The sequence below is a fragment of the Triticum urartu genome, chromosome 6A (genome assembly GCF_056163025.1).
Source record: "Triticum urartu cultivar PI428250 chromosome 6A, HENAU_Tu73, whole genome shotgun sequence".
NCBI classification, from domain to species: Eukaryota; Viridiplantae; Streptophyta; class Magnoliopsida; order Poales; family Poaceae; genus Triticum; species Triticum urartu.
The window spans coordinates 584413951-584484553 of NC_141878.1; the positions used below are offsets into that span (position 1 = coordinate 584413951).

Consider the following 70603-nt stretch of genomic DNA (forward strand, 5'->3'; position numbering starts at 1 on the left):
AGAGGCTCACTAGGGACACATTGTGGTCTTATGTATTCACACATGTATTACGATTTCCGGACAATACAATTATAGCATGAACAATAGACAATTATCATGAACAAGGAAATATAATAATCTTTTATTATTGCCTCTAGGGCATATTTCCAACAATACTATCGGGCCGTGATCACTAGGGAGGTGGCCACGGGTATATGCTATATAATGTATACATGATACATGTGGTGAATAAAGTCGGGTCGGCTCGTGGAGCACCCGCGAGTGATTCAAGGATTGGGGGCTGAAAGGACATCTGTCCCAACGGCCCTCTGTGTGGATCTTTGAGGCAGAGCGACAGGGCAGGTTGAGACCACCTAGGCAAGAGGTGGGCCTGGCCCTGTTCGGCGTTCGCGGGTACTTAACACGCTTAACGAGATCTTGGTATTTGATCTGAGTTGGGTCGTTGACCTTATACGCACTAACCGCCACGTGGGACAAGATATGGGCAACCGGCGTCGTGGTATCAGCCGAAGCATTTCGTGACGTCAGCGACTGAGCGGCGCATGCCGGATTGGACTGGAACGCCTATTAGGCTAGGTCTGCTTCCAGCCGCCCACGCAACATGGAGGTGTGCTAAGGGAGATGGGCCCTGACCCCTGTGCGCTTAGGTTTAGACCGGCGTGCTGACATCTCTGTTGTGCCTAGGTGGGGCTGCGACGTGTTGATCTTCCGAGGCCGAGCATGACCCAGGAAAGTGTGTCCGGCCAAATGGGATCGAGCGTGTCGGGTAATGTGGTACACCCCTGCAGGGAAGTTAATCTATTCGAATAGTCGTGATCTTCGATAACAGGACGACTTGGAGTTGTACCTTGACCTTATGACAACTAGAACTGGATACTTAATAAAACACACTCTTCCAAGTGCCAGATACAACCCAGTGATCGCTCTCTAACAGGGCGACGAGGAGGGGATCGCCGGGTAGGATTATGCGGTGCGATGCTACTTGGAGGACTTCAGTCTACTCTCTTCACATGCTGCAGGACGGAGGCTGCCAGAAGCGTAGTCTTCGACAGGATTAGCTATCCCCCTTTTATTCTGGCATTCTGCAGTTCACTCCACCGATATGGCCCTTTACACATATACCCATGCATATGTAGTGTAGCTCCTTGCTTGCGAGTACTTTGGATGAGTACTCACGGTTGCTTTCTCCTTCTTTTCCCCTATCCCTTCTACCTGGTTGTCGCAACCAGATGTTGGAGCCCAGGATCCAGACGCCACGTTGACGACGACTCCTTCTACACTGGAGGTGCCTACTACTACGTGCAGGCCGCTGACGACGACCAGGAGTAGTTTAGGAGGATCCCAGGCAAGAGGCATGCGCCTGTTTCGATCTGTATCCCAGTTTGTGCTAGCCTTCTTAAGGCAAACTTGTTTAACTTATGTCTGTACTCAGATATTGGTGCTTCCGCTGACTCGTCTATGATCGAGCACTTGTATTCGAGCCCTCGAGGCCCCTGGCTTGTATTATGATGCTTGTATGACTTATTTATGTTTTAGAGTTGTGTTGCGATATCTTCCCGTGAGTCCGTGATGTTGATCGTACACGTTTGCGTGCATGATTAGTGTACGATTGAATCGGGGGCGTCACAAGCACAGCAGCTATATGCACGTCCGAAAGCGGGCGGGAAAACAGGTCCACATACATCCTAAGGGCTTCTTCCGAGATGACCTCCCCTTCATGTGCCAAACAGAGTTTCCTAATGAGCACCTGCTGTTGCTTGGATGCCCCTTGCTTTGCCAGCCTCGCACTCCTCCTTGGTGTTACGTCCAGTCTTCTTTTCTTCCTTGGGTTACGCGTCTGCACCGCAGGCGCGCAGGTGATCGGGAGCGGCAGGATAGGGGAGAGAGTCCTGCACATCTCAACGCGCATGCTCACGAAGTCACCTTGCAACAGCATGCCACCACCAGATCGCGGCGGCGTGGCCTGGACCAGCTCATCCTCAACAGCAGATACTGCTACATGGTCTGGCGTGTCCTGGAGCTGCCCATCTTCAGGCTCGTCCATAGTAGATGGCGCATGCACTGGCACACTCCCCTGTTCCACGCTACGTACCATGCATGTTGCATGGGTGCAACTCATGTCCGATAGGCACACTTGGAAAGTCTCCATAGCTTCCACTTGTTTGTTTTGTCCACACTTGCACATGTCGCTATCCACCAGACGGGACCGTGAGTCCAGGGCCCAGGAATCTCCAGAAAAGCTACACCTGTCCTCCTCCAGCAGGCCCACCAAGGAGATACGACAAGAGCCAACCAGAACCGAATCACTGTCGCGCAGGTCCCAGGAGGCACCAGAACCCCAGGCCTATCCACCTCGGGCTCGCGGCAACAATATACTAAATAACACTACGAACTCTAAGAGGATGATCATAACAATACTCAAAAATAAAACAGTAAGTAAACCATGATAACCTTAGTACTCAACAAGTCAAGGTCTACCATGTGTCTATTGCTTGTGTTGCCATCTGTAATTTGCTTACTTAATACAGACTTTAGCCATAGTTGGAACTCAAAACTAACCAACTTAGATCTCACTTGAACAATGTTTGCCTCATGATCACACAAACATCATTTTACAATACTTATGTGAGTAACTTTTGTCTAAAAAGCTTGTTTGAATATCTAGTGCGTGTTGTAGGCTTGTAGCATACTTAGAAGTCTATCTAATATAGTATACTCATGTTTCGACAACATACACGTATTTTATTCATGCTTTAAAGGATAACGAAAATATTCAGATTTTCTTGTGGCAATTTTTTCAGAATGATGTTCTTACTAGAGATAACATGAAAAAAAAGGCTTTAGCCTGCTAATCCAAGATGTTCCTTTTGTAAGCAGTTGGAAACGTCTCGACACTTGTTTTTCCTACGTCATGTAGCAAGAGTTGTTTGGAGAACAGCGGGGTCGATGCTAGGAACTAATCTTTGCCCTAACTCTATTTGGCAATATTATGCTTGGACTTGGGATGCGGTTATTTTGCACCATGAAAAAAATGAGATTTATTTGAATTTTTCTGCTTTTTTTTTATTGTACTGTTCACCGGGTGTAGATGAGTCTGAGCATCGAATTGAATTTTCGTCGGACGAGGCCCATGGTGCGTCCCCATGCTCCGCGCGCCAACGAAGGGGTTGCGCGTCCGCCAGTGCGTTCAGACGCCAGACGGGCCGCAAGGCCTCCGGCGAGGTAGCTACGGCTGGCCTAGCGCCAGATCCATGCGCCATTTGGGCGGACGCAATGGATTCCCAACGGAAGGAGTCCGAGCGCTGCCTCGCATAGGCCTCCTCACGGGAGCGACGGAGTGCAAGCCGGACGGCCATCTCCTCCTCGGGGCCGCGTGGGATGAGCTCAGGATCGACCGATCTGGAGGTGAAAGACTCGGATCCGCTGTCCGCAATGCCGGAGACGGCCAGAAGGAGTCGGAGACGAGTTTGGGTGGCGAAGGAGAGCGGAGGGGAGGGGAGTGAAGTGGCTAGGGTTTAGTCCGACGAGCGGATGGAAAGGAATTTATGTGGGGTCGGGTAGACCAGTGTGGACCGGGTCTGACGTGGCGAGCGTGCATGAGCGTACCGGAGCGCCCTATATCCGCCCTATATTTGAGCTGGATATGAGGGGTGCCGGTTAGCCCGGGCGTTTGAGAACCGTTTGAGGGGGCCATCTAAATCAAAAAACGTGACTAGATAGCCTTTCCAGATGTATGAAGCGGATTCGAGAGATCCGGCTGTAGATGCTGTAATACTCAACGATGCAACTCGCTGAGAAGACGTGGCCTTTTCATTTTGATGCTCTGTTTCGGTGCTGTTAGTCTCTGTTTCTTGAGCTCTGCAGTTGGTTGGGACCGTGAAGTGTCCCCTGTAATATTTGTCGTACTTGTTATTTATTTAGTTATTTAGGTTTTCTGTCTCAGGATATCTACAATGTCAATCTGTAAATTTGCTTCAACATTCGTACGCACAGACAAGGAATCAGTTCGTGCGAAAGCCAGCCATCCAATATTATCCTTTATATGTTCGTCAGTGGAGAGCAATTTCAAATTCAAACAATAGTCCGATCCATAGCATGCGTTGTATCAATACTAGCGCCCGATCGCATGTCCCATCAGAACTAAAAGAGGTAAGTATACTTAAGTTTTAACATGTTCGATAAAAAAATCATTTCGGCAGTTCGTGTAAAAATTTGAGATTTTCTACCCTACCGGACCGGCAATCCGAGCCTCCTCCATACTCAAGGTGCCATCGCCGCCGCGTATGCAGCCTTCGCCTCTGCCTCCTTCTCCGCCTCCTCCTACTACTACTACTTGTCCGCCGCTTCCAACTCATCTTTCTGCCGCTGCAATATCTTGTAGCGGACGGCTTGCATGATCATTCTTGCGTCGACATCCAAAGACTCTACCTTCAAGGGCAATATCTTGCCATCCTTCGCATCGGCTGTGATCTTCACCTTCTTTTCTTCGAGCATTGCCTTCTTCTCTTCGATCAAGGCCCTCTTCTTTTAGAGCGCTAGCTTCTTCTCGATCGCCTCCATCAACAATTTGAACCTCCCCGCCTTTTCCCTTCCTTGATATCTGAGTGCTTGACGTATGCCTCCTTCTTGGACAAGATGCCCACGAACCTCTCCGTCATCTTGACGGCTACACCTTCTCGCTTCACCCTTTCCCACTTCTTTCCCCGAAACCCTCTTCTAACCTTCTTGGGTGGTTTATTTGTTGGGTCGGTTGGGCCAACCATGCATCGCACAACAACTTGTCCTCTACCCTTCTTCTTCGGATCGCCGGCAAAATCATCTGGATCATCGTCCTCGCCGTCCTCATCCTCCTTCTCCCCCGCATGTCCAGTGGCCCAATCCTACTGTTGTGTGCCCATTCCGGTGTGGGTGTAGGTCTATTGCGTGCTGGTGTGGGTGTAGCCCTGCTGCGTGTGGGTGTAGTTGCCGAACTTGGTAGGATCCGAGTCTTCCACCTGCTCGTCCTCATAGCCACCTCCTCCTCCCCCTATGTTGTGGATGATGTCGAACATCTCCATGTTCAGTGTCGTCACACCTTCTCCCCCGCTTTAGGCATAGTAGCGAACAACATGCAGGCACCCATGTGCTCCCCGCCCGCCGTCCGCACCCGGATGAGCAGTGAATAAGCAGACTCCAAGAAGAGCAGCGGCGCCGCATTTACGTCGACGATGTAAGGCACTTGCCCGACGGCGGTTGCCGTGGACTGCCTACCTAGCTGCTTGACATCGTAGTAGTACGGAGCCTTGTAATGCTCCGGGCATGGCGGCATCTGGACGGTGGACGACACCATCGAGGCTTCGCGGCCCTGGTCGCGACCAGCACGCCCACCACCATGGACACCATCAACACGCCCTCCGCCGGCCTTCCGCTTCTTGAGAGTTTCCTCCTTTGCTGCGTTCACTTTGACACGGCAAATTTGCCGCATTGCCGAGTTGATCTTCCGAGCGAGGGTGATGCTCGGATCCTCCTGCACCTCTACCACCTCCATCTTCGGCAAGTCATCTTCCGGTTCCATGCATCAACAGCGACAACAAAAGAAGAAAGGGGAAGAAAAGGGCAAAAATTGGGTGGAGAGTGGCGGGATGGAAGAAGAGAGCGGGGGATTTTGGCGCGGAAAGAGGATAGGGTTCTACAAAAGGGCGGGCTCCGCCTTCCTTTTGGGTGGGCCATGGGTGTAAGAGTCTGACGTGTCTCGTGTCCGAACTCCCGCAAAGACCCTCACGTTTGGTTCCAATTTGTAGGAAAAACGTGGTCCAAACCGCTCGGTGGATCAACACAAGCCCGGGTTGGATGACTTCCAGGATCCGGACGGACATATGCGGGCGGTTTGAGGGTCAGCATTGGAGATGCCTTTAGTGGGTAGGTTGGGTGACACCGGGTTTTTGCCCCATGACCAGTGTTGTGATGGCAGACACATGTATGTAGTGGGGTTTCTGGTGTTGCTCCGAGCTCGCTACTTCTCTTTTCATGTCTTCCCCCAATCTCTGGCGGTTTGAGGAACTTTGTATTTCCGTTATTCAAGTAAATGGAAATAGGGTAGCCCGGTTCAAAAAAAAAGTGGCATCAAGGTCAACTGGATATTTGACCTTTGTAAAGACGTCACCTCAGGTATTGATATATTTTATATCAATCTAAAATACTCAGCAGTAAACAAAACCTTTCAACAGAATTTGAAACAATTTTATTGCTCAGCCACATGAGCGATGAGATTTATATTCTGCAATTGTTGTTACCCTAGCAACGATCCGATTTACTTTGCATTTCCAACTCAAGAAAGTTCACAATACATCGTGCCTTTTCTTATTGATAGGGGAAATAAGGGCAGGGTTTGCATCAAATCTGGTCCTGCCCAGGGGTGAGGCATCTGGCATCAGCGGCAGATGGCAAGAAAACAAAACACAACAACAATTTTATCTTCAAAACTAAATGACCATTAATTCTACGTCGTCTTCAGAACCGGGGGGCCACATCCGCGCTCCCCATCTTCTCACTGACAGTAGAACCAAAAGACGGCCCGCCCTTCCTGTAGCAGACAAGGAACTCGGTAGGGTAACCCTTCAACTTGTGAGGCTTGATTTCCAGGTCCGCAAAACTGAGAGCTGCACCGAGTTTCAGAAGACAATGTGAGCCAAAGCCAAGAGTAACGACGAACAAGACCGACCGTTGTATTACTTGTGGGCGGTATGCTTACCATTCTCAGACACTAGGTTGTCTACGGTGAGTGCCTTGATCTGATCAAGATTGAAAATGGAGGGAGTCGGTAGAGGAAAAGGCACTTTGTTTAGCAGCATTTCCCTTGGAGAAGCCATAGCCTGCAAAACAAGAAGTCAATATGTAGGCCACCACATCCTCAGGTTGTCTTAACCTAATAGGGCTGCTATTTATATACGTACCTTTGCAATAGGGAAAGGAAGATTCACGTATCTTGGATATTCGCGTATTGTTTCAAACATCATTTCAGCCTGTAACATCCAACAAAATCATCATCTTTGCGTATACAATTTTAGTATTTATTGTTGCATAGCAGTTGTGTTTGATAATTACCAGGTCATGAACAGTGTAAATATCTGGTCCACCAAGCTCATAGGTCTTTCCCATGCTGGTGCCATCATCCTTGAGGGAGTTGACAATGGCAGCCGCAACATCCACAACATAAACAGGCTGAAACCTGCAAAATGTTGCATCAAGTAATTCAGCTGCTGGTGAAAGCATCCAAGATATCTATAGGAGCACATCATTCCATGCTCTAGGCTCAATTTTAAAGCCAAGGAAATATGATAGGAGTGAAGATGCTAACTCATTACTTTGTAGATCCACCGCCAAAAAGTGGGAGGAAACCCCAATTTTTGGCATACATTGCCCATCTGTTCAAAATCCGATCTTCTGTGCCAATAAGGGTTGCCGGCCTCATAATTGTAGCCTGTTGATGGATAAAAGAAAATTTTGCATTGCAGTCATTGACTAGATGAATGGAAAATATTCAACTGCTAAGTTCGGGTAGTACAGAAAAAAGAATTATCATTGCCAACTATAGTTTATTGAAGTTGAGAAAAGATTATTACTTCAGGAAATTCTTTCAACACAGATTCCTCTCCAGCAGCCTTCGCCCTAAGCAATCTAGAAGGTGAAGAGGCTGATGCCCCTAAAGCAGAAACCTGGATAAATCTCACGATACCCCCATGCTCCTTGGATATCTGCATAAAATCTAGAATTCGTTAGTAGCTGGCCGCTATATAAAATTATTAATGTGAGATCACATGTTACATAAAGTAGAATTTAACAGAATATCTTTGGCCAGACCACATGCCAAAGTAGCAAGTTAGACTATCTTGTGCTCTGGAACAATGCTGGATGAAACCAAGCCAAGGTCAATTTGAACATCTACAGTTTGGAATAACCAGCATTCATTATGGATGACATACTCTTGCCAGACCACATTTATTATGCCAAGCTAAAGGTAGCTCTCAAATGCAACAAACCAGCAGAACAGTTGCCTCGTGTATGAATGAGATCTCAGGTCGGATATGTCGGCCAGAGTATAGAGGAGAAGAATTCAAGTTAGTTCCTATGGTTGGAAGGGATCTACTCCTAATACTCAATGGCCCTTGCAGCAATAGTCTACATAGTTGGATAGCAAGCATGCAGCAGGAAGAAAAATGGATGTGTACACAAGACATACCATTGCAAGTTGTTCAGCCATTTGATGGTTTACTTCTTCAAACCCATAGTTTCTTGTTTCATACTCCCGTCCTGTTGAAATTGAGTTGATATAAGCAGAATGAGATATGAATATGAATATAATGTGTCTCAAGAAAAAATACCAATGAGGTTAATGACCACATTTGACTTGGCCACGGCAGTCTTAATAGAATTCACATCTCTTGGGTTGTAGTTCATTGGAACAATCTGCCAGAAAGATGGAAATACATAAGAGGGAAAGAGGAAATGGGGTTAATGATGAACACTATTTGTTAACAGTTCTTGTACCTGACCCAAGTCACCCATTAATTTCAGGTGGCGGTGAGAATCCTCACAACCTCTGAATGGGACAAGAACCTGAGATCCCATCTTCGCTGAATAAAAATAACATTTTTGAGTAATCCTTCTAAACCACTCTGGTACTCTCTCTACAAAATTACTCTTTAAGTGACAACTAAGTTGATATAGCACAAGTCTTATCATCTCACCAAGTTGTTGAACGACATAGCGTCCAAGAAATCCAGTAGCTCCAAACACCGTAGCGACGATTCCACTGTCAAGAAAAGCCACAATGGTTTCTCGTGTTAGAGCTGGGAAACACTGACAGAGTAAGGCTATCCTAACAAATTAAGTCATCAGCCGATTTCGATCCAAAGATGCAATGAACATGATGGGTCAGAAAACATCGGCACATTGCACACCACACACTACAATATCAGGTGCCAAATTTCACATGTTTGCCACATATCAGGACAAGAAAGGAAATGGTGCTGTAGCATGGAAGAATAACGAACAACATTTGCAAAGGTTCATATATTGTATTCTTGCTCAACACCATGCCTTTCAGTGTTAATACCTACTCCCTCCGTCCGAAAATACTTGTCATCAAAATGGATAAAAAAAGATGTATCTAGAACTAAAATACGTCTAGATACACCTCCTTTTATCCATTTTGATGACAAGTATTTCCGGACGGAGGGAGTACACATAAGAGATAGTAGTCACTACTTTACCTACTATGGTGTGCAAAACACTAATTCACCTCAACTTAGCTAAAACCGCACTTTCAGAGATTTTCAGGTCAAGCTGTGTACAGGTCACAACAGGGTTGCAGCGGTAGAGGCTGGACTAAAAGTTGGGATGCGCCAATTCACAAAGGTCCGTGAGTAAACAACCCATGAGTGCTCTTTGAATCCTTATAATCACTAAATATTTAAGATGTCGAGTTGCACAGTATGACCAGTAGGCAGGGCATCGATCATTCGGACAACTTAATTAGACACCAGTAGGCAAATGCAACATGCGAGATACATGATCTGAAAAACTAAGCATCAAGGCTGCGGTCATGGCATCACCGCATTGCGCACCACCTCTCTACTATGGCCGCACGAAGAGATCGACACATCAACGTAATCCAACAAACACAGAAATGAAATCGGCAGGCCAAACCTAGAGCGTCAAACGCCTACCACCAGTACAACAATGGAATACCCAACGCATTCAATCAGAGTTCCGAGGAGAAATGGTTAAGCTGTCACCTCACGGACGACCTCCCTCCGGTGCCCTTGCGGACGAGATGCCCGGCGCCCTTGACGGCCGGCGCCCGCGCGGACATGTACCTCGCGCCATCCGCCCCGCCCAACCCTGCAATCCAAACCGAACCACCGGTGAGATCCGCCCTCCCATGCCACGCGCGGGGAGGCCGACGGGTGGCCACGGGGAGATCCCTCCCCGGGCCGCGCGCATCTCGGCCGATGCGTACGTACCTTGGGGCCCGAGCGCCGGCTGGGCGGCGGATCTGAAGGCGGCGATGGCGGCCGAGGAGGCCGGGGAGAGGTGGTGCTGGTCGAGGAGGTGGCGCCGCGCCGCCGCCGCCGCCGCCTGCATCGTCGCCGCCGTCGGTGGTGGTCGTCGGAGTCGGATGAGGGGAGGGAAGAGGAGGCCGAGACCCGAGAGCTGCGGTGTGTGGTGAGAGAGACGTAGGCTGGGTCGGAATCTAGTTGTTGCTGGCCCAACTGAGCTCAACTTATATGGGCCAGAAGGGCCCCGCGGGATTGGATCTTTACTGGGCTGGAGCCCATTTGGTGATGCGCATCTCTAAAGCGAACCACCGTGCTCCGGTTGGTGGGGTGGGCCTCCTCGTCCGCTTCCTCCTCCTCTGGTCCTTCTTCTCCGGCGAGCTCTGCGCCACCGGTGCCGTCGGCGGGATGACGGCGGCCTCGAGGCTGTCCTACAGGAACGCCACCGTCGCCCTCTGCGCCATCAACGTCCTCGCGGTGGCGCTCCTCCTCCGCAGCCACTTCTCGTCCTGGCCGCGGATCGCCGGCGGCCACCGGTTCGATTCAGGTACGGGTTCGTGATCCCCAGCTTATTTCACACCGTAGGAGAACCTGGTACGCCGCTGGAACCGCCAGGGTGGAGAAATCCGGTCGATTTGGTACCAAATTTAGCGCGATCCAGTGGCCACCCGGCGCGGTAAATCTGTGCAAATCGCGAGCATTTCTCTTCAGTCCAAGTAATTGTAGGGTATGAACTTTGGATTAACGCTAAGAAAAACGAAATGTGGGTCTGCTCGTTGCAAACACTACAAATGATAGATTCATATCATGGGTGATAACTTCCTTTGTACTAGAAAGTAGATCATGTAGCTGCAAATACTTCACTATCCCTTGATTATTCAGCTGAGTGGGAAGACCGGGTGCTACTCTTTGGCAGCTCAGCTACGGTACATATGGGAGTCTGAAGAGTTGCGCCGTGCTATGGAGCCTGTGGATTTGATTAGGAGAGTAAGTAAATGTACAGTTTGTTCCTCCGTTTCTCATGATATGAAGAAAGAAAGAATATGCACTGCATTGCTAAACCAAAAGAAAAGAAGAAATAGACTCGATTGGTAATTCTCATTGATTACAACATTATGACATAGGTGAAGGAAATTGAGCAAGAAGCTTATGGAGAGCCTGGCATGTCAACAACGCAAGAAGGGACGGCTGCTGTTGACTTATCGAAAAGGTTGAAAGATTTACGGCAAGGGAATGACGGCAGCAGCCAAAGAGGTTATTTGACCCATCGAAGTCTCTTGTCTTTGCTGCATATTTAGGGGCACACTGAACAGTCGGCAGAATAATCTGTATTGTTTGAACCTTGACGCTTTGGTACTTGGTTTTACAAGTAACTGCTTTGAAATGGCATTATATAGCTGTCTACCCATATTGGTCCAGCAGCTTGCTGCAAGCTCACACGTTTTAAGAATAATCTTGTTTATTTACCAAGGCACCGGATCCACAGGACAACGATTTTTCTCTGTTTACATTTGCTGGCCATTATTGTGGCTCAGCATGACATCCACACTCTATGGAATGGAATAGAAGACTGGTTGCACAGTAGAATTGTCAGCCAAACTGAATCTGCAAATACTTAGAGGTTAGAGCGCTTCATCACAGCACCCACAATGTGGAACATTGTAATTAACATGTGCAATGCTTTACTATCATTAATCCTAGGCTGGTCTTGCATTCCATTCTAGCCTGTCAACGGCTGTAAAGGCAAACGCATGAACACATGATTGATGCAAAATTATGCATACATTTATGTTGTTCTCAGCAGGAAGTAATTTTTTTTCAAGATGCATACTCTTGGGCACTACTGCTATGTGGTTTGTAAGGCATGGACTGCTTTTTTTGTTTTGACATCATCTTGTGTACCTTACTTGGTATATAGTCTGTAGAAACTGATTATTTCCGTACAAACATGTGCAGCCCTGGAGGAGTGGCGCAAGCGGAAGATGGAGCGGGCGAGGCAGCGGGCGATCCAGAAGGACGGGATGATGCCCGGTGCAAAAACACCTTGAAGCGTATACGTGTGCTACAAGCGTTCCAGAACACGGGGGCGGCACTGGTATTCTTCTTCTCCTGCTTAGCCCCCGGGGTTGCCGCGGCGGTAAATAACTACGATGTTCATCGGTCTGTTGAAGGGACAGTAGCCGCACGATCTTCTGTCATCCCTGTAAAATCACCTGTAACACACACTGCTGTGTTGGAGACGAAATGAACGAAGTTTAGCTAGTACGTACTATAACAGAAAAGAAGGCAAATCGCTGTGTGGTGTGGTGCTGTGTTGTTAGATTATGGCAGTGGAAGAGAAGTGACTAGTTGTTCATGGGAAAGCTACGTTGCCGTGGATTTTTGGCAGCCTCTGTGTGGAGCAGTGGCATTGTCCTCTGCTGGTGCTTGGCTTTGGCAGGGGAGTTGTGGTTGGGTGCCTGCCTAAAACGTTCGAATCAGGCGCGGACACATCGCGCGCCACGAGTCTTTGCGCCGTCCGTCCATGCGTTCGCCGTGGGACGGGACAGCCACAAGCGCCGCCCGCGCGCGTGGATGCGCCCCAGCCCACCCGCTCGCACCCTCCCCGTCACCCGCAAAGGCACAAAGAGAGGAGGGGAGAGGACTGGAGGAGCGACGACCGCCTGCCGCGCTTTTTCCACCGCTCCATCGGTTACCACTTACCTCCACTGCTACTCTCTCCCCTCTTCCTTCTCTTCTACCTCCGCGTCTCGGGGTCTCACTCCCGCCCATGGAGGCCGCCACGGCGCCGCACCTGCTGCAGTGCGGGGGGTTCGGCCGGGGCCGGGTCGTGGCCGGGCTCGTCTCCCCGCTCCCGCGCCGCTCCACGCACCAACACCAGCGCCGCCTCCGCCGCGTGCTCGCCGTCGCCACCGAGCCCAGGCCACCCCCTCCCTCGCCGCCGGCCCCGCCCCGCCCCGGCAGGACCAGGGCTAACACCATCCAGTCCACCGTAAGCCCCCTGCTGCCACAGGGTCTCCTCAGCCGCGCCTTCTTAATTACTTACTTCTGACGACGATGATCTCGCTGACTGACATGGCACGCGCTGCGTTCTCTGCTCTGGACGGACATGGATATGCTATGCAGAGGTTCGGGGACGTGTCCAAGGAGATCAAGCGGGTGCGGAAGCAGATGGAGGAGGACGAGCAGCTGGCCTCCCTCATGCGCGGCCTCCGCGGCCAGAACCTCCGCGACGACCAGTTCGCCGACAAAGACGTCACCATGCGACTCGTCGAGGTACGTCCATGCCCATGTGACCATGTCCATCCCCACCTCCACCACAAATCACTTCCACTCCACAGAATTCCATTCCCGCATAGTTCCTTTCACAAATCACCAAACCCATGGAATGAATTGGGCAGTTTAACCGGCTGCTCTCCTATTAAAGTCTGAATTTGGCTGTCGTCTGAATTCTGCTGCTTTTCTAGGTGACCAACACCGAGGGGCTGCCTCTTGTGTACAGCCCCGAGATCATTTCGGCCTACTGGGGCAAACGCCCGGGCGCCGTCGCCACCCGAGCCGTGCAGCTCTTGTCTGTGGCTGGTGGTTTTATCTCCCACATCATATCAGACCTCATCACCGACAAAATCAAGGAGGTAGCGATCGATTGCCAAAGCTCTGCTGTTATTTTTCTTCAGAACCCGTGAAATCATCTGCTGACGGACGGACCTTCTCTTTTGAACAGAACGAAGTGACACGCGCGATCGAGCTGAGGGAGATCGTCACGTCTTTGGGCCCTGCTTACATCAAGCTCGGCCAGGCGCTGAGCATCCGGCCGGACATTCTGTCCCCTGCAGCGATGACCGAGCTGCAGAAGCTATGTGACAAGGTGAGCATTGCTATTACATACTAGTTATGTTGGCCTTGTTACCACGCAAAGCATAGGCATGCTGTTTGAAGTCCAATGTAGCTCAACTTTACTAACTGGGTTATGCGCTGCTATGGCAAGGTTCCTTCGTTCCCTGACGATATCGCGATGGCTCTCCTGGAAGAAGAGCTTGGCCGGCCATGGCAAGACATATACTCAGAACTGTCTCCCTCACCAATCGCCGCAGGTAACTATACTAGAAATCTTGGTATTAGCCGCTTGCTGCGCTGATCAGTTAAGTCTGAACTAATTGTGTATCGTGCTGCAGCATCTCTGGGACAGGTATACAAAGGCCGGTTGAAAGACACTGGAGAACTGGTAGCTGTGAAAGTGCAGAGGCCATTTGTACTTGAGACTGTCACCATAGATCTATTCATCATTAGAAATTTGGGGTTGGTTCTCAAGAGATTTCCACAGGTGAGTGTTTCCCTCTTCTTGATGAAAAATGACGGACAAACTGTCTTTATTAGCTCACACTGAAATCGCTGAATGCTGCCAGGTCGCCCTTGATGTTGTTGGCCTAGTAGATGAGTGGGCTGCCCGGTTTTTTGAAGAACTCGATTATGTCAACGAAGGGGAAAATGGCACCCTCTTCGCTGAAATGATGAGAGAAGATCTTCCTCAGGTAAATTGCTTTGATAGTCTGGTAGAAGCAGTGCAATGATATGGTTTTACTGAATGGTACATTTTTTGTATTGTTGGAGAGTTGGAATTTTGCATTCAGAATTTGCTACAGATATGCTTGATAGCTTCACATTCAGGCTGTTAACTTCTTAACTTATTCAACAATCCTACAGGTTGTTGTACCAAAGACATACCCTGAATATACGTCCAGAAAAGTTCTTACCACAGGGTGGGTAGATGGTGAGAAGCTTTCACAAAGTACTGAGGATGATGTTGGGTCATTGGTTAATGTTGGTGTTATATGCTATCTAAAGCAGGTTCGTTTTTCTTCTTCTTTGATGTACGTTTACTCATGTTATTCTGAATTTGTCCATTGCACACTCACCTGCTGATGGGAAGAAATGTTTATTCCCTCAAAACCATTTTCTCAAAGAAGTTTTTGGTCATGTTATGTATTGCAGTTACTTGATACCGGATTCTTCCATGCTGACCCTCATCCTGGAAATATGATTAGGACACCAGATGGAAAGCTTTGTATTCTTGATTTTGGTAAGTCAAGAGCATGGACAGTCTATGCTTCTCATGTACAACCTACAGTTTTACTATGTTCCTTATGAAGTGGTAAAACCATTATGTGGTGTAGTCATTCAAATGACTTAAGAATTTGATCTAGCTTACTAGCAGTATGATGCCGTGTACCCAGAGTTTTTTCTCACCCTGCTTTACTAATTAGTGTGTCGTACAGTAGACTAAACATAACAAGTGCAAACCATTGAAGCTTTTCATTTGCATGTGTCAGCCTGTTTGTATAATACACCTGAAAATAGATAATAAATTTGACCTTCTTTACTGCAGGGCTTGTGACAAAATTGACAGATGATCAGAAGTACGGAATGATTGAAGCAATAGCTCACCTTATTCATCGTGATTATGATGCAATCGTGAAGGACTTTGTGAAGCTTGGTTTTATCCCTGAGGGAGTTAACTTGGATCCAATCTTACCTGTGCTGGCTAAAGTTTTTGATCAGGCACTTGAAGGAGGTGGTGCGAAGAATATTAACTTTCAGGAGTTGGCAGCGGATCTAGCGCAGATAACATTTGATTACCCATTCAAGATACCTCCGTATTTTGCTTTGATTATTAGAGCAATTGGAGTACTAGAAGGTATTGCTTTGGTGGGAGACCCTGAATTTGCCATTGTGGATGAAGCATATCCATATATTGCACAGGTCAGCATCTCAACCTTTTATTCATTTTCATGCCATCACCTCATGTTTCTATGTTTTCCAAGGACCGTGTTCTTAGTAGTAATAATATATCTAAGGAAGAAGACACAAGACACACATACAGCTATTAAAACATTCCTTCTTCAGTTTTCGAAAAGAGAACTGCTTCCTTTGATCTGTTTGTGATGTTGATATGAGTTTTGGAATCACTGATTTGTGGTTTTGGCTGCATATAACAGAGGCTGCTAACGGATGAATCACCTCGACTAAGGAGTGCCTTGCGTTACACAATATACGGCAAAACAGGTGTCTTTGACGCAGAGAGGTTCATTGACGTGATGCAAGCTTTCGAGAATTTCATTAGTGCAGCAAAGAGCGGTGGTGGGGAGGACATGAAGGGTAACATGGCTGAGCTGGGTGCTATAGGATTCCAACCTAGCACCAGTTTAGTTCCTGCATTCCCAATGGCCATCTCCCAACCGGAGAACCCAATCAAAGCTCGGGCGGCTCTCTCTTTTCTACTCTCTGACAGGGGTGACTTCTTCCGGGAGTTCATTCTTGACGAGGTGAGCTCTCAAGTCACAAGAGCTAACAAAGATCTAAGGAGTACCCTTTGCACTCAGTGGAGCAATTTACTGAATGGTGGAAATGTACCTTTAGACCATTCGGTCAAGTGCTTATGCTGTATTGATCCCTTTTATTCTTCTGTATGACGCAGATTGTGAAAGCCATCGACGCGGTTTCAAGGGAGCAGTTGCTACAAATTGCTTCATCTTTCGGGGTCAGAAATCCCGTCCCGGTTTTCGGCATGGTTCCTGTGAGGTCCGGAGCATTGCTTCCTACAATCACAGAGGAAGACAGGATCATCTTGAACAATGTCGAGAAGGTCGTCAAGTTTCTATCGGCTGGGACGGCAAACCCAACAGCCAACGGGGTATGCTTGCTAAACTGTTATCACTTCTCTTTCCTGGGCAATACAAAAGGCTGACCTGGAATGTTACTGATGTTGACACACATTATTTTTTTCGATGGCAGGACGTGAATGTCGCGTCTCTGGTGCAAGAGCTTCTACCCGTGTTGCCGAGCATCACGTCGAAGATCCTACCAGATGTCTTGAGCCGGTTGTCATCGCGTGTATTCGCACGGGTGATCCGGGAATCATTTTTGTGAAGCGCTCTTAGTTTTGTTTTCTTCTTCTTTTGACAGGAAATTAGAGAGTTATTTCTCCTTTTCCTTTCATGCAAACAACACACATACAAGATGATAGAATGATGTACAGAAACATGATGTATATAATCTGTGCCTACATATATGTAGATTAACCAATGTTTAACCAGCAATTCTGGCTTTTCTTGCGGAGTCTTGTGTGTGGGATGGACATAGCAAACATATAGCTGGGGGCAGTATCTTAAAGTCGGGGCTCATGTGTTGTAAAATTGATACACCAAATCACATTAAAACATAGTATCATGGAATGAGCTTATGAGGTGCCAACAATGGTTCAAAACATCTCATGGAATATGATTGCTTGCTAAAATCAATAATTGGCAGAGTAGTTGATCGACACATCTCGTCTGGTTACCACCCCTGGGTTCTGGGTTCACAGAGAGTGACTTGAAAACAGAAGTAATAATCTTGCTCAGGAAAGCATAATGTATACTTGTGCGTAGATGCTCTTCTAGTATGATAGCAGTCGCACAAGTAGAGAACATTCAGTCATTTCAGTCGCAATATCATCTTGACAGCAGCAAGCTTATCTAACATCATAATGTAGCAGAAGTGCAAACTCTGTACAAAAATTTACAGTAACTAGTAGGTGCGCCTCTTGTAGTTTCAACACTTATCTACAGCAGAAGTGAGGCTATAGCTAATACTCCTGTACAAAAGTAAAGCCAACAGTAAACTGCCAGGTCAAGGACAAGGGCAAGGTAGAAGAAAACTGTAGCCTGTCATCTACGTACTGCAGTTGCTATTTTCTCTCGAGATCCTTTTAGGAGTCTCCATACAGAGCGGAGTGGAATTATCAACTCATTGCAAGCTGTAGCCACTACCCATTCCTTCCTCTTTAAGCTGGTACACTACATGGAGCCGGCATCTTCATGTTGCCTCTGTCGTAACCGGAGAACCAGAAGCGGAGGTTTGTGCTCTTTGTCACCTCCAGCGATCTGTGCTCTGACTTCTCTCTCAGCCGTTGATTGAGCGCAGCGTTTTCCTCGATCAGCCTGTCGGTCTTCTGCTCTGCCAACAAGGCTCGGCGCTGCATGCAACAGAAGCAAGTTACAATTTGTCTACCTTTAATGTCTTGCTGCTTTGTCTACCGAAATGGTGTTCGATCTGCTGAGCAATGTAGGATACTCGTACCTCAGCAATTTTTGTCGCTTCCTCAGCCTCCTTCAGTCGTACTTGCAATTCGCCGTGAGCTTCAGATGTCTCCTTCAGCTGGCCCTCGACCCCATCAAGAATGTACTTTTCTTCAAGCTCAGCATATTGTACCAAGATTCTGGAATATGCCCGCATTGCTGCTTCCAGTGCCTCCTTCGAGCATTTCTTCTCTGACTCCAATTCCGACTGCAACCTTCCAACAAGAGATTTGCTTGCTTCAAGCTCAGCCCTAAGCTCATCTGCCAGAGCCATCCATTTACTCTCAGACTCAGCCCAATCAGCAGCATCCGCAATGTTATCCTGCAATGAAATATTAGCGGTCAAACTTGAGTCAAAGAGTAAAACATTATGATGGAGAAATTATGTTTTCAATATCAACGCAATAGATAGAACCTTTAAAAGCTTGGTCCGAACATGCAGTGCATTGACATCGTCCTCTTTTTCTTCATTGACAACTGCCCTGTTTTTTACAGCTTGGCACGTTGAGCAAACCTTAGAGTGCTCAAGGTTTCACTCTTACAGCTGTATAGAAACACAGAAAATATAGTGATTAAACATCAGAAAAAGAGCGCAAAAAGAAATAACTTTTGGTTCAACTTGGATAGTACCTTTCTGACGGTGAAACAGTACAAATCATTGCAAGCATTGCATTACCACCCAGGGATTCTTGTAATAGAAATGTCAACTTTGAATTGCGATATGGAACATGCTGCCATGGTTTTCCAGATTGTGAAATTTCTGCTAGTATATTAATCAAGTTTCTGCAGTGATGAAAAACATATTGATCAGAGCCTTAATTCCACGCCTATTAGCATATCATGACAAAATGTACAAGATGATTATTTTGGTACAGCGATTAATGAGATCTATCTACTCTGCTAAAATACACCAAGTGGTCCAAGTCTAGCGAAAAAAGGTCTCACAAATACACTAACATAGCGTATCCCTAGACAAAGCAATTAGCTAAGACCTGACATAAATTCTTTAACATCGCTATTTAAAAATAAATAGAACCATACCCAAGTGCTGAAAGTGACCGGTTTATATTTCCTGCTTCTTTTAGGCGATCCCCAGCTGCATGGGTTAGCTTTTGCCGCTCAGATCCAGCAAGATCTACCAAATTCATCCTGCTCATTCTAATGCTGTTTGACCCAGCTTCGAGATTCTATAGAACAATAACAAACCATTAATGAACTAACAGATGTATGTATCTAAACTGAAACCAGCAAAGATTGTAGACAACAATGATTGGGAATTTAGTTTGTGGATAAACATGTTTCAACATTACTATGTTTAAACATGTTTTTTTCTATTTCTGCAAGAGAATAAGTTGGTCCATCACCACCTCATTACTCTTTATGTTTGTACCAGAAATGAGACCTCCATTTACACAATTTATAAAACTTTAGACCAGGACATAACTGAAGCAGTAAACGCGGAATCAGAACAAATATCACTACACAAGAGAATATAAGAGCATCACCACCGAATAGACAGGATACTTACTGCAGATAACATAATTGTACCCCACAGATATGATTAATGGAAGTATAATGTAATAAGCCCAAGAGTATAAGAGCATCACCACCGAATAGACAGGATACTTAGTGCAGATAACATAATTGTACCCCACAGATATGATTAATGGAAGTATAATTTAATAAGCCCAAATTCAACAACTACTTTTGATTCCGATCTTGACAGATGTAAAAACACAATCAGAACATCAAAAGTCAGGAACATTTACTGCAGATAAAACTACTGTATGTCACAGGTATGACTAATGATGAAACAATAATGTAAGACAAGTCCCGCTTTGAGAACTACCTTTGATTCAGATTTGATGACACATGTGAAAACACAATGAGAGCGTGAACTGTCTGCATTGGCACTTGTTGACTCTGTTCTCCGATTTGCCAACCCCTGCACGGAAGTTCGAAATCAAACAAAGGCAATGCGGTTCAAAATCATATTTGAGAGAGATAAGTAGCAGACACAACTCCTTTTGAAGTTCTGGCCAAATACTGATCACCACAAATATATGAGATCAAATACATATCAGCAAATCTTCACCTTCAGCAACAGCGGAGTTACATCCTTCATAGTGGAAACAGACTCCTTTGTCAACGATTCAACATAAACACAAGCAGTTTTAACATCCTCTCTTATCTGCCAATGGATAGATCGTATTAGTAAAAATAAGTGAAAACAAGCTACTCCCTCCGATCCATATTAATTGTCGCTGAATTAGTACAAAGATTGTACTAAATCAGCGACAATTAATATGGATCGGAGGGAGTACTATATTTCGCAATTTGTTTTCACCTGAAGATTCTTTTGCATGGGGTCTAGCAAATCAGTTATCTGTTCGTTGTAGATCTGCACATATTAAACAAGATGGATCAAATTTTCTATCACCAACCTAAACAACAACTACAAGTATGTTCAGGTACTAAGCATAGAAATTACCTCGAGGAAAGAGCAGGTGCAACTGTGAATGAGCTCCTTGTCTTTGTGCTTCCCCTGTTCCTGCAAATGTAAGAGCAAGTATGCTTTAAGTTGGAAGACTTTGTAACATAAAGAAAAACAGCTAGGAAATCTGGTGACTTACTTGTTTAATCCGGGCGAACAAGTGCTCAAAAACACGGGGTGCCAGTCCCCTCTCGCAGGCCACTGAGTCTCCTGAAGTTGCAGAGAGAGGGCCCCACATGGTATATGTCTTTCCACTCCCAGTCTTTTCCATGATCAAATGAAAATGAGAGCTTACTCAGTATGTTCCCAATAGCTAGTTACGAGAAGGATTGTAAATATTAAACTTAGGTAAAAGTCACCTGGCCATAGGTAAAAATCGAGCTGTTCAACCCGGCCAAGCAATTCTCGACGAGCGGTGGCCCAACAAGCGTGAAGAAGTCTTCCTATCAATTCCAGAAAAAGAAAATAAAAACTCAGTGCACCAAACAACAAAATAGTTAAAATAATTAATAATTATGATCTCCCAAGCAAAAAAGGCAGAAAAGTAGGCAAGCTACCGCATAAAAAAAATCTTACACATTTTGATGGAAACTACTTAGTGCAGTAACAAGCTTGGCATAGCATAGCATAGCAATTTCCACTAGAACCACACCCATAAATGTGCTGGTTAAAGGCATTCAGCTAAGATAAGAAATTCGGCTCAACGGAATGACCAACCCAATTACATCACTGTGGTATCAAGTATCAACTGTCTCTTCAAATCTCACTTCCATTCATTCATAAGCACCTAGATCAGAGCTAATAACCTGTAACGACCACGATTGTGCTAAAAACCAGCAAAAATTGAGTTAACCCTCATCTAAAAGAGCCCACCAAATCAATCCTCCCCAAGCAGAGGGCCTAAGCCCCAGATTTGACACTGACCCCAAGCTCACCTGAGTAGAGGCTGCGTCGGCGACGGCATCGAAGGTGAAGGTCTGGCCCTGGATGGCGACAGAGTTGGCCGACGTCCTGCAGAGGCACGGGTCAGGAGCCTCCTCCCCCTCCACCGAGCGCGGGGGGCGTATCCTCACCACAACCTGTAACAATGTAGCCGAAGCAAAGCAGACGAGGTCAGACCAGATCAGCAGATAGATCCTAACCCTAAACCCTAGGCGGCACGTACGGTACCTGGACCCCGGAGTCGGCCGCCTCCGCTTCCGGCCGCGGGCAGACGGCGGGGGAGACGTCGAGCTTCCGCTTGAGGGGCCGCGGCGGGAGGGTAAGGTTGAGTGTGGGCGTGATGTCCCCGAGCGGCTTGGCGGTGGAGGAAGGGGAGCGGTAGGGGTCCCCGGACGGCGGCGCGGTCCCCGCGTAGACGTTCTCCTTGGGAATGCGGCGCCGCGACGGGGTCTCGCCGCCGGGGAAGGGGGCAGGCCGCGCGGGGGAGTGGCGCGCGTGCTCGGAGATGAGCGACCTCATGGCTGGGGCGGCGGGGCGAGCTCGGCGCGGGGGAGTGGCGAGGGATTTTTTTTCCTTCTTTTTTTTTGAGAATTTTTTTTTCCTTCTTCTGGGGAGGCTTCGAGAGGAAGGGGACGGCCGACAGACAGACAGAAAAGAGACGACGCCTGTCGGGCGGCACTAGCGGGCCGGGCCGTGGGTGCGATCCTTTTATTCCCTCTCTTTTTAATAATTCAAAATTCGGAAAAAGCTTCAAATTTGAACACTCTAAGAATCACTGAATCACTCATAATTTTACTTACATTATTATATTCCAATATTAGGGAATTTATCTTTTAATATTAACTCCATGGTTGAAGAAACCTGGACGATGTCGCCGAACAACTCGAAAGAAGAGGTTGGAGTCATCCACCATTGCTTCCATTTGATTGACACACTAAGTGTCAAGATTTGAAGAGAACCGACAAATTCAACAACGCCTACCCTCGGAGCGTGGATCTAACTGGCAAATAAATGGTGCCCACAAGTTATGTATAGTTAGTTTTAGCTAGTGCGCTAGTTCATTTCCATTGTGAAAAAAAAACTTCATTGAACTGTTATAAGCCGTGAGTGGTTTAAACGGGATTAAACGGGCCCAATTTACATTCCTACCTCGCAGGCTCTTAGTTGGCGCCGGACAGAGTGATCAAGCAATAGATAAAACACCATGATACATCTAGTCTCAACATAGCATTTTATATAATCGGTAAAATAGTAACATTCATATGCTAAAAAAAGCATTCATATAAAAATATCAACATATTTTTCTTATATTAGTATAAACCAAAAAGAAGTATTACTCTTGGTTTTTTTCTCCTAACCACTGAGGCATGACATGATTAGATAAAGAACACATCTAAGAGCATCTCTAACCGATCTCCTATAATATTTAGAGGAGAATACGACCGAGTATACATTAGGAGAGTTGCTCCACTAAATATGTGTCCTTTCTAACCGAACTCTTAAACTTAACTCCCTAAAAATTACAAAAATTCGGTGCAAATTTTATTCAAACAACTTCATAAAATTTGATTCGAACTCGAGTCAACCAGTTGCATAAACTATTTTACATAACTTAAATGAAGTTTAAACTAGATTGCATAGAAATTAAAAATACTTAATCGCTATCACAGCTATGTCTCTCGTTCATCAACCTTTCCCAGTCACATTTGATCATGTGCTCCTCGTCCACTCCGTCGGCACCACCCCATCCTGCTCCGCCCTCGAAACCATGCTCTGCTAAGTTTACACCACCATCGTCGTTGGAGTCGCTGGATCAATTCATGCTTAGTGCAGTGATTTACCGAACAAAGGAAATGTATCTTTAGTCTAGTTCAGTCAAGTGCTTATGTGTTGATCCCTCTTATTCTGATGTATGGTGCAGATTGTGAAAGCCATCGACACGGTTTCAAGCAAGCAATTGCTACAAATTGCTTCGTCTTTTGGGGTCAGAAATCCCACCCTAATTTTCAGCATGGTTCCTGTGAGGCCCGGAGCATTGCTCTGTACAGTCACCCCGAAGAGAATATGGAACCTGGTAAGAGCGCACCCGCTCGTACTAGCGGTCATACCAGTTGGCGTCATCTCCCCCTAGTCAACTAATTCGACTGTGTATCACGAACTAATCTGTGATTGGATGGTTAGGAAGACAGTGGTATCTTCAGTCCACTAGCGTTCAAATCCTGGTGAGGTAGAGTGTGCGTGTGTGCGTTCATATGAGTGAGTATATGCACGTATATGTGAGCACTTGCGTCTGTACTATGTTAAAAAAAGTAGGCGCTCATAGGGATAGGGTGTGCGTGTGTGCGTTCATAGGGGTGAGTCTATGCGCGTATATATGAGCGCTTGCGTCTGTACTATGTTCAAAAAGAAATTCGATCCTATATCATTGGATTTATCGTAGCCTTTTTCATGAGTAAGAGTGTCAAACCCAACGAAGAGCAAAAAAATTGATTGATGAAATCTAGTAAAAAATCATTATAAAAGTTGCAAAGATTGTTTGAAGGATTGTTTGGTGACAATGCAAGAACGTGTGTGACTGATTGCAGTGGAGTTCTCTCTTGTCTTCTTCTTTTTCTAAGGCCCTGCACGTATCCAGGCTCCCGTAGATCGACCAGGAGAAGGTAAAGGTCAAGGATGACGTGGAACGTTATCCCGAATAACAGTGAGAGAAGTGGTTAATACGATAGCACAAAGTAATTCCTTGAGGAAGAATGAGGTGTAGTCATTGAACGCCCAATGCTTTATGTGATTGTTTATTCTTAATAACCGACGTAACCTCGCACGATGGTCAGAGTCATCTGTTGGAAAACTGACTCTTGATGCAGGTCACGCATCAGCTAGGACATACTTTGGAAACATCCCCCAGATCCTTGCGTCCCAAGCACATAATAGCAGTTGTTTTCTAGAGCATCGTTTAATATCACAACATCCTCAGCACAATTTTTTTTGGAAAAGGAGGCTTGCCCTCGGTCTCTGCATCTGAACGATGCATGCAACCATCTTATTAAAAAGTCTCAAAGTATTACAAAGTCATAAAAGTATTACAGCTCGCAAGCGGAGCAAAGAGAAAAAAATAAAAATGCTCAATATCACAACCGGTATGACAGCACATGGACAAGCTTCCTAGACTCCTCTCATGTTATACGACCGCCATCCAAACCGGTTGAATATAGCCTTTGCTACCATCTCGCACTGGTTGCACCCAGTAAACAATGGCTCCCTGGAGTCCGTAGGAATGAGTGAGGACAATGTATGGATCCATGATGTAGCTCTGAAAATGACCTGCAAGAAAGTTAAAATATGTTGTCTGTTAAAAATCATATCGTTCCTGCAATTCCATATAACCCAAATAAGTGCACATATTCCAATTTGAATACGAGACATAGTAATATGATCAACTCCAGCTAACCACGTCCCAAATAACGATTCAATGCTAACTGGAGGAGTAACGTTAAAGGCTATATGAATCGTTCTCCAAAGTAATTTCGCGAGAGGGCAATCTATGAATAAGTGTTGTATTGTTTCATTATGATCACAAAAACAACATCGTGTACTGCCTACCCACCGTCACTTTAGTAAATTATCTTTGGTGAGGATCATTTGCTTGTGGACAAACCACATAAAAAATTTAATACGCAAGGGAACCTTAACCTTCCAAATATGTATCGATCTCGGGATTGGGCCAGAATTAATTAGATCCATATAAAAAGATTTTACCATAAACACTTCGTTTCTAGCCAACTTCCAGTGCAACAGACCAGGTTGGTCAGATAATTGAACATCTATCAATCTCCGTATCAAGTGCATCTAGGAATTTCAACGCTCCCCAACTAATGATCGTCTGAACTAAATATTCAAGGGTATCGATTGAAATACTGTGCCCACGTAATCCTCCTTACGTTGCACAATATTATATAGGGTGGGGTATTGTATGGCTAGTGGCGTCTCCCCTAACCATGTATCCTCCCAAAATCTTGTTGACATCCCATTTCTAACCAACCATTTGACCTACGAAAGAACAAATCTTTCGTTTTCATAAGCCCCTTCAAGAATGGCGAATCAGTTGGTCTCGCGGTGACCTGGGCTAGCATTTTTGATTTTAGATATTTGTTGCGTAATATCTGTGCCCACATACCATCCGTCTCTGTTGATAACCTATACAACCATTTACTCATAAGACATTTATTCTTAATTTCCAGGTTTTCAATGCCGAGACCACCTTGGTCCTTTGGTCGGCATATTATATCCCATCGTGCGAGGCGATATTTCTTCTTAGTGTCATCCGACTGCCAGAAGAATCGAGATCGAAAGAAATCTAGTCTCTTCCGCACCCCCTTCGGAACCTCAAAGAAAGATAACAGGAACATCGGCATACTAGTAAGTAATGAGTTAATAAGCACTAGCCGACCTCCATACGACATTAGCTTGCCCTTCCAATAGCTAAGCTTTCTTTCAATTCGATCTTCGATGCACTTCCATTCTTTATTTGAAAGCTTGCGGTGATGAATCGGTATACCCAAAAATAACTGAAGGGCAAAGAACCTAATTCACAACCAAACAATTATCTACATGTGTCTTGCTCCTCTTTGGCGTTACCAAAGCAGAACAATTCACTCTTGTGAAAGTTGATTTTTAATCCCGACAATTGTTCGAAGAGACATAATATTAGTTTCATATTCCGAACTTTTGCAATGTCATGTTCCATGAAAAGGATAGTGTCTTCAGCATACTGTAAACTGGAAACTCCCCATCCTCAGCACAAATATAAGGTTGTTAAAGTAACTAGATCTCGCCCCCGCGTTGCCCCCCGCTAGGGAGGCTCGGGTGGAAACCCTAACCCCCGCCGCCGGGCACATCAATCCTCTTCCTCCCCTCCGCCGCCGCTGGAGGAGGTCGCCGGGCGAAGCCCCGGGCGGCTGACGGCGGCAGCGGAGGCCCTCTTCCTTCCCGCGCCGGATCGGGTGAGGCAGGTCACCCACGGCGCCGGGGCGTTTCTTCCCTGATCTGCGTCGCGGCGGCGCGCATGGCTATTCGTCTCAGGCGACGGTGCAAAGTGGCGATGTGGTGCTGGGCGGAGGCGGCGGAGCTGCTAGGTTTCAAGGAAGATCTGGTGGCATCGGCTGCTCGGTTAGCTCGCAGGGTCATGGCGTCCTTGGTCGCGGTGGCCCGCGGCTCAGCCTGTCGGCGGGGCTGGATCCTGGGGAGGCGACCCTGGAAGGTGGCGGCAGGTGAAGCTCGGGCTTCCCGCGATGGCATGGCGTGGTGCAGTCCCTGTCCAAGGCGGATCTGCGTTAGCGATCTCGTGGTTTTTGCACTTCTTTGACTTAAGACCTCAAGACATCGGGCCCAATTCCGTGTCAAATATCTGCAACTTCCAAGTCTTCTGTGAGGTCTACCTTGGATAAGAGCCCAACCTACTTTTATTCAGAGAATTGTTCTATTTAAATCGGCAGAATGAACGTGCCAACAGGCCCAGTCTGGAACTCGACGGCATATCAATTCAGAGGCGGAGAGACTGTCTGTTCCCTTACGCTGAACTGCCGAGTCATCCCAAAGATTGGAACCAGACATGGTTCTACTGCCAGGACACTTCTCCGGCTGGCGAAAATCCACTGCCCGGCTTTCGTGCCTTGCGCCTTGAATCCACTCACCCGCTGCCGGACAAGTTGACTGCTGTTGAACGTCTGCCACTCACCCCCATTATCAAGAAAATCAAAGCTCTTTTGGGGAACGGCTTAGATGGCATCGACCTAGTCCGAGTCTGGTTGCTTGGAGAGTAATTCCGTTAAGCCGTTGCCCCGGCTTACTGTGTAATTACTCAGGCGAGAAAGATGATCCTCAGCGTCATAGTCCTGACGACTTACCAGATGACGTGGTGGAGGCTACCACCCAATCCTTGCTGAAAGAGGGCACGGTGACCAGTAATGCTTTCGGCTTACTGCCTTTCTGCAAGAAGAACCCGGCCCCTGCGGTAAGTCATCAGCCTCAATGATTACTCTTTGCTATGTTATACCTTATTTTGCTTATAACCCTTTACCATTATTCATAGGCAAATGACAACTTCTGGAAGGTCCAATATGATCATGAGGCGGCCAAACAAGCCAGGGCAGTCAAGAGGGCCGAAAGAAAAACCGCCAAGACTGGGACTTCGAAGAAGCGGAAACCAAGCGCCTCAGAGATGTTCCAACTTGATGACTCTGATGACAACGAAGAAGAGGTAACATTTTAACTTTCCTTACTCTTTACCATCATCTCGCTGACATTACTTCCCTTTCAGGAAGACACGGGAAACAGCCAACCCATCGAAGAGGTAACTATAATCTCCTCTGACTCCGAGCCTTTGCCGCGGCAGAAAACTCTAAGAGTGACCCGGAAAGTAAGATTTTCACATCCTTTGGCTTACCAAGATCCTCAATTTCTTTTGAAACGAAGACCCGGACTAGCAAAGATGCAGAGCTCTCCTCCGGCTTGCCTGACACAACCAGGAAGCGTCGGGGAGGTTATCTCCGACTCAGGCCCTGTTTTACCTTTGGCGGGTTTAATCCATCAACCTCTCAATTCGTCTGACTCCAATTATCAGGATACCTCTCCTTCCTCTGGCGAGTCTATGCAGTCAAACATGCCGGCTTTTAAAACTGCCCCTGGGTAATGTCAATTTGTTTACCTTATGTTTTATCTTCCTCATGTTTTTGCACTCATTCTTCTGCTTTGCCCACAGCGTGCAAGTGAAGCCCCGGAAGAAAGCCAAGAAAGATAAGCCGGCCCAAGACCCTGTAGTGACTGAACCGGAACTGGGCACAGCTGCCCCCGACTCTTCCACACATCAGCCGCCGCTTGAGCCGGCTCATGATATTCCAGCCCCAACTTCTGACCCACCCGTTGAAGAGACTCTTGATGGTTCTGACAACCCGGAGGCACCTAGCCCGGTCAAGACAACGGATCCAGAAGTGGAAATTCTGAAGACTCAATTCGTTGAGTCGGCCCGGCCCACTGTACTTGCCAAGTGTTCTGCGAAGGAGGAGTTGTTAGAACGCCGTAAGGCCAAGATGGACATCACTGACTATACTCATTTGAGTATTGGAGAGATTGTCTCGGGCTATATCAACCAGGTGCATAGCAGTCGTGACCTGGAAATTGACATGGTGAAGCAAATACAGCAAAAATCTGAGGTATGACTTATGCTGCCTTATTTTCAACATACTTACAGTACCAGCTCCCAAGTCTATTGCTTATAAGTAAATATGCTGTAGACTCAGAAAAACTGTCTAACATTGCTTGCCCGGTTTAAAAGAAGTCACTTAACCTGGTTGTAGCTTGATACTTTGAACTTGTGATACGCATTAGCCCCCAAGTGCCAAGTATCTTTGCTTGCAAAGTGCTTGGGACTTTAGTTTACATAAGCCGGCGCAATAATTTAGAACTTTTCCACATACATTAGCCCCCAAGTGTCAAGTATCTTTCCTTGCAAGGGGCTTGGGACTTCATGTTACTTTATCATGATCTTGATTATGACCCGACATTAATGCAGGCCACCATAAGTCAATTTGAGGCGGAGATTGCTGACCTGAAGAGCCGCCTGGCAGCCCAGGAACTTGAAATTCAAAAGGCCAACTCCAAGTTTGAATTCAGCGTCTCTGAGCAAGAGAAGTTGAAGAAGAACTTTGAGTCGGAGAAGAAAATCTGGGCTGATGAGAAGGCCTTACTGGTGACTCGGGCCGAGACAGCAGAAGCATCACTTGCAGAGGCAAAAACCGAGTTGTCTGGCTTAAAACGCCAGATATCTCAAATGGTCTCAGCCATTTTTGGTAAGCTTTTTACAAAAAACCTTAAACACTGCAAACCTTGTTCCATTTGTTACCTCTGTCTCACCTTTTGTTTAAAAATGCAGGCCCCAGGAGCACAAACCATAAGCAGAACATATTGGTCAAGCTGAAGGTAGTCTATACTCTGGTGGAGCAACTGTACACTGGGTCACAACGTGCTTTGGCCGTTGTGGCCTTATCAAATGATGCCCCCCATCTTCTGCAAGATGTGCTAAAGCGGCTTGCTATGCTACCTCAGCGGGTCCAAGAGCTAAGACGGGCATCTGCAAGAGCCGGAGCTATAGCCGTCTTCAGCTGAGCCAAGGCATGGATTCCAGAGCTAGAGCCGGCTGACATTGCTCTTGGGTACCCAAGCTTGAAAGAAGATGGCACCTTATTCAATGAGATGGATTTCACCGCCTGTGTGAAAGATATCCGCCCTGTGGCTACCCTCATTGGGAACGATACTAACCTTACCAAGTATCAGCCGGGCTATGACAGCGAGAACCGGAGGATTCCAACGCCTCATTATGACGAAGTCAGCCTGATCCCTCCAATCCGTAAGCATACCTTTGCCCCTGAAGTCGACCCAGCTAGTTTAATAAATGACGAAGCTGAGTTTGAAGCTTTGAGTGGCATTGACTGGGCATCGTCCACCCTCCAGGACAGGGCAGCCGACGGAGAGGCGGAGAAGGATAACCCGGAAGCTTTAGGTCAACCCCAGGAGTAAATTGCTGGGCACCATACACTTATGTCTTCTTAGAAAAACAATGCTTCATCATTCAGACTCGGGGAGTCTTGTAATAGGGTAGAAAATACTTTGATTTTGTCATGCCTTCGCGCATGCTTATGGCGCTCAGTACTTTCGTAAGCCGCCATTATTATGCCCTTCCAGTTTATATTAATCTGTTATTTCCTTACAGAAACTTGATTGTATTGTCCTGCATAGAAGACAAAACAGAAAATCCCTTGGCGACTTATCGCATCAGGAGTCACATAAGGTACTAATAATCCGGAGTGTATACCAAACAATCTTAGGAAGGCCGACTTACGATTAGGCTTAATAAACATAATCATAACAACATACCTGTGATTTCTACGGTTATCTCACCGGCTTATACGACCCAACCCATGAGGGTAAATTTAGCTCCTGAAAGTTGGCATATATAAGGTTCACCTGGTACTTAACAACCTGAGGCAACCAATATTAAACCGGTGGATCAAAATCCACTCCATAGTACTTTCAAGAGGGTCTCAAGGTAGTCAAACATTTACACTTATAAAGTATAATGAACAACAAACAAAATTTAAAGGCTTCTGATTCGAATACGATCAGTGAACCGTCCCAAAGGGGTTAAGTTAAGATTCAGATACGATCATATAGCCCCCAGTGGCTTTGGCGATGCTAATCAAGTGGGTATCGACAGTTATGTTCTCTTTGGTTCGAATACGACCTATGTTTGAACAGGAAGCTCCCAAATGACCATAAGAGTTGTTTAATGATGCTGATTCGAATACGATCCACGTCAGACCCAAAGGGGTTAAGCTATGATTCAGATATGATCAGGAAGCCCCCAAGTGGGTTTGGCAGTATGCCGATCAAGAGGGTATCGACAGCTATGTTCTCTTTGGTTCGAATACGACCTATGTTTGAACAGGAAGCCCCCAAGTGATCATGGCTAGATTCAGATATGATCACAAGACGGACCAAAGGAAAAGCCAGATTCAGATATGATCCGCTTCATGTTGGTTGTTTCCACCACATGACAAAGAAAAAACACGTAAACCTTTTAGGGTGGGAAAAAGGACAGAGGTCCTGCTTTATTGCTTTATGTAATATATACATTGTCGAAATATATACAAATTAGAGCCGGTGGCTCAAGTATAGTAAGGCCGAAGATGAGCGATATTCCATGGCCAGCGGGTCTCCTCCTCCGAATTACGTGAGTCTTTATGCTCTCGAACATCGATAAGGTAGTATGACCCGTTGTTCAGATTCTTGTTGACCACAAAGGGTCCTTCCCAAGGAGGGGATAGCTTGTGCATGTCAGATTGATCCTGGATGAGCCGGAGCACTAAGTCGCCTTCCTGAAAGGTTCTGGACCTAACCCGGCGGCTGTGGTAGCGGTGCAGGTCTTGCTGGTAAATCGCCGAGCGGGCTATTGCCAAGTCTCGCTCTTCATCCAACAGGTCAAGTGCATCTTGACGAGATTTTTCGTTGTCCGCCTCAACGTAAGCCGCCACACGGGGTGAGTCATGAAGAAAGGTGTGTAACCTGTAGATCTGTTAGGTGTAGTGTTGATGCTCCAAAGTACAGAAGGTAACTCCTCCACCCAACACCCCGGCGTCCGCTGCAAGGGGACCAAGAGCCGGGGCTTGATACCCTTCAAGATCTCCTGATTAGCTCTTTCTGCTTGACCATTGGATTGAGGATGAGCCACAGTCGAAATGTCAAGCCGGATGTGCTCTCATTGACAGAACTCTTCCATGGCTCCTTTGGAGAGATTGCTGCCATTATCAGTTATGATGCTGTGTGGAAAACCAAAACGAAAAATCACCTTTTTCATGAACTAGACCGCCATGGCTGCATCACACTTACTGACTGGCTCCGCCTCAACCCACTTTGTAAACTTGTCAACCGCCACCAAGAGGTGCGTCTTTTTATCCTTAGACCTTTTGAAGGGTCCGTGTCGGTGACAAAACCGGCGGATCTCGGGTAGGGGGTCCCGAACTGTGCGTCAAGGCCGGATGGTAACAGGAGACAAGGGACACGATGTTTTTACCCAGGTTCGGGCCCTCTCGATGGAGGTAATACCCTACTCCTGCTTGATTAATATTGATGATATGGGTAGTACAAGAGTAGATCTACCACGAGATCAAGGAGGCTAAACCCTAGAAGCTAGCCTATGGTATGATTGTTGTGTATGGAGTTGATCCCCAAAAGACTACAACCCTCCGGTTTATATAGACACGGGATAGGGTTAGGGTTACACAGAGTCGGTTAAAAGGGTAGGAGATCTTAAATATCCGCATCGCCAAGATTGCCTTCCATGCCAAGGAAAGTCCCATCCGGACAAGGGACGAAGTCTTAAATCTTGTATCTTCATAGTCCAGGAGTCCGGCTGAAGGTATAGTCCGGCTACCCGAACACCCCCTAATCCAGGACTCCCTCAGTAGCCCCCGAACCAGGCTTCAATGACGACGAGTCCGGCGCACAGATTGTCTTCGGCATTGCAAGGAGGGTTCTTCTCCAAATTCTGTGCACCTGTAGGAATAATGTCCGATTTTTGTAATGTAGCGCTCCTCGGCTTCCACGCCCAATAATGGTTGTCTTCCACGTGTCGAACGAATGCGAAAAGTCAGGGAGTTTTTACATCCACACCCCTAGCCGCACAAACGAGCCGCCTATTTAATGAGACAGGGATTTAGATCCAAACCACATCTTCTCCCTTCCGCGAGTGTTCATCAGAGCGCATCCGACAAAGGTCCATTCTACCATGGCCAGCCGTCGCAACTCCTCCTCTCGCCCTCCCAGTCCTAAACCTGGAGAGTGGGAGAAGTGTTCCATCCCGCACAGCGAGTTAGTGTCGCTTCAGGCCAAGGGATTTCTCCCTCAGGCTTATATGGTCCCGGTCCGAGCCGGACTCGCCACCTACAATGGTGGGGAGCAAGCGGAGAGCACCCCGAATCCCTCCAAAGGAGAGTGGGTGTGCCTTATCCCCTATCTAATAAGGGGACTTGGATTTCCAATTCATCCATTTCTCCGTGGGCTTCTGGAGTTCTATGGCCTCCAGCTGCACAACCTTACGCCAGCTTCTATATTACATATCGTGGGCTTCGTTGCCCTTTGCGAGCTATTCTTGGGTGTGGAAGCTCATTTCGCTTTGTGGAAGAGGGTATTCTGCCTGGTGCCCCGTTCTCAAGAGGGGACTATATATCAAGTGGGCAGAGCCGAAGTATGGCGCATGGCCGGGACCGGATATTTATCCGGAACCCCAAAGAAGGCGTCCGAGGACTGGCCTTCGGAATGGTTTTATATAGATGATGTCCCACTGCCGGACCCTGTCCGGGTCGGTCTCCCTAAGTTCAACAGTGCTCCATTAAAGAAACGCCTGAGCTGGCGCCCGCGGAGCTCTCAGAGAGAAAGTGACAGAGACGTCCTTTACCTGATGGGCCGGATAAGACTGTTGGCTCATTCCGGACTAACCATGATCGGAGTCATGGCCGCATGCATTATGCGGGGTGTACAGCCGCTTCAATATAGAGGCCATCCCATGTGGGATTTTAACGAGGAGGATGACGCCACCCGCTATGGTCGTAGGGGGCCGGCATCAGGGAGAAAAGGAGGAATTCCTCCGCGTCAACCCGCATGGCGGATTTACTATGTACAACCCTCCAAGTTGGGTAAGTGAACAGTTGTGTTTGTCTGTTCGCTTTATATTCCCTTGATTAAATATGTAGTCTAACGACTCCGGCGCAGGAACTGCGTCAAGAGGTAAAGGATATACACAGCCGTCCTCCACAACCCGAGGACCCAGAACGGTCCCTCGATCTGGACTCCGAAGAGGATCCAGATATACCGGTGGAGCTTATTGACGGGGTGTTCCATCAGCTAAGCAAGGACAATACCTTGGTGGCCATTATGGCTGATTACCCAGGGTTAATCCCGGCCTCCCAGGTGACAGAGACCGAAGCCTCATTCCTTCGAAAAGGATTCCATTCTCACGTATTTCAGTTTTTCTGATGACAACTGTGTTTGGCAGGGGAGATTTCCGAGGCGGGAGGCCGAACCTGCGACTGCTAGCCAACGAGGGGCCGCAGGGCCCTGCGGGGTAAAAAGGAACGTGGTCCGGACTGAGATGCCGGCGCAAAGGTATAGAGCACCCTCTTTTTCCCTGGCGTTATTCCTTCAGGGCGTATTAACATTCGTGCTATCTTCAGGACGAAGAGACCTCGCCGGACTACATCCGGAGAGGTTGCCAACCGCGCCTCCACCAGCCAGGCTCCAATGCCTGGCCCGGAAGCGGAGGCGAGCACGAGGCGCGCACCGGATGCTCCTCCGACAGAGGATGCGGACAGGCTGTCGGCCACTAATTCTGAGGTGGAGAGTGCCATGAACCACAGGCGTCGCCGGACAGTTCTTCGCGACGCTTGTTTCTCCCAAGAGGCTTTAGATGCCTTCAATTCGGGAGATGCGTACCTCCGTGCCGCTCAAAATGGTTTAGCCAGAGCCACGGAGCAGTATGTAAAAGACATACGGGTGAGAAAATTTTGGTCAAATATATATATACCAGTAGCCCCCGAGACTTGAAACAGCTAGAGTAACTGATTTAAGGATCATTTGTTATGCAGGTTCTTACGGAAAAGAATACCGTACTGTCCCAGGAGCTGAAAGAGTGCAAGGCCCAACTGGAGGCCGCACTAGCCGCGGCAGGGGAGCCCAAAGAGACCCCCTCTGGTAAGATACACTTCGAAAGATTAGTATTTTGCGGCGTGGGTGACAATATGACAAATTGTATTGCAGATGGTGCCGGACTCGATCCGGAGAGGCAACAACTCTTACGCCGGCTAAAGGCCGGTGAGAGCGTGCTGACAAAGGTGAGGAAAGAGAAGAGCAATCTTCAGAATGCCAACACCAAGCTGGACGTTGAACTTAAAGACGTTCGTGGCCAGTTGTCGGACTCCACGAAGGAGAATTAGCGGCTTCGACGCGGCATATTTAGTAAGTGCTTGAATGAACTTTGAAAAAAGAGTTCGACGAGGAAGTCGACTAACAGAGTAATGTCTGTAGGTATGCTCACAGGTCGTCCTGCAGAGGAGATGCCCGGTTCTACGGGTGACCTTCTTCCCGAGCTCTTGCAACTACACGAGCGAGTTCGGCAGGCTATGCGAGGCATTGCCCAAGCCTTGTGGCCTGCCCACTCCATGCCCGAGGGTCTTGGAGAGCTTGCGGAGAAGCTGAAGGGAGCTCGGCGGCGCTTCCGGTTGTGGAAGATATCGACCTGCCGACAAGGCGCTAGGGAGGCCTGGGCCATGGTGAAGACCCGGTTTACGAAGTCTGACCCAAACCACATGGCCGAGGTCGGACCTGTGGGCCTTGATGGGAAGGAGATCCCTGTAAGCTTAGTATACGGCCAAGTAGAATTGGCTGCAAAGTATTCCCAGCAGGACTGTAAATTAGACAGCCTGTTAGATGGAATTGAGGAGGAATACAATCAGTCATAATGACTATGTAATTTCAATTGACATGTGTAATGCCTTCTAGCTGGATTGTAGATCGTTTGTCGTTGCCGACCTTTTCGCTTCAACCTCGGGACCTGACGGTCCGAAGTGTGTCCGAATACCATGGCGGTTATATAAGAACCGGGGTATGCATGGAGACCAGGCGTAGGGGTCATTAGTGCTTTATCAGACAAGTGCCCAACTAGTTATGTTATATTACATGGTTAGTAAGAAACATCTTCCAGAGAGAATAGTTCCGTTAGGGGTTCCTTTCGCTGGGAGGCATGCCCTAAAGTGCATGCCGAACTGCGTGAAAAGACGCAGAAAAGCATCTGGGGGCGTATAAAATAAGTAAAAAAAAGATCATCTTTTATTTCACCGACCGAATATTCCCTTAAGAACGCTAGCTTTCGGCTTCACCCAGTCTGAGGTACACATCCGGCTGACCCGGCAGTAACAATCGCAGAGGTGCTCCCTTTACCGCCTAGCCGAACAATTGGGAACGTAGGGGTAAGCACAGGAGCCAGGCAACCCAGCTTGGCCAAAACTTAAGTCATATCGATGCATATAATGGTGAAGGAAAAGGTACATGCGGAAGTTTGACACATGTGTCGGACGTGAAGCCCGTATAAATAAGCTTCTGTTAAAGAAGCCCCCAGGTTTAATGAGCGCGAGTAGCACGTCACTTGATGAGCCTTTAAGGGCTATAAAAGAAAAGAGGGGAAGGAGAGAAATGTAAGACAGAAAATGTAAAAAATGGACAGAGGAAGGAGACGAACACAGAGTCTGGCGCTAGGCATAGAATCTTCGGAGATGGGCTACGTTCCATGGGTTCGGCTCGAGTCGGTTATCCGATGCATCTCGCAGGCGGTACGCTCCACCGGTCAGGACTTGGTCAATTATTAAGGGACCTTCCCACTTGGGCTTGAGTTTGTCCTTTTTCTTGTCCGGCAAGCGTAGAACTAGTTCGCCAACATTGTAATATTTGGCCCGTACTTCTCTGCTTTGATATCTTCGAGCCTGCTGTTGATAGAATGCGGAACGGGCTTTTGCCACGTCGCGCTCCTCCTCCAAAGTATCCAAACTGTCCTGCCGATCGAGCTCGGCTTCTCTTTCTTCGTACATGCGCACTCGAGGTGAGTCATGAATTATGTCGCAGGGCAGAACTGCCTCTGCGCCGTACACCATGAAGAATGGTGTGTATCCGGTGGTGCGATTCGGCGTGGTCCGCAGCCCCCAGAGTACGGAGTCGAGCTCCTCTACCCAGTGCGTATTAGATTCCTTAAGGGACCGCACTAATCTGGGTTTGATGCCGCTCAGAATAAGACCATTTGCGTGCTCGACCTGACCGTTAGTTTGTGGGTGATAGACGGAAGCATAATCGAGCTTGATGCCCATATTTTTACACCAGAGTTTTACCTCATCGGCCGTAAAGTTCGTGCCGTTATCAGTGATGATGCTGTGGGGGACGCCGTAACGGTGTACGACCCCAGATATGAAGTCTATCACCGGTCCGGATTCGGCCGTCTTAACAGGCTTGGCTTCTATCCATTTGGTGAACTTGTCCACCATGACCAGTAGGTATTTTTTCTTATGGGTCCCACCTTTAAGGGGTCCGACCATGTCAAGCCCCCAGACCGCAAAAGGCCAGGTAATGGGGATAGTTTGGAGTGCGGTGGGTGGCATATGGCTTTGGTTGGCAAAAAGTTGGCAACCAACACATCGTTGGACTAAGTCCTGAGCGTCTGCCCGGGCCATGGGCCAATAAAAGCCTGTACGGAAAGCCTTGCTAACAAGGGACCGAGCCGCGGCGTGATGACCACCGAGTCCGGCATGAATTTCGGCCAGGAGGTTCCGCCCTTCCTCTTCGGAGATGCACCTTTGAAGGACTCCGGTAGTGCTTTTCTTGTAAAGCTCTCCCTCATGGACTTTTATAGGCTTTAGATCGCCGCACTATGCAACGTGCCTCATTTTGGTCCTATGGGAGTTCCTGCCTAGTAAGGTAGGCTAGGAGTGGTTCTGTCCACGGGGCGATGACCGCCATTATTACGTGGGCTGAAGGTGTAATTTCGGTGGCAGAGCCTCCAATTATGTCAGATTGTTCGGCGTCGAGTGGTGCAGTTGGGTCCGGGCTGTTATCCGCGGGTTCCTCCTCCCATGCTACGGATGGCTTGAACAGTCTTTCCAAGAAGATGTTGGGGGGGATTGCATCGCGTTTTGCACCAATGCATGCCAGGACATCCACCGCCTGATTATTTTCCCGGGCTATGTGGTAAAATTCAAGCCCTTCGAACCGAGCTGACATTTTCAAGACGGCATTGCAGTAAGCTGCCATTTTTGGATCCTTGGCGTTGAAGTCGCCATTTATTTGGGATATCGTGAGGTTCGAATCCCCACGTACCTCTAGGCATTGAATGCCCATGGATACTGCCATCCGGAGACCATGTAGAAGGGCCTCATATTCGGCTGCATTGTTGGAGTCCGTGTACATAATTTGAAGTACATATTGGACTGTGTCTCCTGTGGGGGACGTCAAAACGATGCCAGCCCCCAGTCCGGCCAACATTTTGGAGCCGTCGAAATGCATGATCTAGTTTGAGTATGTGCCGTACTCTTTAGGGAGTTCGGCCTCCGTCCATTCTGCGACGAAGTCGGCCAAAACTTGCGATTTGATAGCTCGCCGTGGCTTATAGGTTATATCGAATGGGAGGAGCTCAATGGCCCATTTTGCAATCCGGCCCGTTGCATCGCGGTTGTTGATAATGTCGTTGAGTGGTACTTCCGAGGCTACTGTTATCGAACACTCTTGAAAGTAGTGTCGTAGCTTCCGGGATGCCATGAATACCGCGAATGCAATCTTTTGATAATGCGTGTACCGTGATTTGCGTGGAGTGAGGACAGTGGACACGTAGTAGACCGACCTTTGAAGGGGGAATTTGTGTCCGTCCGTTTCCCGCTCGACGACGAGCACTGCGCTGACAACTTGATGTGTTGCCGCAATGTACAATAGCATTGGTTCGCTGGTGTTTGGCACGGAAAGGACTGGGTTTGTTGCTAATATGGCCTTTATTTCGTCGAGTCCGGCCGTGGCGGCATCCGTCCACTCGAAGTGTTCGGTGCGCCAAAGGAGGCGATAAAGGGGCAGTGCCTTTTCTCCCAAGCGAGAGATGAAGCGGCTTAGAGCCGCCACGCATCCGGTTAGTTTTTGTATTTGTTTGAGGTCTTTTGGGATATCCAGTTGTGACAAAGCTCGGATTTTGGCCGGATTTTCTTCAATTCCTCTACCGGATACAATGAAGCCCAAGAGCTTTCCGGCTGGGACGCCGAAAACGCATTTTTCCGGGTTGAGCTTGATGTCGTATTTTCGGAGGTTATCGAATGTAAGCCTCAAGTCGTCTACTAGAGATTCGACATGTCTTGATTTGACGACCACGTCATCCACATACGCCTCCACTGTTTTGCCGATCTGGTTTGCCAGACATGTTTGAATCATGCGCTGATATGTTGCGCCGGCGTTTTTCAGCCCGAAGGGCATTGTGTTGAAGCAGAATGTGCCGTACGGTGTGATGAATGCCGTTGCGGCTTGGTCTGATTCTGCCATCTTGATTTGATGGTAACCGGAGTATGCATCGAGGAAACACAACGAATCGTGTCCTGCTGTGGCATCGATAATTTGATCGATATGGGGAGGGGGAAGGGATCCTTAGGGCAAGCCTTGTTAAGGTCTTTAAAATCGACACACAGGCGCCAGGATTTGTCCTTCTTTGATACCATCACCAGGTTTGCTAGACAGTCCGGATGTTTTATGTCTCTGATGAATCCGGCCTCCAATAACTTGGCTAGCTCCTCTCCCATAGCCTGTCTCTTCGGTTCGGAAAAATGCCGAAGGGCTTGTTTGACAGGTTTGAATCCTTTTAGGATATTTAAGCTGTGTTCGGCCAGCCTGCATGGGATTCCTGGCATGTCTGAAGGGTGCCAGGAGAAAATGTCCCAGTTCTCTCGTAGGAACTCTCACAGTGCGGCGTCTACATCAGGGTTCAGTCGTGCCCCGATGGAAGCTATTTTATTGGGGTCCGTTGGATGGACCTGGAATTTGACTATTTCCTCTGCTGGCTTGAAGGATGTGGACTTGGATCTCTTATCGAGTATCACATCGTCCCTATTAACCGTGGAGCGCAGCGCAGTCAGTTCCTCAGCCGCTAAGGCTTCGGATAGTGCCTCAAGGGCCAATGCGGCCGTCTTGTTTTCGGCGCGGAGTGCTATGTCCGGATCACTAGCGAGAGTGATAATTCCATTCGGCCCGGGCATCTTGAGCTTCATGTACCCGTAATGGGGTATAGCTTGGAAGATTGTAAATGCCTCCCGCCCTAGTATAGCGTGGTATCCGCTATTGAACGGGGCCACCTGGAATGTGACCTCTTCGAACCTGTAATTATTCGGTGTGCCGAACACCACATCTAGTGTGATTTTTCCTGTACAGCGCGCTTCCCAACTGGGGATTATTCCTCTAAAGGTTGTGCTGCTTTGCTCGATGCATTCCATCCTATTTCCATTTTTTGGAGGGTTTCCTCATAAATGAGGTTCAGTCCGCTGCCTCCATCCATGAGCACCTTGGTGAGGCGAAAGCCGTCCACTATGGGACTGAGGACCAGTGCGGCTGGTGCTCGGGCTTTTCGGAATTTAGGTTCATCACTTGCGTTGAAGGTAATAGCAGTGTTGCTCCATGGGTTTATTGTTGCCACTTGGTAGACTTTGGCAAGGCTGCGGAGTGTTCTTTTGCGCATATTATTTGATGCGAAGGTCTCGAAGACTGTGAGAATGGTACTGGTGTCCCCGGGGTGGTTTTCTGTGGCTTCCAAAATTAAGAGGTCCTCGCCAATTTTGGCCACTTGCCGGAGTATCCAACATGCTCTAAGGCTGTGAGTTGGTGTGGCGTCCTCTGTACTATGAATTTTACAGGGTCCATCAAGCCATCTTTCCAGTACGGTTCCATGCCCTATAGAGGGTTTTGGTTTTTTGGTGTTTAACCCGGGTGTCTTATGATGATGCACACTCTTGGTTTGAACAGGATTACTATTCAAGGCCGGATTATCCCAAAAATTTGTTTCGGTTTTCCAGGCACTTTCCATCGCACAGTACTTTTGTACTATGGACGCCAAGTCAGCGAAGCGTGTGATATCACGACGACTTATGGCGTTAAGGATTCCCTCGTCCGTGCAATTACTGCAGAACATTGATATTGCGTCTTCCTCGCGGCAATCCTTTATCCTGTTCATAACCAGGAGGAATCTGGCCCAGTAATGATGTACTGTTTCTTGGGGCTTTTGCCTGATTTGGGAAAGATCGCTTATGTTCGGGTGGGCGGGTGGCGTTGAATCTGAAACCTCACCCAATCTAAGATTCGGAGGCCGAAGAGCTTCCGAACTCTGAAGTTCGGACTCTTGGATGTTGTCCAATGAATCTAGCCCGTTGCCTGATTCTAAGCTCAGGTCTTGAGTTACATCCTCCCCTCCGCGGGTATCCGGCTTGGAGGGGTCGGGAATTCGGACGTAGCTAGTCCTTAAAATAGATGAAGGGTCGCCGCACTGCGCCTCTATCATGGCGACATGGTGGGTGTCCTGGGGAGAGTTAATTTCTCTTAGATCGGGTTTAAGCCTAACCTGGTCGTAATCCGTAGCGACCCCCAGGGCGGCGATGCGATCCAAGAGCTCATTTACGGAAGAGAGCTCCATCGGATCTAGCTGCTCGACAAGCACCGAGCTGACGTGAAGGTTGCTTTCGATGACCCGAGAGGTCACCGTCAGCGCAACGGCCGAACAGGCGGTCATGAGAAAACCGCCTAGCCGGAGGGTTTGGCCGACAGCCAAGGCTCCCTTAGTAACGGCGCCGTCTTTAAAGACGGGAAGAGGCATCCTTCCTGATTGCGACGACACAGAGGAACTCTCAATGAAAGCACCAATGTCGGTGTCAAAATCGGCGGATCTCGGGTAGGGGGTCCCGAACTGTGCGTCAAGGCCGGATGGTAACAGGAGACAAGGGACACGATGTTTTTACCCAGGTTTGGGCCCTCTCGATGGAGGTAATACCCTACTCCTGCTTGATTAATATTGATGATATGGGTAGTACAAGAGTAGATCTACCACGAGATCAAGGAGGCTAAACCCTAGAAGCTAGCCTATGGTATGATTGTTGTGTATGGAGTTGATCCCCTACGGACTACAACCCTCCGGTTTATATAGACACCGGATAGGGTTAGGGTTACACAGAGTCGGTTACAAGGGTAGGAGATCTTGAATATCCGCATCGCCAAGCTTGCCTTCCACGCCAAGGAAAGTCCCATCCGGACACGGGACGAAGTCTTCAATCTTGTATCTTCATAGTCCAGGAGTCCGGCTGAAGGTATAGTCCGGCTACCCGAACACCCCCTAATCCAGGACTCCCTCAGTCCGACCATGTCAAGCCCCCAGACTGCAAACGGCCAAGTAATTGGAATCATCCTCAATTCTTGAGCCGGCACATGAGCTCATCGTGAGAACTTCTGACATCCATCACATTTACTGACCAGATCTTCCGCATCAGCATGAGCCGTCAGCCAATAAAACCCATGACGGAAAGCCTTGGCCACAAGGGATTTTGAGCCGGCATGATGAACGCAATCCCCTTCATGGATCTCACGAAGTATCTCCTGACCCTCCGCAGGCGACACGCAACGTTGAAATGCTCCAGTGACGCTGCAATGATGTAACTCGCCATTAACGATTGTGATGGACTTGGACCGCCGGACGATTTGTCTTGCCAAGGTCTCATCCTCAGGCAACTCTCCTCGGGTCATATAAGCCAAATAAGGCACTGTCCAATCCGGGATGATGTGGAGAGCCGCTACCAGCTGTGCCTCCGGGTCTGGCACTGCCAGATCTTCTTCTATAGGTAACTTGATAGAAGGATTATGCAAAACGTCAAGAAAGGTGTTAGGCGGCACCGCCTTATGCTGAGATCCCAGCTGGCTTAAGGCATCAGCCGCCTCATTCTTCCTTCGATCAATGTGTTCCACCACATAACCCTTGAAGTGCCCAGCTACAGCGTCAACTTCACGACGGTAAGCCGCCATAAGGGGATCTTTGGAGTCCCACTTGCCTGACACCTGTTGAGCCACAAGGTCTGAGTCTCCTAAGCACCTTACCCGGCTCAAGTTCATCTCTTTCGCCATCCGGAGACCATGGAGTAAGGCCTCGTACTCAGCTGCATTGTTAGTACAAGGAAACATAAGCCGGAGCACATAACAGAATTTGTCACCTCGAGGTGAAGTTAACACGACTCCAGCCCCCGAGCCTTCCAACTGCCTGGACCCATCAAAATGAATAGTCCAGTATGTGTTATCAGGCTTCTCCTCAGGTGCCTGCAACTCTGTCCAATCATTGATAAAATCCACCAAGGCTTGAGACTTAATGGCAGTGCGTGGCATGTACTTCAGACCATGAGGCCCAAGCTCAATAGTCCACTTAGCAACTCGTCCTGTGGCCTCTCTGTTCTGGATGATGTCTCCCAAGGGGGCAGAACTCATCACAGTAATAGGGTGACCTTGGAAGTATTGCTTTAGCTTCCGGCTTGCCATAAACACCCCGTAAACAAGCTTCTGCCAATGAGGATATCTTTGTTTCGACTCGATGAGCACCTCACTGACGTAATAAACCAGCCGTTGAACCGGATGCTCCTTACCAGCCTCCTTGCGCTCCACCACGATTGCAACGCTGACGGCTCGTGAATTAGCAGCCACATATAACAGCAAAGGTTCTTTGTCAATAGGAGCTGCAAGGACCGGCGGCTCAGACAACTGCCTCTTTAAATCCTCAAAAGCAACATTAGCAGCATCACTCCAGATAAAGGTGTTTGCCTTCTTCATCATCTGATACAACGGTAGGGCCTTCTCACCTAACCGGCTTATGAACCGGCTTAAAGCAGCAACACGACCCGCCAGTCACTAAACATCATTGATACACGGCAGTTTAGCCAAAGAGGTAATTGCCTTGATCTTCTCCGGATTAGCTTCAATGCCCCTGTTTGAGACCAGAAATCCCAAAAGCTTGCCTGCAGGTACACCAAATACACACTTCTCCGGGTTAAGCATCATCTTGTAAACCCGGAGATTATCAAAGGTTTCTTTTAAATTAGATATCAAGGTTTCCTTCTCTCTGGACTTCACCACTATGTCATCCACATAAGCATGAACATTACGCCCAATCTGATTGTGGAGACAGTTCTGTACACACCGCTGATAAGTCACCTGGGCACTCTTGAGCCCAAAAGGCATAGATACATAGCAAAAGGCTCCAAACGGAGTGATGAAAGCCGTCTTCTCCTGGTCCTTAACTGCCATCTTGATCTGATGATAACCAGAGTAAGCATCCAAAAAGCTCAAACGCGCACAACCCGCCGTAGCATCAATGATTTGATCAATACGGGGGAGAGCGAAAGGATCAGCCGGACAAGCCTTATTTAAGTCCGTGTAATCCACACACATCCGCCAGGTGCCGTTCTTCTTGAGTACGAGCACCGGGTTAGCCAACCACTCCGGGTGAAAAACTTCAACAATGAATCCGGCCGCTAAGAGCCGTGCGACCTCCTCTCCAATTGCTTTCCGTCTTTCTTCGTTGAATCGCCGAAGAAACTGTCTGACCGGCTTATACTTTGGATCAATATTAAGAGTGTGCTCAGCGAGTCCTCTCGGTACACCCGGCCTGTCAGAAGGTTTCCATGCAAAGATGTCCCGGTTCTCACGGATGAACTCGATGAGTGCGCTTTCCTATTTAGGATCCAAGTTGGCACTGATGCTGAACTGCTTAGATGAATCGCCCGGAGTAAAATCAACAAGCTTGGTCTCAGCAGCCGACTTAAACTTCATCGCCGGGTCATCTTCCGTGGTTGGCTTCTTGAGGGAGGTCATATCCGCTGGGTCAATGTTATCTTGATAAAATTTGAGCTCCTCTACTGCGCAGACAGACTCAGCATAAGCTGCGTCGCCTTCTTCGCATTCCAGGGCCACCTTTCGACTTCCATGCACCGTGATGGTTGTTGGGGAACGTTGCAGAAAACAAAAATTTTCCTACTCGTTTCACTAAGATCCATCTAGGAGTTCATCTAGCAACGAGCCATCGGATGCATCTACATACCTTTGTAGATCGCGTGCGGAAGCGTTCAAAGAACGGTGATGATGTAGTCGTACACGACGTGATCCAAATCACCGATGACCAAGCGCCGAACGGACGGCACCTCCGCGTTCAACACACGTACGGTACGGGAGACGTCTCCTCCTTCTTGATCCAGCAAGGGAAGAGGAGAGGTTGATGAAGATCCAGCAGCACGACGGCGTGGTGGTGGATGCAGGGCGTCACTGTAGCAGGGCTTCGCCTATACTACGAGAGAGAGACGTAACGGGGAGAGAGGGAGGCGCCAGGGGCTGGGGTATGAAGTCCCTCCTCTCCCCCACTATATATAGGGGTGCCAAGGGGGGGCGCCGGCCCTAGTAGATGGCATCTACTAGGGGGGGCGGCGGCCTAGGGTGGGGGGCTTGCCCCCCAAGCAAGGGGCGCCCCCTCTAGGGTTTCCCCTCAACCCTAGCCACATGGGCCCTTGGGGGGTGGCGCCCCAGCCCACTATGGGCTGGGTTCCCTCCCACTTCAGCCCATGGGTCCCCCCGGGATAGGTGGCCCCACCCGGTGGACCCCCGGGACCCTTCCGGTGGTCCCGGTACAATACCGGTGACCCCGAAACTTGTCCCGATGGCCGAAACAGCACTTCCTATATATAATTCTTTACCTCCGGACCATTCCGGAACTCCTCGTGACGTCCGGGATCTCATCCGGGACTCCGAAAAATATTCGGGTTACTGCATATACCTATATTCACAACCCTAGCGTCACCGAACCTTAAGTGTGTAGACCCTACGGGTTCGGGAGACAAGCAGACATGACCGAGACGACTCTCCGGTCAATAACCAACAGCGGGATCTGGATACCCATGTTGGCTCCCACATGCTCCACGATGATCTCATCGGATGAACCACGATGTCGAGGATTCAATCAACCCCGCATGCAATTCCCTTTGTCAATCGATATGTTACTTGCCCGAGATTCGATCGTCGGTATCCCAATACCTCGTTCAATCTCGTTACCGGCAAGTCACTTTACTCGTACCGCAATGCATGATCCCGTGACCAGACACTTGGTCACTTTGAGCTCATTATGATGATGCATTACCGAGTGGGCCCAGTGATACCTCTCCGTCATACGGAGTGACAAATCCCAGTCTTGATCCGTGTCAACCCAACAGACACTTTCGGAGATACCCGTAGTCTACCTTTATAGTCACCCAGTTACGTTGTGACGTTTGGTATACCCAAAGCACTCCTACGGTACCCGGGAGTTACACGATCTCATGGTCTAAGGAAAAGATACTTTGACATTGGAAAACTCTAGCAAACGAACTAACCGATCTTTATGCTATGTTTAGGATTGGGTCTTGTCCATCACATCATTCTCCTAATGATGTGATCTCGTTATCAATGACATCTAATGTCCATAGTCAGGAAACCATGACTATCTATTGATCAACGAGCTAGTCAACTAGAGGCTTACCAGGGACATGTTGGTGTCTGTTATTCACACATGTATTACGATTTCCGGATAACACAATTATAGCATGAATAAAGACAATTATCATGAACAAGGAAATATAATAATAATGCTTTTATTATTGCCTCTAGGGCATATTTCCAACAGTCTCCCACTTGCACTAGAGTCAATAATCTAGTTACATTGTGATGAATCGAACACCCATGGAATTCTGGTGTTGATCATGTTTTGCCCTAGGGAGAGGTTTAGTCAACGGATCTGCTACATTCAGGTCCGTATGTACTTTACAAATCTCTATGTCTCCATCTTGAACATTTTCACGGATGGAGTTGAAGCGACGCTTGATGTGCCTTGTCTTCTTGTGAAACCTGGGCTACTTGGCAAGTGCAATAGCTCCAGTGTTGTCACAAAAGAGTTTGATTGGCCCCGACGCATTGGGTATGACTCCTAGGTCGGTGATGAACTCCTTCACCCATATTGCTTCATGTGCTGCCTCCGAGGCTGCCATGTACTCCGCTTCACATGTAGATCCCGCCACGATGCTCTGCTTGCAACTGCACCAGCTTACTGCCCCACCATTCAAAATATACACGTATCCGGTTTGTGACTTAGAGTCATCCAGATCTGTGTCGAAGCTAGCGTCGACGTAACCCTTTACGACGAGCTCTTCGTCACCTCCATAAACGAGAAACATTTCCTTAGTCCTTTTCAGGTACTTCAGGATATTCTTGACCGCTGTCCAGTGTTCCTTGCCGGGATTACTTTGGTACCTTCCTACTAAACTTATGGCAAGGTTTACATCAGGTCTGGTACACAGCATGGCATACATAATAGAACCTATGGCTGAGGCATAGGGATGGCGCTCATCTCTTCTATATCTTCTGCCGTGGTCGGACATTGAGCTGAGCTCAATTTCACACCTTGCAACACAGGCAAGAACCCCTTCTTAGACTGATCCATATTGAACTTCTTCAATATCTTATCAAGGTATGTGCTTTGTGAAAGACCTATGAGGCGTCTCGATCTATCTCTATAGATTTTGATGCCTAATATATAAGCAGCTTCTCCAAGGTCCTTCATTGAAAAACTCTTATTCAAGTAGGCCTTGATGCTGTCCAAGAGTTCTATATCATTTCCCATCAAAAGTATGTCATCTACATAAAATATGAGAAATGCTACAGAGCTCCCACTCACTTTCTTGTAAACGCAGGCTTCTCCATAAGTCTGCGTAAACCCAAACGCTTTGATCATCTCATCAAAGCGAATGTTCCAACTCCGAGATGCTTGCACCAGCCCATAAATCGAGCGTTGGAGCTTGCACACCTTGTCAGCATTCTTAGGATCAACAAAACCTTCCGGCTGCATCATATACAATTCTTCCTTAAGGAAACCATTAAGGAATGCCGTTTTGACGTCCATTTGCCATATCTCATAATCATAGAATGCGGCAATTGCTAACATGATTCGGACGGACTTCAGCTTCGCTACCGGTGAGAAAGTCTCATCGTAGTCAACCCCTTGAACTTGTCGATAACCCTTAGCGACAAGCCTAGCTTTATAGATGGTCACATTACCATCCGCGTCAGTCTTCCTCTTAAAGATCCATTTATTTTCTATGGCTCTCCGTTCAACGGGCAAGTCAGTCAAAGTCCATACTTCGTTTTCATACATGGATCCTATCTCGGATTTCATGGCTTCTAGCCATTTGTCGGAATCCGGGCCCGCCATCGCTTCTTCATAGTTTGAAGGTTCACCGTTGTCTAACAACATTATTTCCAAGACAGGGTTGCCGTACCACTCTGGTGCGGAACGTGTCCTTGTGGACCTTTGAATTTCAGTAGGAGCTTGATCAGAAGTATCTTGATCATTATCATTAACTTCCTCTCTAGTCGGTGCAGGCACCTCAGGAACATTTTCTTGAGTTGCGCTATTTTCCCGTTCAAGAGGTAATACTTCATCAAGCTCTACTTTCCTCCCACTTACTTCCTTCGAGAGAAACTCTTTCTCTAGAAAGGACCCATTCTTGGCAACAAAGATCTTGCCTTCGGATCTGAGGTAGAAGGTGTACCCAATAGTTTCTTTTGGGTATCCTATGAAGACGCATTTTTCCGACTTGGGTTCGAGCTTTTCAGGTTGAAGTTTCTTGACATAAGCATCGCATCCCCAAACTTTTAGAAACGACAGCTTAGGTTTCTTCCCAAACCATAATTCATACGGTGTCATCTCAACGGATTTCGACGGAGCCCTATTGAAAGTGAATGCGGCAGTCTCTAAAGCATAGCCCCAAAAAGATAGCGGTAAATCTGTAAGAGACATCATAGATCGCACCATATCTAATAGAGTGCGATTACGACGTTCGGACACACCGTTACGCTGAGGTGTTCCAGGCGGCGTGAGTTGTGAAACTATTCCACATTTTCTTAAGTGTGTGCCAAACTCGTGACTCAAGTATTCTCCTCCACGATCTGATCACAGAAACTTGATTTTTCTGTCACGTTGATTTTCAACCTCACTCTGAAATTCTTTGAACTTTTCAAAGGTTTCAGACTTGTGTTTCATTAAGTAGATATACCCATATCTACTCAAGTCATCAGTGAGGGTGAGAACATAACGATAGCCACCGTGAGCCTCAACACTCATTGGACCGCACACATCAGTATGTATGATTTCCAATAAGTTGGTTGCTCGCTCCATTGTTCCTGAGAACGGAGTCTTGGTCATCTTACCCATGAGGCATGGTTCGCACGTGTCAAATGATTCATAATCAAGAGACTCTAAAAGTCCATCTGCATGGAGCTTCTTCATGCGTTTGACACCTATGTGACCAAGGCGGCAGTGCCACAAGTATGTGGGACAATCATTATCAACTTTACATCTTTTGGTACTCACATTATGAACATGTGTAGCACTACGTTCGAGATTCATAAAGAATAAACCATTCACCGTAGGAGCATGACCATAAAACATCTCTCTCATATAAATGGAACAACCATTATTCTCGGATTTAAATGAGTAGCCATCTCGAATTAAACGAGATCCCGATACAATGTTCATGCTCAAAGCTGGCACTAAATAACAATTATTAAGGTTTAAAACTAATCCCGAAGGTAGATATAGAGGTAGCGTGCCGACGGCGATCACATTGACCTTGGAACCATTCCCGACGCGCATCGTCACCTCGTCCTTTGCCAGTTTCCACTTATTCCGCAGCCCCTGCTTTGAGTTACAAATGTGAGCAACTGCACCGGTATCAAATACCCAGGAGCTACTACGGACACTAGTAAGGTACACATCAATTACATGTATATCACATATACCTTTTGTTTTGCCGGCCTTCTTGTCTGCTAAGTATTTAGGGCAGTTCCGCTTCCAGTGACCGCTCCCTTTGCAATAAAGGCACTCAGTCTCGGGCTTGGGTCCATTCTTTGGCTTCTTCTCGGCAGCTTGCTTGCCGGGCGCGGCAACGTCCTTGCCGTCCTTCTTGGAGTTCTTTTTACCCTTGCCCTTCTTGAACTTAGTGGTTTTATTGACCATCAACACTTGATGTTCCTTCTTGACTTCTACCTCCGCTGATTTCAGCATTGAGAACAACTCAGGAATGGTCTTCTGCATCCCCTACATGTTGAAGTTCATCACAAAGCTCTTGTAGCTTGGTGGAAGCGACTGGAGGATTCCGTCAATGACCGCATCATCCGGGAGATTAACTCCCAGCTGAGACAAGCGGTTATGTAACCCAGACATAGTGAGTATGTGCTCACTGACAGAACTATTTTCCTCCATCTTACAGCTGAAGAACTTATCGGAGACTTCATATCTCTCGATCCGGGCATGAGCTTGAAAAACCATTTTCAGCTCTTCGAACATCTCATATGCTCCATGTCTCTCAAAACTCTTTTGGAGCCCCGGCTCTAAGCTGTAAAGCATGCCGCACTGAACGAGGGAGTAGTCGTCAACACGTGTCTGCCAGGCGTTCATAACGTCTTGGTTCTATGGGACGGGTGGATCACCTAGCGGTGCTTGTAGGACATAATCTTTCTTGGCAGCTATGAGGATGATCCTCAGGTTCCGGACCCAGTCCGTATAGTTGCTGCCATCGTCTTTCAGCTTGGTTTTCTCTAGGAACGCGTTGAAGTTGAGGACTACGTGGGCCATTTGATCTACAAGACATAGTGTAAAATATTTTAGACTAACTTCATGATAATTAAGTTCATCTAATCAAATTATTAATGAACTCCCACTTAGATTAGACATCCCTCTAGTCATCTAAGTATTACATGATCCGAGTCAACTAGGCCGTGTCCGATCATCACGTGAGACGGACTAGTCAACATCGGTGAACATCTTCATGTTGTTCGTATCTTCTATACGACTCATGCTCGACCTTTCGGTCTTCTGTGTTCCGAGGCCATGTCTGTACATGCTAGGCTCGTCAAGTCAACCTAAGTGTTTGCATGTGTAAATCTGTCTTACACCCGTTGTATGTGAACGTCTGAATAAAACACCCGATCATCACGTGATGTTTTGAAACAGCGAACTGTCGCAACGGTGCACAGTTAGGGGGAACACTTCTTGAAATTATTGTGAGGGATCATCTTATTTACTACCGTCGTTCTAAGTAAACAAGATGCAAAACATGATAAACATCACATGCAATCAAATAATAAGCGTGACATGATATGGCCAATATCACATAGCTCCTTTGATCTCCATCTTGGGGCTCCATGATCACCTTGTCACCGGCTTGACACCATGATCTCCATCATCGTGTCTCCATGAAGTTGCTCGCCAACTATTACTTCTACTACTATGGCTAACGTGTTTAGCAATAAAGTAAAGTAACTTACATGGAGTTTCTCAATGACACACAGGTCATATAAAAGAATAAAGACAACTCCTATGGCTCCTGCCGGTTGTCATACTCATCGACATGCAAGTCGTGATTCCTATTACAATAGCATGAACATCTCATACATCACATATAGATCATTCATCATTCATCACAACTTTGGCCATATCATATCACAAACCACTTGCTGCAAAAACAAGTTAGACGTCCTCTAATTGTTGTTGCAAGTTTTACGTGGCTGAATTAGGGTTCTAGCAAGAACGTCTTCTTACCTACGTTAAAGCCACAACGTGATTTGTCAACTTCTATTTACCCTTCATAAGGACCCTGTTCATCGAATCCGCTCCAACTAAAGTGGGAGAGACAGACACCCGCCAGCCACCTTATGCAACTAGTGCATGTTAGTCGGTGGAACCGGTCTCACGTAAGCGTACGTGTAAGGTTGGTCCGGGCCGCTTCATCCCACAATGCCGTTGAAGCAAGAAAAGACTAGTGGCGGCAAGAAAGTTGACAAATCTACGCCCACAACAAATTGTGTTCTACTCGCGCAAGAAGAACTACGCATAGACCTAGCTCATGATGCCACTGTTGGGGAACGTTGCAGAAAACAAAAATTTTCCTACTCGTTTCACCAAGATCCATCTAGGAGTTCATCTAGCAACGAGCCATCGGATGCATCTACATACCTTTGTAGATCGCGTGCGGAAGCATTCAAAGAACGGTGATGATGTAGTCGTACACGACGTGATCCAAATCACCGATGACCAAGCGCCGAACGGACGGCACCTCCGCGTTCAACACACGTACGGGACGGGAGACGTCTCCTCCTTCTTGATCCAGCAAGGGAAGAGGAGAGGTTGATGAAGATCCAGCAGCACGACGGCGTGGTGGTGGATGCAGGGCGTCACTGTAGCAGGGCTTCGCCTATACTACGAGAGAGAGACGTAACAGGGAGAGAGGGAGGCGCCAGGGGCTGGGGTATGAAGTCCCTCCTCTCCCCCACTATATATAGGGGTGCCAAGGGGGGGCGCCGGCCCTAGTAGATGGCATCTACTAGGGGGGGGGCGGCGGCCTAGGGTGGGGGGCTTGCCTCCCAAGCAAGGGGCGTCCCCTCTAGGGTTTCCCCTCAACCCTAGCCGCATGGGCCCTTGGGGGGTGGCGCCCCAGCCCACTATGGGCTGGGTTCCCTCCCACTTCAGCCCATGGGTCCCCCTGGGATAGGTGGCCCCACCCGGTGGACCCCCGGGACCCTTCCGGTGGTCCTGGTACAATACCGGTGACCCCGAAACTTGTCCCGATGGCCGAAACAGCACTTCCTATATATAATTCTTTACCTCCGAACCATTCCGGAACTCCTCGTGACGTCCGGGATCTCATCCGGGACTCCGAGCAATATTCGGGTTACTGCATATACCTATCTTCACAACCCTAGCGTCACCGAACCTTAAGTGTGTAGACCCTACGGGTTCGGGAGACAAGCAGACATGACCAAGACGACTCTCCGGTCAATAACCAACAGCGGGATCTGGATACCCATGTTGGCTCCCACATGCTCCACGATGATCTCATCGGATGAACCACGATGTCGAGGATTCAATCAACCCCGCATGCAATTCCCTTTGTCAATCGATATGTTACTTGCCCGAGATTCGATCGTCGGTATCCCAATACCTCGTTCAATCTCGTTACCGGCAAGTCACTTTACTCGTACCGCAATGCATGATCCCGTGACCAGACACTTGGTCACTTTGAGCTCATTATGATGATGCATTACCGAGTGGGCCCAGTGATACCTCTCCGTCATACGGAGTGACAAATCCTAGTCTTGATCCGTGTCAACCCAACAGACACTTTCGGAGATACCCGTAGTCTACCTTTATAGTCACCCAGTTATGTTGTGACGTTTGGTATACCCAAAGCACTCCTACGGTACCCGGGAGTTACACGATCTCATGGTCTAAGGAAAAGATACTTTGACATTGGAAAACTCTAGCAAACGAACTAACCGATCTTTATGCTATGTTTAGGATTGGGTCTTGTCCATCACATCATTCTCCTAATGATGTGATCTCGTTATCAATGACATCCAATGTCCATAGTCAGGAAACCATGACTATCTGTTGATCAACGAGCTAGTCAACTAGAGGCTTACTAGGGACATGTTGGTGTCTGTTATTCACACATGTATTACGATTTCCGGATAACACAATTATAGCATGAATAAAGACAATTATCATGAACAAGGAAATATAATAATAATGCTTTTATTATTGCCTCTAGGGCATATTTCCAACAATGGTGCCCTTGTAACCTAGCATCTTGAGCTGCAAATAAACATAACACGGCCGTGCCATAAACTTGGCATAAGCCGGCCGCCCAAATAAAGCATGATACAGACTCTTGATTTTGACCACCTCAAAGGTTAACTTCTCAGCCCTAGAATCATGCTCATCTCCAAAGGCCACCTCAAGCTCAATCTTATCGACGGGGTATGCTGACTTACCAGGCACCACTCCATGGAAAACGGTGTTGGATGTCTTTAAATTTTTGTCAGTTAAACCCATTCCCCGAAAGGTCTCGTAATAGAGGATGTTGATGCTGCTACCTCCATCCATGAGCACCTTAGTTAATTTATATCCACCGACCTGCGGTGCCACCACCAAGGCTAGTTGACCCGGATTATCAACCTCGGGAGGGCGATCCTCCCTACTCCAGACAATGGGCTGTTCTGACCACCTCAAATAACGAGGGACTGCTGGCTCAACAGAGTTTATAGCCCTCTTATGAAGTTTTTGATCATGTTTGCGCAAGCTAGTGTTGAACACGTGATATTGCCCACTATTCAGCTGCTTCGGATGGCTCTGATAACCCGACTGCTGCTGCTGTTGTCCTCCTTGACCAGATTGCTATTGGTTATAACCGCCCTGGTTTCCCTGAAAACCAGATCCTGAGCCGCCACCCGGGCCGTGATTGCCATCAAACGTATTAGAATTCTTGAAAGCCTTAATGATGGCACAATCTTTCCACAAGTGAGTGGCGGGTCGTTCCCGGGTACCGTGTCTCGGGCAAGGCTCATTGAGTAGCTGCTCAAGAGATGGACCTGACTCGCCAGATCGAGGGGGCGGCTTTCCCTTACGTCTCTGATTGTTACCCTACACGTTGGCGTTGGCCACAAACTCCGGGTTACCCTCCGCCTTACGCTTATTGCCTCCTTGATTTGGGTTATGCTGTTGACCCTTTCCGTTGCCATTCTTTTTTCCCTTCCCTGTCTTTTCCTCATCAGACGCGGGATCCTTGGTACTATCAGAATCGGCATACTTGACTAAAGCCGCCATCAGCATACCCATATCATTGCAATCACGCTTAAGGCGTCCCAGCTTCTGTCTCAGCGGCTCAAAGCGGCAATTCTTCTCCAACATGAGGACTTCAGAGCCGGCATCCATCTTGTCAGACGAATGTATTATCTCCTTAACCCGACGTACCCAATGAGTTGTGGATTCACCTTCCTCCCGCTTACAATTTGTCAAGTCCACAATCGACATAGACTGCTTGCAAGTGTCCTTGAAGTTCTTTTTAGCTCTGCCCATGAACTTATGGAATTGGGTGGCAAGCCCTTTAATCAAGAACGGGTTGTTCCATCCAACATCATGGTGAAGTATTTAGCCATTGCTGCATCGCTAACCTCCAGTAGCTCCATGGCCATCTCATAACTCTCGATCCACGTTCCGGGCTGTAAGTCGGCCATGTAATTCGGCACTTTTCGAGGCCCCTTGAAATCTTTGGGCAGACGCACATTACGCAGAGCCGGCACCAGACAAGGAACACCTCCGGTTCTGGTAGCAACTCCCACCTCAATGGAAGTCGTCGGATAAGCCGGTAAGTCCTGTTGGGCTGCTAGCTGAGCCGCTAGCTAAGCCGCCCGCTCGTCCTCTTGACGTATTCGATCCTGTACCGGGTTATACCCGCCAGGCTGGTTCCGGCGTTGGGCGTTGCTTGACAAGGCCTCTGACTCCATGTGTCTGCTATAACTCGGGCTCTGGTTCGGACGAGGCGGAGCTAACCAGGGCGGAGGGGTTGAATGAATCCTGTCCCGGCTATAGGAGTAAGTCTCTTGCTGAGCCAGAGCTGTCTGGACAAGTTCTCTGATCCTTCGGGTCTCCACCGCTGTCGGATCATCACCATCCACTGGGAGAGTCGCCAAACGCGCTGATGTTGTGATTAAGTTCTCCATGGGGTTGGAGAAGTGACCCGGTGGTATCGGCACATAACGGGGCGGTGCCATATTCCCATGAGGAGGTGCCGTCACCTAAGGCTGAACCGGGCTTCCCGCTCCGGATGTCATGAGCTGATTTGCACCTGGCGGGTTACTTGGGCCGGCTCCGGGTGTAGCGAAAAGATTCTGAGGATCATAAATCGGCGGTAAACGGGACTGAGTTTTCTGATGTCTCCTCCTCATTACCTCGTTAGATGCGTTCAGACTCATTATGAGCTGGTAAGCCTCTGACTGAAGTTGCTGTGCCCGTGCATCCAAAGCTGCCCGTTCTGTGGCCAATCTAGTATCCTCAGCTGCTAAGGCCTCCTTGGCCCGAGCAATCTCCTCACGAACTTGCGCCACCTCTGCCTCATGCTCATCTTGGTTCGCAGGGATGACTGTAGCGTTTAACAGGGCCGTAAGCTTATCCATGAGATCCATTAGCACCTGAGCCGGTGAGCGCATAGGGCCTCCTGCCCCGGCTGCTCCTAACCCGGACGTGATCACCGTTGAGGCCGTAGAATTTTGGCCGGGTTGAGTACCAGCCATGAAGACTCCTGCCCAGTTTGGCGACTCAGAGGGGTCCGGAATAGTGCTGCCATCGGAACAGCCCCCAAGCCCGCCATCTTGCACTGGGTAAAGCGAATCTGTTGAACCGGCGGATGAATCACCATCGGAGAGGACGGCCGTCTCACCACCACCTTCAGATCCCTCAGAAAGTTCCCCTTCATGGATGCAGCCCACGAAGGCACGCTTCACGACGGGTTGAGCCCGGGCGGGCCTCGCGCGCTGAGCCGTCTCGATGAGGTCGGTGCAGTTGTCCGGCTCAGGGCCCGGCTCACCAATCCGGCCCATGAAGACGTGGATTCCGCCGAAGGGGACCCGGTACCCGTACTCAATTGAGCCGGCGTCGGGGCCCCAGCCTTCGTCGTCGATGTAGATCTTGCCGCGACGACTCTTGGTCATCCGGCCAACCGCGTATCCCTTGAGCCCTTCGAAGCTGCCCTTCAAGAACTCAAATCCACCGTGCACTGGCCCCACGGTGGGCACCAACTATCATGGAATTGTCACGGCAGATGTCCTCTTGCAAGGACTTAGTCGTGGAGCCATCGCAACTAGGAAGCTTAAAGGGGTTAATCGGGACAAAGGACACGAGAGGTTTATACTAGTTCGGCTCCTTACGGTGAAGGTAAGGCCTACGTCTAGTTGGGTTGGTATTGCTTGAGGTTTCGATGACCAGGGAGCGAGATACGCTATGCCTGGCTCTCGATGTGTTGTTTCTTGCCCTAAGCCACCGGCGGGTCGTCCCCTTATATACACGGGTCAACGCCCTGCGGCTTACAGAGTCCCGGCCGGCTCATAGACAATGTCCGGCTCGGTGACTAGTTAATTCTACGTTACAATACAAGTCATGCCATCATGGCGGTTTATCACTATGGGCCTTAAGTCGCCTGTGGGCCTTTAGACCCTTTACTAAACCGCCATCTTCATGTCTTGGTCTTGGGCTTCTGATGAGTCTCTCTTTGTGTAACCCGACCCCTCCTGGGCGGCTTACACAAATAGTTATATCCCCAACAAGATGTGTGGCGATGGACACGCGCAGGAGGACGATGTTGTCTGGCATCATGGTGGCGTCGATGGCAGAGAGGCCTGACAAGGTCGATGTGTCAGTATATGCTTTGAGGATGGATCGATGGAAGACGAAGGTGACAGCCCTTTGCAGCGTGTGCATGTGGTACTCACTGAGAGTGTGCCGGATAGGAGTGTTACCCAGTCCCGCCTATGTGGCTTGGATGGGGCATCCGGCTTTAGATGTTAGGCTTTCGTGCAATGTCTGTTTGGTATTTGGCACGGATATTCGGCATCCCTTCATCAAGAGGATAGGAGTAGCGACATGTGTCGTCTAGGTGGTGGCCTCGGGCTTACTGTTGTATTACATTGTAAGGTCTTGTGAATAATAAATAAAATGGCCACATGCATCACTCAGATGCAGAGGTCGGGGGTGCATCCTCCTTTTTAAAAAAATACTTTTTAACCACAATTGAGAGGAGGAGCTCAATATTAAAAATAGGCACTGTTTAATACTGAGCTCCTCCTCTCATTATTTTTCTTGCAAAAATCCTCCTCTTCTTGAATCTCTACTTCTAATGGAGTGGTAGTCTTGCTTCCAGGTTTTTTCGTCCCACCTCCCATGGTTTTTTTGGTACCTCCTCCCACCTTCGCTGGTTTTTTCGTAGACTTTTTTTCGTCCCCTCCCCCCCACTTCATCTCTACTCCTAATGGAGCAGTTGGTAGTCTCGCTTCCAGGTTTTTTTCGTCCCACCTCCCATGGTTTTTTGGTACCTCCTCCCACCTTCGCTGGTTTTTTTCGTAGATTTTTTCGTCCCCTCCCCCACTTCATCTCTACTCCTAATGGAGCAGTTGGTAGTCTCGCTTCCAGGTTTTTTTTCGTCCCACCTCCCATGGTTTTTTTGGTACCTCCTCCCACCTTCGCTGGGTTTTTTTCATAGATTTCTTTGTCCCCTCCCCCCACTTCATTGGTTTATTTTTGCGTCACCCTCTCACACAATGAAAGAAATCTAAACAGATCAGAACTTTCCATACTGGCGCAAGTTATTTAGTAATGTAGAATCAATCACGAACAATCTCTAAAGATCAAATCTAAATTAATTAACCTTACCTTAAATCACTCAATCACATTAATTAGGAAACAAATATTTGATTTTCAGAAAAATCGCTCAATCACATTAACCTTACCTTAACTCACGGATGGTAATCAATCTCCAAACAAAGGAAACAATATATCGAGGGAGCAGTAAATAAACTCCCTTTCTTAATTATTACATGTATATGATCTTCCCTTCCCTCTTCATTGTCGAGCCTTCTTGATTCTCGAGGCCGATGCTTGGGCTGCGTCATTGGGTCACGACGGTGCCGGAGGACGAGGACGGCGAGGCCGGGTGCCGCGACACTATGTTGGCCGCGGCCGGTGAAGGGGGCGAAGAAGGGCGGCTTCCCTGGCCGTGGCCGTGGCCCTGGGAGTTGGTGCGGTGGAAGCGACACTTGAAGGACCCGGCGTGGGTGGCCGGCGCGCAGACGCACTTGGAAGCCGGCCCGTGGCCCGTGCCGGATGGCACCGACGCGGACCCGGGCCACCTCCTCCGCGTATTCTTGGAGCTGTGGCTGGCCATTTACATGAAATTAATTCCCTCAGTTGTGGTGGCAAATATAATATACATAATCCATATTGTTATGCACTAGCGTGTGTGTGTATGAAATAGATGGATTATGGTCCCGTACCCAATAATATGGATATATGTGTGTGTGTGCGTGTGTTAGAGAGAGAGAGAGGGGAGAGAGAGTGAGGAAGAGGGAGGGAGAGAGTGTGTGTGAGGATTTAATGGTAAAAAATGTCGTCAATGTCACTTGATATGTATGAGAATATTAATATTAAACTTTTAAAGTTAATATGGCCCCGTTGCAACGCACGGCGTTCTTCTAGTAGATATATCTCAAATAACACTCCACATCTGTTCCTCCACTGAGAGGTTTAAGAGCTAATTAAACTCTATGGTCTGCACAGGTAAAATCTCAAATTTGGCAGTTCTGGACCGCGTCTGTTGTGACTTGTGCTCTTTTTCGTTAGACCTTTCCCTGGTCCAAATAATCCAAACAGGCTGAAAATGTTATAGAATCTGAAAGGGCATGTCTACTATATCCACTAGAAATATCAAAGTCGCAACTCCATCATCCTGGACAAATTTCTGAGTCAAACGCTCTCAGCTGCGTAATAATGAGATTGCAACCAAACACCGAATAAAATGAATACACCAACTCACATGAAAACATCTCACGGAATGAGTTTTCTAAGGTACCAACAACGGTTTAAAACATCTCATGCAATCAGTATCTTACAAGTCAGGGCAAGTATTTTACCAAGATGCTTGCTAAAACTTGAACACACCGACGCTCTTTATGATAAAGGCCCCCCCCGCTTTATATATAAAGCAGACAACCGATACATCCAGTTTGCTAGGGCCACAGCACAAGAGAGCCCAAAAGGAAAAACAAGAAGAAAAAAGAAGAGAAATAAATGCTGACATCAGCAGATCAACAGAGAAAGGAAGCCCAGGAACTGCTGCACCCTCCGAAGAAGTACCACCACGCTCTCAGCATCCCGAAGCGCCGTGCACCAAGCAACACCTTCAAGAAGGGATGAGATGACGTCGCCGTTGTTGCCCGAACAAGTTCTAGGGTTTCCCCCGGTACACGGGGGATAGTGGGGAAGGGGTACAATCGATGCCCCTCAGGAGGGACCGATGGCGCCTGCAAGCGTCACCGCGTCAGTGCCGGACAAGCCGACATGGATTTCTCCCGATCCACGACCATGACCACCACCACCCCAGGCATTTCGACATGCATCACCCCAACATTCACCCACCAGCGTGTGCCACCATGATTACCGGGCAACCCTCGCCACCTCACTGGAGCTGCCAACACGAGACCTGGAGATGGAAAGGGAACAACGTGTTGGGGAACGTAGCATGCAATTTCAAAAAAATTCCTACGATCATGCAAGATCTATCTAGGAGATGCTAGCAATGAGAGGGGGAGAGTGTGTCCATGTACCCTCATAGACCGAAAGCGGAAGCGTTAGTTTAACGCGGTTGATGTAGTCGAACGTCTTCTCGATTCAACCGATCAAGTACCGAACGTTCAGCACATGTTCAGCTCAATGACGTCCCTCGAACTCTTGATCTAGCAAAGTGTCGAGGAAGATTTTCATCAGCACGACGACGTGGTGACGGTGATGGTGATGTGATCCATGCAGGGCTTTGCCTAAGCACTACGACAATATGACCGAAGGAGTAAACTGTGGAGGGGGGCACCGCACACGGCTAAGAATAATTGATGTGCTTTGGGATGCCCCCTGCCCCCGTATATAAAGGAGGAGAGGGGAGGAGGCCGGCCCTAGGGGCGTGCCAAGTGGGGGGGGGGAACCCACTAGGACTCCTAGTCCTAGTCGCCCCCTTCCTTTCTTTCGGAGGGGGAAAGGGGAAGGAGAGTGAGAGGGAGAAGGAAAGGGGGGACGCACCCTCTCCCGTTGTCCAATTCGGACTCCCATGGGGGGCACCCCTTGTGGGCTGCCCTCTCTCTCCCCTATGGCCCATGTTGGCCCATTACTTTCCCCGGGGGGTTCTGGTAACCCCTCGGTACTCTGATAAATATCTGAAACACTCCGAAACCATTCCGGTGTCCGAATACTATCGTCCAATGTATCAATCTTTACCTCTCGACCATTTCAAGACTCCTCGTCATGTCCGTGATCTCATCCGGGACTCCGAACAATCTTCGGTCACCAAAACACATAACTCATAATACAAATCGTCATCGAACGTTTAGCGTGCGGACCCTACGGGTTCGAGAACTATGTAGACATGACCGAGACACATCTCCGATCAATAACCAATAGCGGAACCTGGGTGCTCATATTGGTTCCTACATATTCTACGAAGATCTTTATCGGTTAACCCGCAATGACAACATACGTCATTCCCTTTGTCATCGATATGTTACTTGCCCGAGATTCGATCATCAGTATCTTCATACCTAGTTCAATCTCGTTACCGGCATGTCTCTTTACTCGTTCCGTAATTCATCATCCTGCAACTAACTCATTAGTCACATTGCTTGCAAGGCTTATCGTGATGTGCATTACTGAGAGGGCCCAGAGATACCTGTCCGATACTCGGAGTGAAAAATCCTAATCTTGATCTATGCCAATCCAACAAACACCTTCGGAGACACCTGTAGAGCATCTTTATAATCATCCAGTTATGCTGTGACCTTTGATAGCACACAAGGTGTTCCTCCGGTATTCGGGAGTTGCATAATCTCATAGTGAAAGGAATATGTATAAGTCATGAAGAAAGCAATAGTAATAAAACTTAACGATCATTATGCTAAGCTAACGGATGGGTCTTGTCCATCACATCATTCTCCTAATGATGTGATCCCGTTCATCAAATGACAACACATGTCTATGGTCAGGAAACTTAACCATCTTTGATTAACGAGCTAGTCAAGTAGAGGCATACTAGGGACACTTTGTTTTGTCTATGTATTCACACATGTATCAAGTTTCCGGTTAATACAATTCTAGCATGAATAATAAACATTTGTCATGATATAAGGAAATAATAAAATAACAACTTTATTATTGCCTCTAGGGCATATTTCCTTTAGTCTTCCACTTGCACTAGAGTCAATAATCTAGATTACATTGTAATGTTTCTAACACCCATGGAGTCTTGGTGTTGATCATGTTTTGCTCGTGTAAGAGGCTTAGTCAACGGGTCTGCAACATTCAGATCTGTATGTATTTTGCAAATATCTATGTCTCCCTCCTTGACTTGATCGCGGATGGAGTTGAAGCGTCTCTTGATGTGTTTGGTTCTCTTGTGAAATCTGGATTCCTTTGCTAAGGCAATTGCTCCTGTATAGTCACAAAAGATTTTCATTGGAGCCGATGCACTAGGTATTACACCTAGATCGGATATGAACTCCTTCATCTGGACTCCTTCATTTGCTGCTTCCGAAGTAGCTATGTACTCCGCTTCACACGTAGATCCCGCCACGATGCTTTGCTTGGAACTGCACCAACTGACAGCTTCACCATTCAATATAAATACGTATCCGGTTTACGACTTAGAGTCATCTGGATCAGTGCCAAAGCTAGCATCGACGTAACCATTGACGACAAGCTCTTTGTCACCTCCATAAACAAGAAACATATCCTTAGTCCTTTTAAGGTATTTCAGGATGTTCTTGACCGCTGTCCAGTGATCCAGTCCTGGATTACTTTGGTACCTCCCTGCTAAACTTATAGCAAGGCACACATTAGGTCTAGTACACAACATTGCATACATGATAGAACCTATGGCTGAGGCATAGGGAATGACTTTCATTTTCTCTCTATCTTCTGAAGTGGTCGGGCATTGAGTCTAACTCAACTTCACACCTTGTAATATAGGCAAGAACCCTTCCTTTGACTGATCCATTTTTGAACTTTTTCAAAACTTTATCAAGGTATGTGCTTTGTGAAAGTCCAATTAAGCATCTTGATCTATCTCTATAGATCTTGATGCCCAATATATAAGCAGCTTCACCGAGGTCTTTCATTGAAAAATTCTTATTCAAGTATCCTTTTATGCTATCCAGAAATTCTATATCATTTCCAATCGACAATATGTCATCCACATATAATATTAGAAATGCTATAGAGCTCCCACCCACTTTCTTGTAAATACAGGCTTCTCGTAAAGTCTGTATAAAACCATATGCTTTGATCACACTATCAAAGCATATATTCCAACTCCGAGATGCTTGCACCAGTCCATAAATGGATCGCTATAGCTTGCACACTTTGTTAGCACCTTTAGGATCGACAAAACCTTCAGGTTGCATCATATACAACTCTTTTTTGAGAAATCCATTAAGGAATGCAGTTTTAACGTCCATTTTCCAAATTTCATAATTATAAAATGCGGCAATTGCTAACATGATTCGGGCAGACTTAAGCATCGCTACAGGTGAGAAGGTCTCATCGTAGTCAACTCCTTGAACTTGTCGAAAAACTTTTGCAACAAGTCTAGCTTTGTAGACAGTAACATTACCGTCAGCGTCAGTCTTCTTCTTGAAGATCCATTTATTCTCTATTGATTGCCGATCATCGGGCAAGTCAACCAAAGTCCATGCTTTGTTCTCATACATGGATCCCATCTCATATTTCATGGCCTCAAGCCATTTCGCGGAATCTGGGCTCATCATCGCTTCCTTATAGTTCGTAGGTTTGTCATGGTCTAGTAACATGACTTCCATAACTGGATTTCCATACCACTCTGGTGTGGAACATACTTTGGTTGACCTACGAGGTTCAGTAGTAACCTGATCTGAAGTTTCATGATCATCATCATTAGCTTCCTCACTAATTGGTGTAGGCATCACAGGAACAATTTTATGTGATGAACTACTTTCCAATTCAAGAGAAGGTACAATTACCTCATCAAGTTCTACTTTCCTCCCACTCACTTCTTTCGAGAGAAACTCCTTCTCTAGAAAGGACCCATTCTTAGCAACAAATATCTTGCCTTCGGATCTATGATAGAAGGTGTACCCAACAGTTTTTTTTGGGTATCCTATGAAGACGCATTTCTCCGGTTTGGGTTCGAGCTTATCAGGCAGAAACTTTTTCACATAAGCATCGCAGCCCCAAACTTTAAGAAACGACAGCTTAGGTTTCTTGCCAAACCACAGTTCATACGATGTTGTCTCAACGGATTTAGATGGTGCCATATTTAACGTGAATGCAACTGTCTCTAATGCATAACCCCAAAACGATAGTGGTAAATCGGTAAGAGATGTCATAGATCGCACCATATCTAATAAAGTACGGTTACGATGTTCGGGCACACCATTACACTGTGGTGTTCCAGGTGGCTTGAGTTGCGAAACTATTCCACATTGTTTTAAATGAAGACCAAACTCGTAACTCAAATATTCGCCTCCGCGATCAGATCATAGAAACTTTATTTTCTTGTTACGATGATTTTCCACTTCACTCTGAAATTCTTTGAACTTTTCAAATGTTTCAGAATTATGTTTCATTAAGTAGATATACCTATATCTACTCAAATCATCTGTGGAGGTGAGAAAATAACGATACACGCCGCGAGCCTCAACACTCATCGGATCGCATACATCAGTATGTATTATTTCTAATAAGTCAGTGGCTCGCCCCATTGTTCCGGAGAACAGAGTCTTAGTCATCTTGTCCATGAGGCATGGTTCGCAAGCATCAAGTGATTCCAAAAGCCCATCTGTATGGAGTTTCCTCATGCGCTTTACACCAATATGACCTAGACGGCAGTGCCACAAATAAGTTGCACTATCATTATTAACTTTGCATCTTTTGGCATCAATATTATGAATATGTGTATCACCACGATCGACATTCAACAAAAATAGACCACTCATCAATGGTGCATGACCATAAAAGATCGTACTCATATAAATAGAACAACCATTATTATCTGATTTAAATGAATAACCATCTCACATAAAACAAGATCTAGATATAATGTTCATGCTCAACGCTGGCACCAAATAACAATTATTCAGGTCTAAAACTAGTCCCGAAGGTAGATGTAGAGGTAGCGTGCCGACGGCGATCACATCGACCTTGCAACCATTTCCGATGCGTATCGTCACCTCGTCCTTAGCCAATCTTCGTTTAATCCATATCCCCTGTTTCGAGATGCAAATATGAGCAACAGAACCAGTATCAAATACCCAGGCACTACTACGAGCATTAGTAAGATACACATCAATAAAATGTATATCAAATATACCTTTTACTTTGCCATCCTTCTTATCCGCCAAATATTTGGGGCAGTTCCACTTCTAGTGAGCAGTCCCTTTACAGTAGAAGCACTCAGTTTCAGGCTTAGGTCCAGACTTCGGCTTCTTCCCGGGAGGAGCAACTTGCTTGCTATTTTTCTTGAAGTTCCCCTTCTTTCCTTTGCCCTTTTTCTTGAAACTAGTGGTCTTGTTAACCATCAACACTCGATGCTCCTTCTTGATTTCTACCTACGCAGCCTTGAGCATTGCGAAGAGCTCGAGAATCGTCTTGTTCATCCCTTGCATATTATAGTTCATCACGAAGCCTTTATATATAGCTTGGTGGCAGTGATTGAAGAACTCTGTCAATGACACTATCATCCGGAAGATTAACTCCCAGCTGAGTCAAGTGGTTATGGTACCCAGACATTCTGAGTATGTATTCACTGACAGATCTGTTCTCCTCCATCTTGCAGCTATAGAACTTGTTGGAGACTTCATATCTCTCAACTCAGGCATTTGCTTAAAATATTGACTTTAACTCCTGGAACATCTCATATGCTCCATGGCGTTCCAAACGTCTTTGAAGTCCCGATTCTAAGCCGTAAAGCATGGCACACTGAACTATCGGGTAGTCATCAAATTTTAGCTTGCCAGACGTTCATAACGTCAGCAGTTGCTCCTATAGCAGGCCTTGCACCTAGCGGTGCATCAAGGACGTAATTATTTTGTGTAGCAATGAGTATAATCCTCAAGTTACGGACCCAGTCCGTGTAGTTGCTACCATCATCTTTCAACTTTGCTTTCTCTAGGAACGCATTAAAATTCAAGGGAATGGTAACACGGGCCATTGATATACAACATAGATATGCAAAAACTATCAGGACTAAGTTAATGATAAATTTAAGTTCAATTAATCGTATTACATAAGAACTCCCACTTAGATAGACATCCCCTGAGTCATCTAAATGATCACGTGATCCATATCAACTAAACCATGTCCGATCATCATGTGAGATGGAGTAGTTTTCAATGGTGAACATCTCTATGTTGATCATATCCACTATATGATTCACGTTCGACCTTTCAGTCTCAGTGTTCCGAGGCCATGTCTGTACATGCTAGGCTCGCCAAGTTTAACTTGAGTATCTGCACATGCAAAACTGTCTTGCACCCATTGTATGTGAACGTAGAGCTTATCACACCCGATCATCACGTGGTGTCTCGGCACGACGAACTATCGCAACGGTGCATACTCAGGGACAACACTTATACCTTGAAATTTAGTGAGGGATCATCTTATAATGCTACCGCCGTACTAAGAAAAATGAGATGCATAAAAGATAAACATCACATGCAATCAAAATATGTGACATGATATGGCCATCATCATCTTCTGCCTTTGATCTCCATCTCCAATGCACCATCATGAACTCGCACACGGCTAAGAACAATTAATGTGCTTTGGGGTGCCCCCTACCCTCGTATATAAAGTAGCAGAGGGGAGGAGGCCAGCCCTAGGGGCGTGCCAAGTGGGGGGGGGAACCCCACTAGGACTCCTAGTCCTAGTCGGCCCCCCTTCCTTTCTTTCGGAGGGGGAAGGGGAACGAGAGGGAGAGGGAGAAGGAAAGGGGGGCCGCGCCCCTCCCCTTGTCCAATTCGGACTCCCAAGGGGGGCGCCACCCCTCGTGGGCTGCCCTCTCTCTCCCCAATGGCCCATGTTGGCCCATTACTTTCCCCGGGGGGTTCCGGTAACCCCTCGGCACTCTGATAAATATCCGAAACACTCCGAAACCATTCCGGTGTCGGAATACTATCGTCCAATGTATCAATCTTTACCTCTCGACCATTTCGATACTCCTCGTCATGTCCGTGATCTCATCTGGGACTCCAAACAATCTTCGGTCACCAAAACACATAACTCATAATACAAATCGTCATCGAACGTTTAGCGTGCGGACCCTACGGGTTCGAGAACTATGTAGACATGACCGAGACACATCTACAATCAATAACCAACAGCAGAACCTAGATGCTCATATTGGTTCCTACATATTCTATGAAGATCTTTATCGGTCAAACTGCAATGACAACATACGTCATTCCCTTTGTCATCGGTATGTTACTTGCCCGAGATTCGATCGTCGGTATCTTCATACCTAGTTCAATCTCGTTACCGGCAAGTCTCATTACTCGTTCCGTAATGCATCATCCCGCAACTAACTCATTAGTCACATTGCTTGCAAGGCTTATCGTGATGTGCATTACCGAGAGGGCCCAGAGATACCTGTCCAATACTCGGAGTGACAAATCCTAATCTTGATCTATTCCAACCCAACAAACACCTTCGGAGACACCTGTAGAGCATATATATAATCACCCAGTTATGCTATGACCTTTGATTGCACACAAGGTGTTCCTCCGGTATTCAGGAGTTGCATATTCTCATAGTCAAAGGAATATGTATAAGTCATGAAGAAAGCAATAGCAATAAAACTTAATGATCATTATGCTAAGCTAACGGGTGGGCCTTGTCCATCACATCATTCTCCTAATGATGTGATCCCGTTCATCAAATGACAACACATGTCTATGGTCAGGAAACTTAACCATCTTTGATTAACGAGCTAGTCAAGTAGAGGCATACTAGGGACACTTTGTTTTGTCTATGTATTCACACATGTATCAAGTTTCCGGTTAATACAATTCTAGCATGAATAATAAACATTTCTCATGATATAAGGAAATAATAAAATAACAACTTTATTATTGCCTCTAGGGCATATTTCCTTCCCAATGGCCACGAGAGCGACTACAACGCGACCGGAGGGAGGGGACAACCTCCACTGCCTCAGCGGGGCCGATCGGACGCGGCGACTAGGACTTGCTAGGCACCGAATGCTCGACCGGGTCCACTTGGATCTGGACAGTCCTGTCACCATGCTGCAGCGCGCCGATCGACGATGCCCTCACCGCCCGAGACCACCGCCACCACGCCACCACCAGGGAATGACACCGCCGAACGCCGAGCCACCGGCCCGCCCAACCCGGATGAGGCCCAAAATGGCCCAGATCTAGGCTGGGCGGGTGCCGCCAGGCCCAGCACCACTGCGCCGCCCCACGGCCAACGGCCGCACCGCCGTGTCGAGAACCACCGCGGCCTGCGGTATCACCACAGCGGCAGCACCGCGACCCGTGTCGAGAACCACCGCGGCCCGCGGCATCACCACCGCGGCAGCACCAAAGTCGGTCGAGGTGCACCGCCGCCGGCCATCACGGCCCGAGCAGGGGAGGGCCGCACGCGGGGAGATGCATGCCCACCGCCGCCAGCACCACGAGGCCGAGGACGACAGCGCGCACTGACGGCGGCTGGAGGAGGGAGGGACGCGGGGGAGAGCTGGAGGGGCGTGAGGGAAGGGCCCCTGGCCGCCTCGCTCAGGGAGGCGGCGTGGGGGTACAGGTAATGGAGGGGGGAGGAGAAGGGGAACATGATGGGGAAGGGGCTGGCGGCTCCGGCGGGCTCCGGCCACCGTGGCGACGGCTCCGCATGGGGGAGCCACCGGCGGTGGCGGCTGGGGAACCCTAGGAGTGGGGAGTAGGGTCGGGCACCTGTTAGGCTGTAATTAGCCACACTAACACTCTTGACTAGTGAGGTTTTTTTGCGGGGTTAGTGAGTTGATCTTCCATTGTTCAAGTACAGTTCCAACTTCTGTGATAGCGCTCTCCGCCTCTCCTATCTCGACACCTTGTTCTAATGACTCCTTCAATTCGGCCTGCATTGACGAAAGGCCCCCCTCCCTCGTGTCGTCCGCTCTCGGGCGACTCGGGGGCGAAACCCTAGGCGCTGTCGGTTCTCCGCCTCCACTTCTCCTCCTCCCCCGCCGCCGCCGGCAATCGTCGTCGGGCTATCCTGCGCGGTGTTAGGTGGTGGGGGGGGGGGCTTCCCCGCGCACCCGCCTCGGCCTCAGGAGAGCCCCCCACCCTGCATTGGGCACCGCCGCCCGCTTCCCCTGCTCCCCTGGTGGCCGCCGAGGCCGGCCCTCTGCGACGGCTGTAGCCGCCGGTGTTGTTGCCCCGCGCCTGCCCTGTGTCGAGTCACATGGGATGGCTCCGCCCGTTAGATCTCGCCACCTCGGCTCTGGGACCTGGGCCAGCTATTCCGATCTGGTGGCTGGTGGGCCAGGGTTCGTCGGATCAGACCGGATCTGGCCAGCATGGCCTTGCCTCGTCTTGCCTGCCTTGGGTTTTCGCGGTGTGGTGCTCCCTGGTGGCGGCGGTGTGGGTCTTTCTCCATGTTTCAACGGGATGTGTGCGGTGGGTGGATGTCGGGGCGGCGGCCTCGGGCGGTGTGGACGGCGTTGCTGCTTCGGCGGCGACGGCCGTGGGCGCTGGTGGTCCGCGACTTCGGTCGTGCAGGTGGCGAGGTCTCGGTGGACGTCTACTATAGTGGGTTGGGGTGCCCCATCACCCGGCGTGCCTGCTTCGATGAAGTCCAATGCCTTCTCCGGCTGCGTGCGCTCCCCTAGCCAGGTCTTTGGCTGGGTGGATGGGATGGGGGCGGGACCAGGGGAAACCCTTGGCCATCGGCGGAGGCCACGACAATGGCGGAGCCTTTGCTAGGCACCGGTCCCCTTCTTGGAGGCCTTGTCGAGGTCCTCTCCCGTCTTTCACTATGCTCTTCCCTTGGGAAAAAGCTCTAGTTCCCCTTGCGGTCGACGGCGTCGTACCCTCGTCGCTCTCCTTCTTGAAGGCATCGCCCGGGGTTCCCGGAAGCATGGTGGGCGCTTTGCGGTGCGTGTGAGGTGTTTGGCGGCAGCAATGTGTGTGCGTTTCATCTACTCTCCGCCGGTCTTCGTCCTGTGGTAGCGCTCTTTCTGCTTGGAGATGGACAAGCATAGATGGTGGTCGTCATGGTGGCGTCGATGGCGGAGGAACCTGCCAAGGTTGGCACCTCAATCTGCTCTGAAGATAGAACAGTGGGAGATGGCGGCGACGACACATGTGAGTGCGTCGGACCGGATTGTGCCCCGGACCCGGTATGTGTCGGTCGGGGCCTCCGGCTTTAGATGTTAGGCTTAGGTGAGAGGTCTGGGTATTTGGCCCAGCTTGCGCCCCTTCATCATATGGATAGGAGTAGTGGCAGATGTTGCCAAGATGGCGGATTCAGGCATATTGTTGTACTATTTTGTAAGGTCCTCGACAATAATCAATAAAATGGCCGCATGCATCTCCCAGATGCAGAGGCTGGGGGTCATCCTCCTTTTCTTAAAAAAATTCGGCCTACAAATAGCTTGGAACAACTCATGACAAGATCACACATACACATTATATAATGTCAAAATTAGCTCAAATGTTTCAGAAACGATAGCAGAGTTGCTTTCAGTTCTGCCAGTGTGGCTTCAAGACGCTTATGGCAGTCTGGGATCATCATCCTTGAGTCCTTGACTCAGCCAAGACATTCTCCTAAAGAAGTAAATGGCATTAAGATGCAGTGCAGTTCACAACTTCAGAAATTTTCATGAGTACAAACAGAATTGGCACTTCCTCATCTAAAAAGGCACTTACATAATGTCAGGCTTAGCGCTCGAGCTCACATGAGAGAGACAGAGGAAGACGATGATGTTTTGTGCCGCGTTCAACCTCGTAGCTTTTCTGCTCTCTATTCTTCTTCTTATTCTCGCGATTACAAAGCTAACAGAAAACGAAAGACTAGGGCACGTCCGGGTCGTGAGCACTGCCATCCCAGCGCTCCCCGCGCGTCGCCCGTGATGCGGCCATGACCATCTCCCTCGTGCCATCCCACGATTAGGTCAGGGCCGTGGTTT

At 48.1% G+C, this 70603-nt stretch overlaps 4 protein-coding genes and 1 pseudogene across 5 annotated transcripts; 3 read left to right on the forward strand and 2 right to left on the reverse strand.

Annotated features, from left to right (window-relative positions):
* Positions 1 to 6197: 6197 nt before the first annotated feature.
* LOC125515428 (NAD(P)-binding Rossmann-fold superfamily protein) lies at positions 6198 to 10241 on the reverse strand. The gene is made up of 12 exons (XM_048680895.2): positions 10005 to 10241; positions 9777 to 9882; positions 8727 to 8791; positions 8527 to 8612; positions 8361 to 8445; positions 8219 to 8289; positions 7602 to 7733; positions 7344 to 7459; positions 7084 to 7207; positions 6933 to 7001; positions 6731 to 6851; positions 6198 to 6638 (listed from the first exon to the last, which is right to left on the reverse strand). Exons 1-12 carry the CDS (start codon positions 10123 to 10125, stop codon positions 6490 to 6492), a joined length of 1245 nt encoding a protein of 414 aa, XP_048536852.2. The 5' UTR covers positions 10126 to 10241; the 3' UTR covers positions 6198 to 6489.
* Positions 10242 to 10310: 69 nt separating this feature from the next.
* LOC125515429 (uncharacterized) lies at positions 10311 to 12425 on the forward strand. The gene is made up of 4 exons (XM_048680896.2): positions 10311 to 10584; positions 10954 to 11024; positions 11162 to 11291; positions 11994 to 12425. The coding sequence occupies exons 1-4, from the start codon at positions 10326 to 10328 to the stop codon at positions 12083 to 12085; spliced, it is 552 nt and encodes a 183-aa protein (XP_048536853.1). The 5' UTR covers positions 10311 to 10325; the 3' UTR covers positions 12086 to 12425.
* A 244-nt stretch (positions 12426 to 12669) lies between these two features.
* Positions 12670 to 17134, forward strand: LOC125515426 (Protein kinase superfamily protein). The gene is made up of 13 exons (XM_048680894.2): positions 12670 to 13029; positions 13164 to 13313; positions 13505 to 13672; positions 13762 to 13905; positions 14026 to 14131; positions 14213 to 14361; positions 14444 to 14569; positions 14742 to 14885; positions 15030 to 15117; positions 15424 to 15797; positions 16034 to 16360; positions 16513 to 16728; positions 16830 to 17134. The coding sequence occupies exons 1-13, from the start codon at positions 12808 to 12810 to the stop codon at positions 16962 to 16964; spliced, it is 2349 nt and encodes a 782-aa protein (XP_048536851.1). The 5' UTR covers positions 12670 to 12807; the 3' UTR covers positions 16965 to 17134.
* Positions 17135 to 17496: 362 nt separating this feature from the next.
* Positions 17497 to 22221, reverse strand: LOC125515427 (kinesin-like protein KIN-12A; annotated as a pseudogene). The gene is made up of 13 exons (XR_015609026.1): positions 21819 to 22221; positions 21584 to 21727; positions 21008 to 21091; positions 20788 to 20910; positions 20646 to 20705; positions 20502 to 20555; positions 20250 to 20345; positions 20004 to 20099; positions 19196 to 19341; positions 18785 to 18937; positions 18570 to 18698; positions 18156 to 18476; positions 17497 to 18051 (listed from the first exon to the last, which is right to left on the reverse strand). The product of XR_015609026.1 is annotated as a kinesin-like protein KIN-12A (transcript).
* A 4467-nt stretch (positions 22222 to 26688) lies between these two features.
* Positions 26689 to 29750, forward strand: LOC147966661 (uncharacterized). The gene is made up of 9 exons (XM_087530911.1): positions 26689 to 26857; positions 27452 to 27600; positions 27679 to 27846; positions 27907 to 28005; positions 28062 to 28125; positions 28205 to 28274; positions 28348 to 28798; positions 29158 to 29434; positions 29518 to 29750. The coding sequence occupies exons 1-9, from the start codon at positions 26689 to 26691 to the stop codon at positions 29748 to 29750; spliced, it is 1680 nt and encodes a 559-aa protein (XP_087387037.1).
* The last annotated feature ends 40853 nt before the right edge of the window (positions 29751 to 70603 follow it).

Excerpts from the sequence above, each read along its gene's own strand:
- LOC125515429 (XM_048680896.2), top strand. The coding sequence starts at position 10,326 with ATGCGCATCTCTAAAGCGAACCACCGTGCTCCGGTTGGTGGGGTGGGC. Across the intron at positions 10,585-10,953 it reads CGGCCACCGGTTCGATTCAG|CTCAGCTACGGTACATATGG; the intron begins GTACGGGTTCGT and ends ACTCTTTGGCAG. Across the intron at positions 11,292-11,993 it reads TGACGGCAGCAGCCAAAGAG|CCCTGGAGGAGTGGCGCAAG; the intron begins GTTATTTGACCC and ends AAACATGTGCAG.
- LOC125515428 (XM_048680895.2), bottom strand. The coding sequence starts at position 10,125 with ATGCAGGCGGCGGCGGCGGCGGCGCGGCGCCACCTCCTCGACCAGCAC. Across the intron at positions 8,792-9,776 it reads GGAGGGAGGTCGTCCGTGAG|TGGAATCGTCGCTACGGTGT; the intron begins GTGACAGCTTAA and ends TTTTCTTGACAG. Across the intron at positions 6,639-6,730 it reads CAACCTAGTGTCTGAGAATG|CTCTCAGTTTTGCGGACCTG; the intron begins GTAAGCATACCG and ends AACTCGGTGCAG.
- LOC125515426 (XM_048680894.2), top strand. The coding sequence starts at position 12,808 with ATGGAGGCCGCCACGGCGCCGCACCTGCTGCAGTGCGGGGGGTTCGGC. Across the intron at positions 13,673-13,761 it reads TCACCGACAAAATCAAGGAG|AACGAAGTGACACGCGCGAT; the intron begins GTAGCGATCGAT and ends TCTTTTGAACAG. Across the intron at positions 14,570-14,741 it reads TGAGAGAAGATCTTCCTCAG|GTTGTTGTACCAAAGACATA; the intron begins GTAAATTGCTTT and ends ACAATCCTACAG.
- LOC147966661 (XM_087530911.1), top strand. The coding sequence starts at position 26,689 with ATGTGGTGCTGGGCGGAGGCGGCGGAGCTGCTAGGTTTCAAGGAAGAT. Across the intron at positions 27,847-27,906 it reads CTGATGACAACGAAGAAGAG|GAAGACACGGGAAACAGCCA; the intron begins GTAACATTTTAA and ends CTTCCCTTTCAG. Across the intron at positions 28,275-28,347 it reads GCTTTTAAAACTGCCCCTGG|CGTGCAAGTGAAGCCCCGGA; the intron begins GTAATGTCAATT and ends CTTTGCCCACAG.